The sequence below is a fragment of the Galeopterus variegatus genome, unplaced genomic scaffold, assembly GCF_000696425.1.
Source record: "Galeopterus variegatus unplaced genomic scaffold, G_variegatus-3.0.2 Scaffold311, whole genome shotgun sequence".
NCBI lineage: Eukaryota > Metazoa > Chordata > Mammalia > Dermoptera > Cynocephalidae > Galeopterus > Galeopterus variegatus.
The window spans coordinates 343,274-415,362 of NW_007726422.1; the positions used below are offsets into that span (position 1 = coordinate 343,274).

Below are 72,089 nucleotides of genomic sequence, written 5' to 3' on the forward strand. Positions count from 1 at the left end.
ATTGCAAGCGATCATTTTTGCATTATTTAACCCAGCATCTTTCCATCGTTGGTTTCTCGAATGCCAACTACTTAAAAGTTAATATTTTTTCTGCCTAGATGAGTAAAAGAATTCCCTTTTAGATTTATCTGGATGTGTGAGGAATTTTTTTCCTTATAATTATTTGTTTTAGAAGCTAAAGTAGAGCTCGAGGGCATTTAAAAAGAACACCAAAATAACTCAGAATCAAGAGTCCCTAGTCTGATATGCTAAACAGGATTGAACAGCTTTTGCAGAGTATAAATTTATGCTGTGTACTTTAATATGAAAGTCATGCATGTGGTGATATACAGATTGCTCTTTACAGAGATCTTATGAAGACATGAGAGCATTTAAAATGCAAAAAAAGTAAGGAAACAGTAAGTTTGCACCAGTGGACCAACTGCAAGAGGAAGAAAAGTAGAAGCTGAGAGGCTAATGACAGGATAATGATAAGAACAACAATTAGTAAAGATGTGACATATAGTTAAAGTAACAGTAGCCTGCCACTAAACCAAAATATAAAGTTAGTGGGGCCTGGGATTGAAGAAATATTTTTATCATCATGTCAGAACTTTTCTCAAATAAAATTACTGGACATTTTGGAAAATAATAAAGAGAACTTATTTATTGTTTACCCAATTGTGGTTGTGCGTTTCTAAACATCACTATATTTATTTCCTGAAAAAAAATCAAAGAAAATAGATTACCCATACCCCTCATATTTTAGGGAAGCATATTTTGGTATATAAATTTACTTTTTAAAGCCACTTTGTCTATCACAGAACAGCTATAGTGAATTACTTAAGAGCATGCATGCTGGAGCCAGACTGCTGGGTTTAAGTTTCTGCACTACTGCTTGCTAATGATGAGATTCTGGACAATCTTCTAAAACTCACTGCGGCTCAGTTTCCCAATTTTTAAAATAGAAATAACACTAACTATAATGTCTGTCTTTTAAAGTTGTTATAAGGACTGAATGAGATAATACATATAAAACAGAAAGAGTGTCTGGCACTGCTGTGCTCTCAGTCAAAGTCAGCTATTTACCTTGAGGAATAGTGTACATACTGTCTCAACTTGAAATAATGGACAAAGCCATTCATGTAATCATTCAACAAATGTTTGATGAGTACCAGCCTATCTCATTAATTGAGTAAACTTTAGAGTAGATCCTAATGTCTGACTCAAAAGATAAATCAGCTTCAATCACAGTCACCTTATGAAAGTAATTTGGTATTAAATTCTGACATGTATATCTCCCTTACACCAAGAAAACAGTTGTATTCTCTGGCTTCAAAATATGTGGAAATAAAAAAATACTACTATGATTCTTCTAAAATTCTTGTTTATACACTTAGGTATTTCTGGTGTGCAAAAATAAAAATCTTTGAAATTAATAGTTATTTAACTTATGCAAAAAGAAGACTAGCTGAGATGAGATGATTAAAGTCTAGCAAATGAGAAACAGGATTAAGTCAATGAATGATATACCCAAACTATGGCTCTATTTGCAAAAGTTGAGGATATATTTATTTATTTAAAAGCATTTCTTGAGCTCTTCCCATGTATGAGACACTGGGTAGATCCTAAAGACACAAACAACCAGATGCCTTGCTCAAAAGGAACTAACAGTGGAGTAAAGATGTTTTATAAGTAAATTAGTAATAACAACACAGAGTGAAAATATTAAACACAAGTAAGACCTTGGTGTTATGGGAACAAAGACCAGGAGCACAGAAAAGGAAAAGCTTCCAAGGGGGTAAAAAATATTTCCAAGAAGAGATGGGAACTGTTATTGGCCTTAAAGAATGGATGAGTTTTCCATGGCAAAGAGAGATAAAAAAGGAAAATGGTGATGTCACCCCCCCCCCAAGAGATAATACTGTTGGAGAAGGAGGAGGCAACAGTTTGACCCTTTCGGTGGATGAGTTTAGTCTTAGATTGGTGAGTTTTTGTCAATGATTATAAAAACACAACTGTGAATTTCAGGAAACAGTACGTACAATCATGAGTCATCAGAAAATATACGGCATGTAAAGCCTTGATGTCCACGTGACAGTGAGAGAGAGAAAGAAACTCAAGATAGAACCCCAAGAACAACAAGTTTTCAGGCATGGAGAAAGAAAAGACACAAAGGAATGAGAATAAGGGGTGGACACTAGGTTGAGAGAGCTGGGGAAGAACTCCCATCGAAGCTGAGTTAGGAGAGCTTCAGAGATGATGTTGAGAACAGTGGCAAACGTTGTAGATTGGCCAGACTATTCTTTCATGAAGCTTAACTCTAAAGAAAAAGATATAAATATGACAGCAAAGTAGTAGATCAACATTGAGTGGTAATAAGAGGTGCTTTGTTTGTTTTGTGGGGTTTTTTAATAGAAATATTTTGATCATATGTATTTACTGCAAACAATGAGCAAGTAGAAAAGGAGACACTTTCTATGGCTAATTCATATAAGGCTAATAACAATTTTTTTAAAAAAGAATAGATGTAAAGTTATCTTTATCCGTCCTCTTTCCCTTTAAGTAGCACTGAACATTATTGAAGCATGTATGAGACCTTGTCACAACTAAGTGACAGCCTGTTCAATTTAAAAAGCCATTTTTTATTTGTGGTCATCATATGAGATTATGACATGATGAATAGGCTATCTCTTTGTTTCTTTGAAGTCAATATTCCATTTAGATATGATCTTACAATCATAACATAAATCATAATTAAAACATTTGGGTCCCTCTCAACATTCAAACTTTTGAGCACTTTAAAAAAATAGAAAAATTGATTAGATCAAAGTTAAGGCAACAATTTTAATCAGCTTGGCAAGGTCCTTAATGAAGCAAACAAATGTTGAAATCAATTTTTTCAGCTCTGTGGGTGTAGTACAAGCTGTCCTTAGATGGTTAAGATTCATTTGTTCAATAACTGTTAATTAAATGCAAAAAGCATATAGATTTCATGAAGGGGAAAACAATAGCTAGTAATTGTACTGTTTTAAAAAAATTCTGTAAAGTCCATTATGCTCTGTGTTAAGAGTAATTTTGGCCATGTAACTTAAAAAGGTAATATATTTGATTCTCACATAAAGGGAGAATAAAGGTAGGAAATAGAAAACTGATGTGGTGACTCCACAGAGTCTCCAAGGACTCAGGCTCCTCCCAGATCATTGTTTCTCCATCCTCAGAGTGTGGTCCTTGTCCTCATGGGCAAAGCAGGCTGCTGAAGTTCCAGCTGTTACATTTACATTCCAAGCCATAGATGGTAGAAGGGGAATAAAGATTTCCCCTTTACCACCTAAGGAAAGTTCACAAAAGTTTTTCCCATTGTTTTTGCATATATTTCACTGGTCAGAAGTTAGACACATGCTCATATCTAGCTGGGCTATTACTTAGTTGAATAACTGTAATGCCTACCTAAAAATCAAGATTCTAGTTCTGTTACTAAGGGAAATATATATTAGCTATATTGGCAAGTAAGTAGCAATTTTTGCTATAAGGCTCCATTCATAATGAAGACTTAAAGCTTCCAAGGCTCCCTCCTGCCTGGTGGGGAAAACAGGTGCTAGGTGAATTTAGAATAGAGTGCGCATCTTCCTATATCAGTTGCCTGGACAGTTGTGTTAGTTCACCTTTGTGATTGTTCCTTATCTTAGCTCTGTTTACACAATTCCAATATATCCATGAAAAGAAAACAGCCTCAAATGTGGAACATGTTATCTAGATTTCCCAAGAGGTCCAGCAATTGGGGGGCTAAATTGGCAATATTTAGGAACTCTTGAATGGCTGATGTCAAAGAGAGAAAACATCTGAACATGAGTCAAATTTTCACACATGCCAGTTTTCACACTGGCACATGAGCTGGACACTCTGCAGTCAACTACCTCTTAAATTAACAACAAAATCATAGCTGTCCCTACCCTTCATTAGCAATTTCCTTCGGGAATTATCCAAGGTCAGTGCTCTTCCATTCTTACGACTTCATGACAGGAGTCAGCATTTAGCCATCCTTCCAGATGGTGATGTTCAGGACCTTGGCAAACTGCCTTTCAAAGGTTGTGAACCCTAGTTGAGAATGATTATCTGGATATTGAGCTGAATTTTTTCATTCTTTATTGTTAAAATAATTGGGAGTGATGAGGCTATGTTGGCAGAGCATTTGGCTTGCCAATTTCTCCTTTTAGATAACTACAAGCTGAAAAATGACATAAGCCCGCTCATCTGCTGGAGCGTTCAGAAGAATAGTCATCACACAGCATTAGAACCTGACTCGGGGCTCTAAGTTCAAGAAAAGGAGAGAAAAAAAGTGCAGCCCCAGAGTGAGAAGTTGGATATTTGTTAGAGGTTTGTGGATCTTGTACGAGGAAAAGTGCTGATACATTGCAGGTGGCACCGGCTGCACTGTGGTGTCAGCAATGTCACATCAGCAGGTCAGATCACACTTCCACAGTAATCGACAAGGGCTCTGATATGGCTGGCACAAAGCCAGATGAGAACCAAATCCCATCTTGTAGCTCCATAAAGCCACTTTATTTCATTACTAGCCTCACATACTGCGATGTCTCATGAAATATTTGACAAAATGATATGTTCGTTTTAGGAAGTCATCCACATTTCTGATGGTTTCCCTGGCATCTTTCTATTTCCAACAATAAAAATAGCAATAGCTAACACTTACTGAACTTTTACTGTATGCCAGGCACTGTGCTGAATTTATATTTATTTTATCTCACATAGAAATGGCTATTGGCCAAATACTATTCAGTTCTCTATTTTCCTTCTAATAGAATCTTGACTGAAAAAGTTTAGATAAAGAATATTACCTTTCATAACCTCTATCTGTTTATTCAAGAAGAACAAAAAATCAATATCATTGTAATCAACCATAGCATAGGCAAGGAGCAATTTTAGAAAGAGACATTTCTGAAATAACAGAATTTCATAATAAATTCATGTTTATTTTTGGATGAGACATTATTCAGGTTAGTAGAATTTCCAGGATTTTTCCTATGGGCTTAAGTAAATCTTCTAAATCCTTGAACTTCAGTTTAAAATACAGAAATAATTCTTAAATCTTAAAGCTCTGTTCAGCTGAGTCGTTTTTCTTGTAATAATCTTTTTTTTCAAAGGTTATTCCTGCTCAGTGAGAAAATTCACAGCCCTTCAGTATTTTTGTATCCAGGTTTCTGTTCAAGGAATATTTAAAAGCTACTGACCAGATCACTGATTTCAATGGGAAGCCATAATCATTTCACAGATAGTAGGAAAATAAACACCAACTAACAAGGGCATAATATAAGCCATGTCAAAATGTCCACATTTTGAATCTTATGTATATTGAATTTCAACAAAATTGATTTTAAAAATATTTGCTATTTGTAGTCAACAAAAACTGTGCTAAAAATCCCATTTTGCCTCTTATCACTTGGGTAACCTTAACCTTGTACAAATTTATTTAGTTATTTAAATTTCACTGTCCCTGTAAAATACCATACCAGATTGTATGAATTAGAAATATGAATTGGAAATAATGTATGTAAAGCACAGCAGGTACTTGACAAATGATAGCAACTATGATTTTTTTCTAGTTTTTAAATAACATAAATAATAAAAAGATGAAATTCTTTAAAATGAATTTACACGTGGAATAAAATTTAAACTCCATTTTAAAGAAATTTCTATTTTAATTCTATTAATATTGCCTATTAATGTTCTCTTTGGGGATAAAAAATGTGAATTATTAGATGTGAATTTACTAGAAGCAGATAGTTTTTATTTGAGCAGAAACAGTGGTAGGCTATGTCTGGGATTCTCTCTCACTATCAGGATGGGTAAAATCTAAGGAAAGGAAGCTAGGAGATCCAAGTTCTTAGCTCTGCTCCAACACTTATTGTGGAAGCCTGAGCTACACTTTTCTAAAACCTCAGTGACCTTAATGTAAAAACACGGGGTTGAATTAGATTATCTGTATGGCTTCTTCCTTTTTCTAATGCTCAGAAATTATGTGCTCACTACTACGTATAAAATCCCATCAGCAGAAATGAACTGTTTTGGTTTTAGACATTGGCAAGCAGCGTGGTAAATGGAACGAACACACAGTTTGGAGTCAGACAAAGCTGGGTTCTAATCCTGCCTCACTGTCCAGGTATATGAATTTTAGCAAGTTACTCACCTTCTCTAAAGATGTTTTCTTACTTCCAAAATGTCAACAATAATAGCCATCTGCTGTAGATGTCATGAAGATTTGAGATGGTGTAAGTATTAAATAACTGAGCTGGCATTCAATTAATCATAGTTATTATTTCCCAAAGTCCTCCAATAAAATGCAAATTCATTGAGAACAATGATTTGAGGGGACTTTTCTGGTTGCCAAGATCAGACAACCACTCAAAACTCAAGTAAATAAATGACAAATGTGAAGCAGTGGTGTTGTAAGTGGTGTGTTACATACAGTTCCATGGACCTCAAGACTGAGAGTACCTGGAACTGGGAATTGAAAAGGAATTTAGGTCTCTCTCTCTCTCTTTCCTACTGCTCATGTGATGAGTCCTCTTCTATCAGTGCATCTGCTCCTTTTCTCTCTCCCTTCTTTTCTCATTCCAGCTCTAATACACCCAGCTCCCAGAAACCCCTTTTGTCTCTTTTATCCCCACAGAGGGTCCCTAATTCACTAACTTCTGTTTCACTTCCAGGGACACTAGAACGACCAGAGGGTTGAGTCATGCAGTTCACTGTTCATTTCATAGGGTTAAGTTGCAGGAAGACCCTTTGGAATGGGTACATAGGAGGGGCTGGTACCCCAACATAAAACTAAAGACAAGGGGTCATACAAAATACTTGTTAACACCTTAATGTTAATTTTCTGATGATAAGATGCATAGAGTTGGAGTCAGCAATGGATATAGCTTTTGTGGAGCCCAAAGATAATATCATTTTAAGAACCCTTTTTTATATGAAAAAAAAAAGTTATTGTCTTAGTCCATTTTGTGCTGCTGGAAGAGAATGTCAAAGACTGGGTAATGTATAAAGAACTGAATTTTATTTCTCATAGTTCTGGAGTCTGTGAAGTCCAACTTCAAGGTGCCTGCAGGTTCTATTATCAGGTGAGGGCTGCATCCTCCAGAGAACACTGTCCTCACATGGCAGAGGCAGAAAGTAAGCCAGCCAAAGATGGCTGCGTGAAGCCTCTTTTATAAGTGCCTTAATCCCAAGCAAGAGGGAAAAAAGCACTCATGGCCTAACCACCTCTTAAAAGTACCACCTTTTAATACTATCACATTCACCATTAAGTTTCAACCTTCATTCATAACTGCTATGGTTTGCATATGACTCCTTTAAAATTCATAGAAAAATTTAGAATGAGAAAAGAAAAAATAGCAAATTATACATTTTAAGAGAGTTGAAAAGTAAAAAAAAAAAAAGTCGCAAAATCCAGAAAATAATATTTCTATGAGTTAATTAACACACTTCTATAGTATTTTTTCCTACATTTTTAGGCTGCATTCTTGGCATCTTTTCTCTGGCATGATTGATCAAAACTTATTTTTCTTTAATAGATAGTTAACATGCATAAAACAGACATTTATTGTTTGTAGTACTTCACAGGTTTGTTTTTTAAAAAGATGAGTATTCTGATCAATTCTACTTTATAATTTTGTAAAATGTGTATAATACAGTGTACCCTGCTTTTCAATTCTACCACTGAAAGGAGAGAATTTCTCTTTTGATTTGACATTAATCAGAACTGAATCTTTTGCTTACCAGTTCACACATCTGATGATTGGAAGGGTGTTCTACAGAATCATTTCTGGTTAGTCTGAGAAATCTACATACTTTCGGTGTCAGGTGACTTAGAACACATTTATATAAAGATACAGATTCTAGATCCTTTACCTTTGTGTCAGGTACATGGAGACTGGCACAGGGGTGGTAGATATATTCGTGGAAATAATTCCTACCCCAGGACAACTATAACAATAATAACTCTTCATGGTAGTGACTGTGAGTCACATAAATAAAGCCCACTAAAGTCAAGCTAACTCTATGCCCAACTTAACCCTTTAACCAGATCTGAGAATTAAGCAAATACACATATGACACCATGAGCACACTGGTAGACCCCCTCTCAAGGCCCTGAAATTTAAGCTTTGTTAATTTCTCCATAAGTCTGCCTCTGGTGGGAGTAGAGAGATTGTGATAGATCAAGCACTCAGGATGCTGCTGAAGGACAAAAAGCCAGGCTGAAGTAGAGTGACATTGCTCCTGAGAGGTCAGCTTGTGGGTTCTGGGTAAGCAAGAAATGAAGGCTATATGAGAGCTACTGATAGAGTAGACGACGGGACAGCAATGACCGATTTCACCTGTTGCAATAGTTTGCACACAGAAAATTCTACGTTTGCTAGCCTCTTCCAGATGCCTCTGCTTCAGCCAGACACTAGCTAACCTGACCTCAGAACTGGGACTCTGTCAAGCAGCATAATGTAAGAGGTTGTTTCCAGATAAAAGAGGAGACATACAAGAGACACCAATTTCACGATTGGCACAAAGGGAGAAACAAAAGTGACAGCTCAAAGAGAAGAGAGACACCTTTTTTTTTTTGATTTCATAACAGTTGTTAAAATCAATGACAAGTAAAAACAAAAAAACAAAAAATAAATAAAGAAAAGAAACACAAGAGGGAAATCCCTTCACTGGCTTTCTCTAATTGAAATGCTATTATGCTCAAAGGTAAGCATGCTACAACTATGCAGTGAAACATAACTGAGGCAAACAACTTATACATTCAGACCATGAATTACAGACCATTTCGGTAAACTCATTAGAAACTGACATATGTTTATGGCAAAGGATTATATCAAGGAGAGAGTTAACATAATGGAGTTGTATTATGTATTGATAGGTCAGCTAAATATCACTAAATGAGAAATTTTGTTGATAATGAATTTTCTAGAAAAAATATTCATACACACATTGCCTGATGCAGATAAATGGTGAGGATAAGACTAAAAATCACCGTATAGACTGACTAATAATGTTATGTCAGCTTTGCAGTAATGATAAAAGTTATTGCATATTCACTACTTACTATTCCCGAGACTGCGCTATTTTTCATATGTATCATATAATAATTAATTTTCATAGACGTCTTGTGAGAAAGGTGTTTTTATTTCTTCCTTTTCACAGCTCTTTTCTTAGTTATCTCCTAGTCTTCTTCTATATCTCAATTTAAATATTTTACCACCCAAAGTAAATTAGGTCTCAACACCCTCCCCAACTTTCTTTCTCAAAACACCCCAGTCTTTCTTCATAGCACATATTATCACACATATTATGTATTTTTTATCAGTTTAATTTCTATCTTCTCCTTTACTATGTAAGCTCCATGAGGGTAGAGACAGTCTGTTTTGTTCCTCACTGTGTACCCAGCAGGCTCAATAAATATTGATTGGTTAAATAAACATATGATGAGAAAACTGAGGTTTAGAAAAGTTAACTTAGGCCATAACTAAGTGATAAAACATGAGACAAATCAAACTCTCATTGTATTCAAAGCCCTAGGAATTAACCACTGTGTTTCCCTGTCCATACTAGGTAGGCTGCAAAATTTGCATGGTCCCCTATAAAATAAAAAAAGTGAGCGCCTCTTCAAATATCAGGAAAAAATGCCATTAAAGTTATTAAAATGTAAAGCTTTTTCCTTTCTTTCACAGTTTCTCTTGACTTGTCATATTTTTAATTTTCTAGTTAATGTGGTTCTAAATAAAACAAACTTAAAACTTTAAATTATTACCACAAATTTTACCATTCATCTTTACACCCATTTCAAATGCAAATACAAGATTTAATTTGTATGCAGAATTACCAAAATTACACAATTCTGTGTTTTGTAACTTATATGTGCATATCTATTTTGTTCTTACCAGAACAGTGCAAATGCTGCGCAGAACTAACTCAATGGTTTATATGTCACTTCTCAATTATGCACACATTATAACTAATAATCTCTACCTTCAGCTTGTTAATGACCAAGGAAGGACTGAAAGAAAAAGAGACTAAAAGTTGCCCTATCTCTGCCCTCTCCTTCTGTGTCATCATTTCAGTACAGGTGGTTGGCTAATAGAGGAAAATAACAGGACTAAGCAAGGATGCGAAAGGGGTTCTTTGGTTGTTCATGTTTCTTAGAATGGCTTCAATTCTATTTGTGTTTGATGCAAATTCTGGTTCAAGAGGAAAGCATGGCTTTTCAGGGCCATCAACACCTCCACTTCCTCAGGGTAAATGTAACGTACTTACCTTATACTTGCTTTGAGTCTTGCTGAATTCCTACAAATCATGGGTCCACCAGAATTCTGTGCTCATGGGACATTGTGAGTGCAAATGTACAGCAAGAAATGGGTGACACGCATGCTGTGTGCTGCTTCTCTGCTGGTGCTCATGCTCAAGTGTCCTACTGGATTTCACTTGAAAAACACAAGATCAAAGATGAAATTACTAAGAATGTCAAGATAGCAAGAAAAGAGCATTAAACCAAGCACAGGGCCTTTGTGAGCTTGCGGCCTGCCCTGTGCAACTGCCATGAAGCTGGCCCTGTATACTGTCCTAATCTATTGCCCATTACTGATTCGTGCCTGGTGACACCATATCCAAACTCCTGCAGTAATGAATCATATTAAACTAAGGTAAAGATACCTTATTTCAGTACACTGAGAGGACAATGAATTACGACAAAGAGTTCCCAAGTCTCTTTTTAAACTTCTATTGTAATTGGTAAAGAAGGCAGATACATATGGTTTGCACACCAGGAATAGGGAATTTTTTTTTTTTATTTGCAGACATTTATAATTGCTTTGCCATTGACTGGGCTATTAAATATTCAAATCTGAGCAGGGAGCAGGTAATTTAGTGCAGCCATATTTTGTTCCCTGCTACATTATTAAGATTGAACAAAAATTGAATTATACAATATTGCAATTGCAAATATTTTAGCCAGGAGGACATTGTATTCTTCAGCCTCATTTGAAGACAAGGACAATCATAAATAAGGTTGACTATCGTCACAGTTCTTTGTGATTTTGCATTTTTCCCCCGGTTTCTCCTGAATCCCAGTTCTGAGGCAATATGTTCTACCAGCCATACCAAAGGCAAGTTTGTCTTATTTACCACTACAACTTGGGACTGTGTTGGCCTAAAGAACCATTCCAACATTTGTACTTAAACTGTATGAAGAAAATTAAACTGAGGTTTTCAGATCTGTTTGACAGATGAAAAAACCCTGTCTCATAAAGGTTAAATAACTCACATGGCTAGTAAGTGGCAGCATTAGGATTGGCAGCCAGGGCTGGCAGAGCAAGCATTCTTACCCAACTCATTCTCAATAAGCTCACTAACACTGAAGATGCAATAATGACATCTGTAAGCTCTTACCAGTCTAGAGCTATTGTACCCTTTTTTCCTCTCTGCCTTTTTTTTTTTTAAATTTACATTTATCGGTTAACTCTCTTAAATTCTTACACACAAGGGTATGCATTTTTAGTCTATCTACACTGTTCCTATTTTCTGCTTTTCTGAAATGATTTATTTGAAGATATAAAATACACATTTGTATTTCCTAAAACTGTACTATAATTAGAATTGTATCATATAAATGATATAAAAAATATAAAATGGAGATGATATATTTTATGTATACTTATAGATGTGGTATATAAAATAAAAATGATTAAATAAAGGATGATGAAGTAGAGTTGTGAATTGTCTGAGAGATATCATATCTTCACATCAAAGGCACTGACTTCAGCATTTGATCAAAGATTCAAAGATGCAGATTTCATCATTATAGTACCTACACACACATAGACTGCTGAGTATATATTCCACATTCTATATAACATTTATAATTTATTTGATAAAACTGAAGGTCGGTATATGTAATGCAGTGAACTGAACACTGCATTTGCAATGACTTGCATTCCCTTTACAAAGATGCCTAGAACAGTTCAATATCTGAAAGCTATGAAGATGTCCCTTTCCAAACTTAATTTAAGGAATTCCAGGGGACCACATTAAAAGAAATCATGTCCCCTTGTGAAAACAAGTAGAACCACATAGGCCTTGGAGAGTGTCAAGCGAGGAAAAGGGACTCATAAGGTTCCCTATGTGAGAGGCTGACATGGAGAAATAGCCTTTTTGTCACTGGGGATTTGACATGAATCATTTACATTGTTTTAGAAATAAGTAAAAGACTAAATTGCTTTTGTACTTTATAGAACTTTTGTTCAGATTTAGCCCAGAGAATATTTTGGTTTTGTTCATTCAGTCTTTGGTTTCTGGTCAAAAGCAATTCGTAACTGATTGTAGGAGGGAGTTCATTTTTTATTTCGGTTCATTTTCATATGAGAGTTCACCAAAATCTGTATTTATAGTTAGAATCATAATCTAGTTTATTTAAATACCAGGTGATTATCAGGCAAGTAAATAAATGATCAAATCAAAACACAGCAGCTAAAGCAGAGAGCTTATTGTGTAACAAAGACTCAATTATTTTACGAAAAATGAAGATGACTGAGGGATGGTGTTCCACCAGCTGGCTGCTGTTGCAGGTCCTCGCTCCCAATTTAAAGGATTAAAAGAAGCTGATGTGTTGGGCCGGCCCGGTGGCGCACTGCTATAGTGCTCCGCTTGGGAAGCGCGATGGCGCTCCCGCTGGGGGTTCGGATCCCACATGCAGACCGGTTCCCGCTCACTGGCTGAGCGAGTCGCGGGAGCGACGCCGAGGGCTGTGATCCCGTTGCCGGTCCCGGTCCGGTGCGGGGACGACACTGAGGGTTGCGATCCGTTGCCGGACACGGAAAAAGACAAAAAAAAAAAAGAAGCTGATGTGATCAGGCTCTGCTGTCAACATGGGCCCTAAAAGGACTGAGATAAGAAAGTTATTTCTTTTTGGCATGGTAGGTCTAATTTATACTAGTATCTGAGGAGCCTATTTAATTGTTTAAAATTCTGTTTTATGGGCTTTCTTTGAATTTTGGACTTCTTAAATATGTTTTTTTGACTTAGCTTTATACTCTAAGAAGAATACAAATGATTAAAAGAATATTAGATAAAGGGGCCGGCCCGGTGGCGCACTGCTATAGTGCGCCGCTTTGGAAGCGCGGCGGCGCTCCCTCCGAGGGTTCGGATCCCACATACGGACCGGTTCCTGCTCACTGGCTGAGCGAGGCGCGGGAGCAGCACCAAGGGCTGCGATCCCGTTGCCGGTCCCGGTCCAGTACGGGGGCGACACTGAGGGTTGCGATCCGTTGCCGGACACGGAAAAAGACAAAAAAAAAATAAAAATAAAAATAAAAAGAATATTAGATAAAGAAAGGCAAAATTTATAATAAAAAGTGCAAAACATTTCCTCCTAAGAAAATAAATTTTATTTGATTTTGAAATAGAAAGAAACTAAAAGAAATAATAATCTCAAATTGGAGGTTCAAAATTCAGCTATGGGTCCCTGAACTGATGGTTTAGCCTAAATTTCCTAAACAAATTCAGAATCTATCCCAGTTAGCTTCTTGACAGACTTTTATTTCATCTGTAAGGACCAGAATGCCTCAGTTCAGATTTCAGCTCTGCCACTAATAAGCATGCACAACATCTGTATGCATAGCCTCATTTATAAATACAGTCATAAGATTACACGTGAGTCCCTTTAGGAATGTGAGGACATACTCACCTAGCCCTTCTCACCTCTCCTGTGATTATCCCTGCAAGAACTTAGCCTCTCTAAACTTTTTCCTAACCTGTAAAACAGGGGTACACATAGTAATACCTTCTTTGTTGAGGAGTTATGAACTTATTAGAAATGTGTTTTTACCTACAAGGTTCTTAGCAGAGTATCCAATAATTGTTACTTATTATTTAGCCAAGGTAGACTAAAACTCAGCTCTTTCTAAGGGACGCTCCTTAGGAGTCTATGAACCTCCATGTACCAACTTGGCCTCCAAAGAAAGAATACACCTGGATAAGACAGTTTGGAGTAATAATCTCCACCACAAACTGGGAATCAGAAAGTGAATATTCTCATAACCACCTTTTACAGATAAGGAAACAGTCTCCAAGAGGTTAAATTATTGAGTACAGTGTCATATGGCTAGTAAGAGACAGAGCTGAACTTGACCATAGATTTTCTGATTTCAGGTCTTGCCAAATAAAAATAACTCACAGTCATTTTGTTTCAAATAAAATATCATTAACAATGAAACAGTAACAAGGGGCATAATACTCTAGTGTTTGGTAATCAATAACAATAGGCTCTTTTTTTAAGCAAAATCTATGTGGGGTACAGATATGGGCAAATGTGCCATCAGAGGTGGACATGGATAGTAACAAGTGCCTCTAAATAAAACCTTCAGTCAAACGAGTCTGGTATCTCTTGCTTATCTGAAATTTAGTCATATCAAATTTTCCCTGAAACAAACTAAAGGGACAACTGGGACTTGCAGAGCTCATTGTCATTGGGAGGTTTTGCTGTAATTGTATCAGTCATACAAGTTGCACAGTTTAAAATGTGAGGGTGAGGACCTCAGAGGCTCTAGATTGTGGTGACACACTTTCTTGTTTTGGCTAGGTTTAATTTTTGTAGAATAGTAGAAGCGAATTCAGACATAGCACATATGAACGTGCTCAATAATAATACTGGCTTGCTGATAACCATTTTCCTCTGCAATAACTTACTGAGAAGAGCTAATGAGTAAAGAAAAAGTTTTACTCACAGCTGAAGGATAGTATGTCTTTTACAGGGTTCACTTCAGCACAACAATTATTATTTAATCTTCAATGATAATAGATACAGTGTAGGAAAAGCGAAGATAAATGGTCAGGGTCCCTCAGGGGGTTGGAGTCTTGCTGAGCATTTGATGTAAATATGCATGTACACCCAGGTGATCCTTGGCTATTGTCTAATGTAATTGCACACATGCACCCAGGTGTTCCTGGGTTGTCTGATTCACACCCAGATGTCCTAGGTTATCAGACTTAAGTATAAAGGATGACTGGCTCTGATCCACAGAGCCCCCCCACCCCCAGGATGCCAATGGGGAGGCCACTGCTGTTGCTGCCTGTGTGCCTCCCCACCCCCGGGATGCCCTTGGGGGGCCATGGGGAGGCTGCTACTGCTGCTGGAGACTGTTACTGCCAGTGCCCCTGGGTCCCTCTGGGAGGCCACCACAGCTGCTACTACTACTGAGGAAGCTGAGGACTGAGCTCATGTTGTCTGCCAATGGCTCCCAGGATCTTTCACAATTACCTAGCTCGTGGATCTGCGTGTGAGGGGTCTGGTGACCCAGCCAGGCACGTGAGGGGTCTGGTGACCCAGCCATGCATGTGAGGGGCCTGTGACACAGTCTGTACAATGGGTTTGAAGGGTCTGTGGGTTCTAACCCCTAACCCTAACCCGACAGTATAACTGGCTATGTCAGTAGGATTCCAACTATTGCCCTAGCCATACAACAAATAATACAAGGAAATCAAACATTTGCTATATAATTCCAAGTCCTTCAGTCCTTCAGTCTCCATAAATAAGCTCACTTATTTTCTTCCTTAAAAATGTCATTTTCTTCCTACATGCTTCCATGGAGAATGGTAATAATATGTTTAATCTTTGAGAATTTGAATTTACCAGCTAAATTCATTAGATAAACCTTCTTTTAGATGATAAGGAATTTTTTGGAAAAAAAGGAAATAAATTATTGTTGTGACCTGATTATGTAAGTAAAAACATGTGTTGGTTATAGAACACAATGCAATTAACATATAAAAGTAATCAGGCACAATTTATAGATTAGTTTATACTACAACACAAGATGAGCCAACATTGTGCTTGCAAATGTCTATCCATAGAAACAACTAATTTTTGAACTCTTGTTCCCAGCATTGTATATGTGCAATATATAGATACATTTTGTCTAGTCTTTCTGTGTCATCTATGTTTGTTCACATTTAGTATTTACAACATTTACCTTCCCCTGGGGAGAACTATGGCATAATGAAGTAGAAAATAATAGGACATAAGAATGGAAAATCTCATTACAGTAGCCATTCCTAGCCTTTGAGAATTGAGTTATCCTTCTCTTCTTGTTTTCATTTTATAACATGTACCCATTTTTAATTAGAAACAGAATGCCATGTAATATATACATGAGGAGTACTTCAAAAATCTGTGGAAAAATAAAAGATAATGCAAATGTTTCCATGAACTTTTTGAAGTCCTCTCATATGCACACACAAACACACACACACACTTTTCAAGTGAATTAAATCAAAATTAAATTATAAAAAGACTTGTTGGAAATATTAAATAACTTTTCAGATAATAAAAGACATATTGGAATATCAGAAATCAATGTTTGGGATTCAAGAAGTTACAGTCTAAATATAGTGCAGACCAAATATACCAAATATACTTCTCACTTACTTCCCTGACTTTCCTTGGCGTTTGCCTTCTGGAGCAATTGAGAGAGAGCACAGCCATTACTGATCAAAGCTAATTGGAGACTGTTGGCTGGTAGAGCAGCTGGTAGATGGATGACTCACATCTCTCTGCTTGTTCATACCAAAGATTTGGCACGGTGTTTAGAGTAAGACTGTTCCCATGATTTTGTTTTGTTTTCTTTTAGAAATGTTAAGATTCATTTTGAAAAACAAAAAAGAAAGATGATAGTTGTGCAACCAGGTAAGAAATTGCTCAGGGGTAGTCTTGTTCCTCTAAAACTACTTAATCTTTAAATATCCAATTTATGAAAGAATGGGAAATATTGCTACGCTTACTACTTTGTTTCTATTAACAACCCTTAGCTGCTGGATGCTCTTCTGTGTGAATCCATTACTCCATGACTGTAAGATGCTCCTCCTCTCACAACACATTACCATGTGAAGGGCAGATGTTCTGTATACAAGGGCATGAACATGCCTAAAACAAATCATTACACTTATTCTCAAAGTCACTTACTATGTTAGAACCCGAGACACAGTTATTGCAAGATTACTTTTGTTTTTGAGTAGGAAAGTTGAGAGGAAATAAAAACAGCACATCACACATACCATGAGAAAGCTCTTAGAGCTTAGAATTAACACATACCACCACCGTGTTACATCTTCATTCATTAATGGCACCATTTTTAGCAGGTATAGAGTATAGAGTGACCACACTTCATAGGAGCCCGAATGTTTTCTGAATTGATATTAAAGCCAACATGTAACTTCCCATGTGAGTTCTCTACTCTCTTTCCCGAAAGCCACTTGTGCGTTGTTTGACTTGCGTCATTATTTACAAATGAGGGAGTTAAACTTGTATTCATCCCTGATCAACTGAGTTAAGAAAACAATCACTTCATTTTTTTTAATGTGAAATTTCTTAGGGCTCACTCAAATAATTATCTGACTAAGAGAACGTTCTTATTTTTCCACTTACTTAGTTAGCCTAAGCAAAATTCCACTCAAGATTATTATATTTCTAGGCTAGCAAGAGCTGATAGTTACCTAGCTTCACTCTTATTTCAAATCTTCCGTAATCTTTTGGGATGTTTCAATAAGAAACCCTCACTAAAGCGCAGAAACACTTTTTTTTGTATTTTATTCCTTCTAAAATATAAAATAACACCATACTATGTATAAGCAGTGAATCGAAAAACATAAAGTTGGGAAGTTATGTAAAATATTGCTTTTTCTGTTTTCATTTTATAGTTTAATTAAGGGGAAAAAATTGGCCACTTTTCTTTTTGCCTTACATTAATTTGTTTACTGAGTTCATGCTCTCCTCTCCACACAGAGGGAGGTTTCATAAATGCATATTGACATGCTCACTGTAGTGTTATACGGAAGGGAGAATTAATCCTCCGTTGTGTAGCAGTCAAATCCTATTTAGTAGTTTCTCTGCTAACATCAATACAGGGTCTCTAAGGCATAATGGCTGGCTCCCTTCACTCTTGCTAGACAAACAAATACCCTTTTAAAAGTCAGTTCACGAAAGAAAAAGAAAAAAAAAACCTTGTTCTAGGCACAGCCAGCTGTGGGTGGTTAAAACTTTTAAACAGCCCAAGTTTGGATTTCAGAGCCCCAGCTTTCATTTCTGGGCCCTTTGTATGTGACTTCTTTCCAACCCTTCATCATAAAACCCTCCTCAAGAAACAATGTGATATACAAAGTCAATCCCAAAGAGATGCATATATGAATTCAAAGGCTTAATGTGCTATCACTCTTAGGAATAAAAGAATTTTAGCAAGGACAAGATTTCTTAGGCAGAACTCCCATGTTTATTGCAGCTCTATTTATAGTTGCTAAGAATTGGAACCAACCTAAATGTCCATCAACAGATGACTGGATAAGGAAAATGTGGTATATTTACTCAATGGATTCTACTCTGCCATAAAAAAAGAATGAAATTCTGCCATTTGCAGCAACATGGATGAACTTAGAGAAAATCATGTTAAGTGAAATAAGCCATGCACAGAAAGAGAAATACCACATGTCCTCACTCATAAGTGAGGACAGAAACAAAGAAATAAAAAAGAAAGAAAGAAAGAAATTACAATAATACATTGAACTTTCAAAAAAAAAAGAGAACAGAACTGTGGTTATTAAAAGTGGGAAAGGGGGAGTGGGAGGGGAGTTAGCAAGAAATTAGTTAAGGGTCACAAGGATCAATTATGTTTTTTAAACATGAGTATACTAATTATCCTGATCTGATTTTCATATTTTTGTATACATGTATTGATATTCAAATCTGTACCCAACAAATATATATTATCGATTATGTTTCAATTAAAAGAAAAAAGAATTCTTAGGCAGACTAAGTTTCTAATTGTGAAATTTAAGTAATACGAGGAGGCATTTAAGACATGGAATTAACAGGAAGCCATCTCAGTATTATCTCAGACAACAATTTACTCTACCTACTCATAAGATCATCCTGCTGCTGGAAATTGCCTAGAAGCCTCTTAACAACCCTTCTAATTGTTGCTTGGCTAACTCCTCTTTATTCTTCTACATTCAATTCAAATAGGCACTACATGGAAGTATTTCCCAAGTACACTTACCTCCCAAGGAGTGCCACAGTCATTTCCACTATAGCATTATTACACTTAATTGTTGTATACGACATTTCCTCTCTCCCTACTAGAGGTCACCAAGAGCAAAAACTGCTGCTGTTAATCTCTGCCCTCCCACACTTAGCACAGTATTTGGAACTTAATACCTCTGCCCTCCTCCCCGTGCACCGGTATTACATAAGAATTAGACAGCAACTGAGGCAATCAGCTCACTCTCCCTTTCAGCTACTATACACCGTTGACAGAAGGCATCCAGTAAGGCAGAGAGGACAATAATGGTAAAGAAGTGGAGAGCTAGGATATAGAGGTTCCTCTTTTCTCTTTCCTAGAAGGTGCATTTTCTAAAGTCAAGAAGCATGAAATGTTTGAAGAAATATGTTGAACAATATTGAAGTAAGTTTTTGTTGAATAGTTTTCAACTCTTCTAGAAGAAACAGCGCTGAACCTTTCCAGAGTTGATTACACAAAGAATGGTCCCTTTGAGCAAGCATTTGTCAAACTACTGCTGCCCATCTCCTGTGTTTGCACTGATTGCAAGCTTAGAAGAGTTTACATGTTTAAGTGGTTAGAAAAAAGTGAAAAGAAAATAATATTTCCAGACATATAAAATTAATATAAAATTCAAATTTCAGTGTCCACACATAAAATTTTATTGGATTACAACACCTCCTTTCATATATGGATTATCTATGGTTGTTTTTGTACTCCAACAAAGTTGAGTAGTTGTGACAGGAGCTGTATGTCCTGCAAAGCCTAAAATATTTACCATCTTGCCCTTTACAAAATGAGTGCTCTTAAATGAGTATATTAAGGAGAACATAGGCAACCTAATAAATTATTTACATCTCGTTTAAAAAATATTTCAGAAACAACTGAGAACAAGAAAAAGAAATTCACTTAGGCTTGAAGAGTGTGAGCCATGGGGGCAATCCTCTTTTGGGTGAATAGTAGAGGTGGAAATGAAATAATTAACAACTGTTTCCAGCAGACATTAGATAAGCTAGAGCAGGCAATGCAAACAATAACCCTAGGTATCTTGCAGGTAGAAGAAAAAAATATATATGTATATATATATTTAGAAATCTAAGATAATGATGGTTCAATTCTCTGTTTATTGCTCTAACTTCTTTTTTTAACTGAGAGATCTTTTGGGGGTGGGAGGGTGGGGAGAAGAACCAAGTGTTCAGTTTATTATCATCACTAAAATATCCTACTTATATAGAAACTGCATAAATTTTTGAAGATGGTAGGAAGGGACAAGAGAAGGAAAATAACATATTTAAGAGGAGATTTTGCTTTTAGCTTTTATCATTTGCTTTGACTTATTTTTCTTTTTTATATGTAGAAGTTCACTAATTTAAGTGCTTTTATCCAAGAAATTTTATTTCTATTTATAAAACCACTAGCAATATTTCATGGAATGCAGTTCTGCTGTTTCAAGTTTTAGTCTCGTTTTCTGTAATGAAAATCAACCACCAGTGATCCCGTAGTGACTTCTTACAGAGGTTAGTGAAGTAGCAAAAATCCCAACAGGCTTTACCCTACAACTGTAAATAAACCATTATCATAACCCCTCATTAGTGGTTGAAACATAAAGTTGTCAAATTTTAAAAGAGGATTCTAGCCATTCATGTTAATGACACCTATAATGGAATCACTATGTTCTTTCTTATTTTTAATTTAAAGCACACATCGTATATTTCCATTTTATTGCCAAAACTCTCATTCTCAATCTTATATTCTCCTTTAAACATAAGATTTTTTTAATTTAAATTTATAACTAGCAGCCAGACTCTGACATATTTAGCGATAGACTTTCATTACTATAATAAAAAACAACAACAAAAATACCAAGAACCGAAACAAAAACTCCTACAACAGAAAGACTCATGAGCAGCTAAACTAATTGTGGAACTGTATTCATTTTTAAAGGCAACTTGGTTTTACATATATTCACCTGCCATTAAAATATGGCTTTAATTTATTACTGATGGCATTCTCAATGATCTGTTGAAGGATTCAACTCTGAAATGATTTATTCTGATTAAAAGCTTCTTGCCAACAGTTAGTCACCATGAGGCTTGGAAGCCCCAGGGACCAGCTTTCATTACACATTGTGCCCATTTTATACAAGTAGAACATTTTACGATCATCAGATCTAATTTATATCTTTATAATGTTGTTTCGTGTTGAGTATTTTTTCCCCTCACTCTGTCAGATATTTCGGTTCTTTAGCTTGTTCTCAACTTACAATGAACTGAAATGCACATGTTTGGCAGAAACTGAAAGGCCTGAAGCCTGACCTAGAAGAAGGTCCGATTTAACCTTAGTTCTTAAGGTAGAAAGGCTGATTCGCTTGTGATTGTTCAAAAAACACAGTGACATGACACACGGCACTGCTACCTAGAGAGGTCCTATCAGTCTCACTACTGGGATTGTAATTCTAGTAACGTAATTTTTCTGCTTTTAGGGGGAGGGCTGAGGACAACAAAATAACAGCTCTGCATCTGGGTCATAACATCTTGGAAGCAGAATGGACCTTAGCAGTGAGCTGTGGTGCGCTGGGCAGAGCACAGCTTTAGGGGATAAAGCCCTGGGTCCCGGTTTGGTTTTGCCTCTTGTCAGCTATCCAAATGCCGCAGGATGCATTTCCCAAGCTGGCTTTTCATCTGGTTTTCTGCCAGTTCTGCCCATGGAAAGAAAGCTTTGCCAGGAGATTGGACGGGGGCTGCAGGAGGAGCCTTGCGTATTGCTCCTCTTCCTTTGTATTTTCTAACCATTTGTAGTGGCTCTGGTTCCTTCCTTAGGAAAGGCCTGGTAAGGATCCAGCTTCCACAGAGACTCCGCCCTTGAGCTCAGAAGCTTGCTCCCCCTCCTCCCTGTGCTCTCCAGCCTCTTGCTGGTGGCAGCTTCCTGCTGTTGCTGACTCCTCTCCTCGGTTATCTCCAGGCTTCTCAGCACCTCCATCACCTTCATGATGAGAATTCCCTCCATTAAGCCCATTCTGTTGTAAATACTTGAAGCGGCTTCTGTTTTTCTACTTAGACCTTGAATGCAAACAATACTATTTTAAAAGTATAAGGTATTATGCTTATAATCTGACCTCATTTCCAGAAAATTAAGTATAGAAAAGAACATTCAAAGAGATGTAAGAAATTTTGCACTTAATGTGCTTGGAATGTTGGAAATGATCTGGAATTTTTTAAATTTTAATTTCTAGTTTCAACGTATTTTCACGTGGTTTCTTCTTTCTCTTTAAAATGAAACCTGAGGAAAATAAATTTTTTTAGAGAAGGTTGGTTTATAGTTAAGAAGTGTACTTTTTTAGTTGGCTTATGTTTAAGGAGGTCTACTTTTTTTATATTAATATGTTTTAGTTTTGTATTTTTTTTTAAACTAGATATACTCAGAATGCAACCACAGGAGTATTTTCACACAGAATTCTGACCAAGTAGAACTATAGCGATAGAGACATGAATTTATTTAAGATCCTCTTTATGCATATTTTTTCTGGGTATGCGCTAATTTACATAGTTAATAAGAAGAATGACCATTCAATCAGTGCTTTAATCTCTGAAGAGGAGAAAAATATGCATATAGTATATTCATTTAACTTCAGGACATAACTTTGACTCACACTGATCAGAATAGACCTGTTCTCATAAAATACATCTAATGTAAACATAGGCCCTTGGATTCTTATCAAAAACCATTTGTTTAAGGGTATAGAAACTTTTAAGGTTAAATTGAAGAGTAGAATTTTAGTGGAAATGCTGGGCTGTCTTTGGGAGGTTAAATCCACAGTTTCTCTGATATTCCTTCCTTTTGTATTTAAATAGCTGTGACTGTTCACATGAAGCATTTTCATATTAAATTATTTATGCTTAAAGAACATTGGAATTTTTAGTAGGGAAAAAGTCCCTGGTCAATGACTAGGCAGAGTGATGCACAGACCAGGAAAGACTGGGGCAGGCCTGTGACCTGGCTGTAGGACTTGTGAGAAAGTGCTCTGTGGTGGTGGCCTCCAAACTGGACTCATGCCTCCACTGCAGGATGGCAGCAGCCCTATCCAGGTGGTCAGCTGAGTGAGGGATGCCAGGTATTTCATGGGACTGCGATCACATTATGTCAGGTATTTGGGAGCTGGAATAACGTGGGCATGGCCAGATCTGCCAGGAGGGACACAATATGTGTTTATAGCACTAACATCTCAGTCAGACACTGTCGCTGCCAAAGTAGAGCCTAATTTTCTGCCCCAGTAGAGAGCCAAGTCTTATCTCCCAGGCAGTTAGAGTGTTATGCATTCTGTTCTGTAATACTTAAGAAGTAGACAATAGGTGGCAACATTATCAGGCCTTCCTGGGCAGAATTAGAAATAAGAGATGTGTTAGGTCATTACTGCATAATCCATAAGTAATTTTAAAAGTACAGTCAAAAATAAAATAGGCAAATACTTACACACAACTTAGAGGTGTCATGAGGCCTATAATAGCTAATAGGTTTTAGACTGTGTAAACTCAGGTGAGAAAAAATGCAAACATTAACAATAAACAGCTTCCCTTCTTGCTTTCAAGCTGCCTAAGTGCACTCTCCCCTAAGGCTGAGGCTGCAGACATAAACCTTGGGACCAGCTCCTCCTTCTCCCCGTAGCAAAGGCACTTAGGAGTCTTTGAATGGGTTGTAAGCAGTGAACAGTTTCGGTGGCGTCAGCAGGTGAGAAAGGCTGCTGGTTATAAGGAAATAGATTTATGAGCAGCACTGTCATGATGGAATAGGGATACGTCTTCTTGGGTGACAGCCCGCAGGGCAGCAGCAGTGGCTGGAACTATGTACAGTGGGGACTTTCATCCAATGGAGTTACCTTTCAAAGGCCAGGAAGAGACTGGAGCAACAACAGGAAATAACTGAAGAAAGTCCCCAGTGTGAAAGCAGCCTGGACAGTGCTGAAGATGAAACCCCATGGGATGCAAAACCGAAACATGCATCCTATGGAAGCTGGTGCCATCAGCCCAAAGCCAAAACGACCAGGCATTCTCTGGGACCCTGATTTGCTGGATGGATTAATTTTCTCCTGATGAAAGACAAGAATACCTCCTCCAATGTACTCCAAGGGTTTAAACAGAGAGGGATTTGTTGAGAAAAATGAATACTGCACAATGCAATTTTCCATGAATCGCTAGTGCTCACTACCAAAGGTTAGTAGCATCTGTGAGAAGAAAAGAGAGGTGTGGAAAATCTCAGCCATTTCCCAGGATGATATGAGAGATTCAGAGAACAAGGAGGCAGCATTTATTCAAACTGTTGGGCATTTCATATTGCAAAATATGCCAAGTTTAGAGTGATTTGTGCTTCAAAATTTTGGCCAGATTCATATTTGTTAAGCATATGACAATGGAAAATAGGTACAAACTGGAAAAGTGTCAGGTCTCTCTACTGTTTTTGTTTAAAATCTAGGTTAAAAATTTTTTCTGTGAGTATAAAAAGTAAGATTCATTAACAGTACAGAAACAGGTGATGCTGGCATTTCATGTAAGTACCTGGAGAGGAATTTAGAAAACTTAAAGTGATGAGATGGTGGTGGGCGTGGGGAAAAAATAAGAAATCTGGTTGAGAGAAAAAGAGCAGCAGACCTGTATCACCCCCACTCCCTCCCATATTTATTGTTTACCATCAGACCTTTGCCTGGAGGATTTATTTAAGCAATAAACATTTATCGAGTTCCAACTATTTGCTCAGCACTGGACAGGTTCTGTGCTAGGTTTATACTGATGACATGATCCTTGACCTTACGGGCCTCATGACTTAGTGAGAGAAGATAGACCTATAAAAAACTAATTGTACTCTACTAGTTGCAAGCAGCTTTGGAGGCATAGATATGGGACAATGGATACTCTTATTGGATAGAGATAAAATAGTCAAGTTTTTTAAATAAGAACTGATGTCTGAGCTTTATTAATGTAATTTGTAGTCTCCCCAAAAGGTCTATGTAGTGGGAATGCAAAGAGGAATATTCTAGAAAGTACAGTATTACAAAGGCATAGAAGAATGGAAGGACCTGATACATTCCAGTGATAGAAAGTTATCTGTTTCAATTAGGATATAGGATATGTGTGGGTGAGCAGAGAAGTGGAGGTGGCCGAGCCATGAAGAGCTGTGTCTATCCTGCTAAGGAACTTGAGCTTTTTCTTGCAAGTAATGGAGGCCCAATGAAGTCTTTTATGCAGGAGAATGACGCAATCAAAGACATGAGGGTGGAAAGATAGCTCCAGGCAACATAGACTAGGAACCCAAAGGAGAGAAAAAGATTTCCAGTGGCCCTGCAGCTGGGAAAGTCACTCCCTAATGTTTCTGTTTGTTTGTTTGTTTGTTTTTAATGTGTGCCTCACAATAATCAATTGCACATATATTTCCATAACTTTTCAAAAAATGAAGATTGAAGTGTTAAAAAATATGGACTCTGAAAAGCATACTTTGAAAATAAGAAAACATTCTTTAAAGGAGGCTATAAAGTCATTTACTGATGGCATTCATTTAGGTAAAAAACATTTCATTAGGATGTTAGGTCTTAATCATATGTTCCATTTATATCCTTTAAAGCTTTCACTTAATCATAGAATAGGCTAAAAGCAAGAGAAAAAAAAATAGGAGACAGGAAAGAAATGTCTTTTAAAAAGGCACAAGCTAAATGAACACAGTCAGTAAGCACTACTGAAATCTAATGTTGAGGGCTTAGTGTATAATCGTGGATTAGACGTGCTAAAAGCATCTTAGTACTTTGCTTGATTTTCCCCCTTTCTGTATACAAACCTAATCCTTTAATTTCCCCTAATTTTCACACTAAGGGTCCTGCTTTAGGGCTTCTTGTTTAAAATTATGCTTTAGTGATATCTCACATTACAGAAAATTATTCTCCTAAAAGAAACACAAAATGCTGTCAGAATTGTTTTGCATCTTTTTGGAAACACTTTGAAAATAGATAATCTATGAAACTGGTGGGATTTTCTCCCGTTCAACTATTTCCAGAGGAATAAGATGCCCAAAATATATCCTAAATATTGAATGTGTGTAGGCAAAGATAAGGCATCAGTACAGGCAATTTACTGGAAATACTTCTCTCGTTCTCAGCTTATGAAAATCAGAAAAGACCTGGTTTGTTTCCAAACTTTCGTTTAGGTTTTTATGCCCCCTAGTGGGCATTTCGTGTTTCTGCAGTTGTAAAATAATGCTGATCTTTTTACTGCATTTCCTTGGTGCAGTGTGAGTTCAGACTCTTCACATGGACAATATATGGCATTGATAATCCCCTAAGTATTAAAATCAGAAGTTTTAAACATTATTTGGGTCATAACACTTTTAAGAATTTAATAAAAACTGTGAGAACTCTTTTCAGGAAAATGCATATGCAAACACACGGCATGATGGAGTTTCCTGACCCACTTGAATTTTATCCAGACATTCCTTGAGAGTCTATGGAATCCCAGCTAAAAATCTCTAATTAGGGTGAGGAATCCTCTGGCTTCTCCTTTAATTTCTAGATCTTAAGTAAGATTATTAATGTTGCAAACAGTGTGAAAAGGGTTTTTTTTGTTTGTTTGTTTTGGGGTTTTGTTTTTATTTTTGTTTTTGTTTTTAAATATACTATTAAAAGAATGGTAGCTCCTTATGTGGCTGATGCAGGAGATAATACAGAATATTTTAGGTAAGTATATATGTGAAGTAATCCAAAAAACATTCTCATGCTTTTCAACGGAGCAAAGATAGTATAGTGATTGATCCTGCAGACAACAGAGGCAGAAACAAAATCAAGGCAGCTTTTTAGGCAAACGCTTATTTTAAAATGTCACAGAGAAATCTGTCTATTGTCGAAGTAATATCAGGGCCCCTCTGGCAAACAAGTTCTGTACCACACAAGCAGGTGTTAGCAACACTAAAAAAGAGAGAGAGAGAGAAGTAGTTTGCTATTTGCAAACATTGCAACTACTATAAAAATTATCCATCAAACTGTGATCCTTCTAAAATACCAAGCTGATGGCAGAAAATCCATGAATAACATAGCTGCTGAGACCCTAAGGGGTAGCATTATTGGTTAAGAAGTGATCCAGCTTCCAGGTAAAAAGAAATTGTTTCTTAGACCTCTCAGGCTAGTCAGGTCAAGGAGAAAAATTCAAACACAAAATCAATAATTAAAGTACATACACACACATAAGTAGCTAATGGCTTTCACCAGGGTATTATGCAAATCACTTACTTTCATCTAACTTTTTAAAGGATATCTATCTTTCAAATACTTACACTCTCAAATACTGATTCACGTCCATATGAAGTTGTTCTTATTTTAATTGTTGTAGTTGAAATACAGTATTTGTTGAACCAGCACCTGCCCTCTACAAAAGACAGGATGCTCCCGGACTTCTGTGCACCTGCACAGTATCCCTCATTCTATTCCTCATCCCTAGCAATTTACAACTTTTCATTGTAAAAAAGAAGAAACGAGCATGAGAGACTGAGTTGCAGTATGCATTGAGGTTTATTTTAAAATCAGCATTTTCTTACTATTATATGAGGATCTTTTCTATTTTATGATTGTTTATAAATTACATGATTTTTGTTTTCTCTCTTAATATCCATGGGGAATAGTTTCACAGATGGAAAGTCATGCATTAGCTGGGGAGATGTGCCTTATATGACAGTTCTCCTTTATCAAGTGAACCGACATTTATACTCTTAAAATAAAAAGAGAAGAAAAAATAGAAACTATATGAATAGGACCAGGAAGCTAACACTATTGTATCCAATGACTGAGTAAGAAAATTCAAGGGAATATTTCTCCATTTGAAACCTCTAGACAGCCATTCTCTAGCCATATGATTTATAAAGAAAAGATTAAGTAGATATTAGTAAAATTTAGTCAATGATGTATTATGTTTAAAATTATGCACACTTTCCAACCTATTTCAATATTACTATATAAATTGGGAAGATGGATGGATGGATGAAGAGATAGATAAACAGATAGAGATAGATTCATTCAAGTTATTTGCTTGAACTAACTAGATTTAACCACTTCTTGGCATTCGGTTCGTAGAGTTCATGAAAGAATTCAAGAACTTTGCATGAAAGTTTTGGCTAACATTTGAGATTAAAATTTTCAATAAACAAAACTTAAATCTCTTCTGAGGAATTGGTCTTCCACCCAATATGATCTTTAACATATGGCAAAAGATGTAATTTCAGCTAAGTATTTTAGGGCAGTATTTGCAAATTTAAAATTAACATTTTTATGCAGAAGACATCTCAATATTGTATCTTTATAACTGATGTCAGGAGGAAAGTTCTGGAAGATAGATGCCCAGGGTAAAAAAGGAGGAGAAGGAAACAGATGGTTCTGCTAACAGGGTGGATGTAGGAGGAAGAGGGAGAGCTTAAAAGGAGAATGTGGAAAGTAGAAGGAGTACGGGGAAAAGCTTCCTTTCAATTAACAAAGTTCAAGTCACTGCATTAGGTAAAACAAAAAAAAAAGAAAAATTGTACTTATGCTTTCATATTACGGCATCTTCTCCCCTGTTTTCTTTGATTTTTTTTTTTTTTTTTTTAGAATTCAATAGTTATGTTATTTTACCTTAGAGGCTTCTTGTAGTCTTTTAATCAATTTTATTAAATAGAGGGAAAAAAGGTGTGTAAGAAAACGAACACCAGATCTATGCAATGTTTTAGCATAATTCCTTTTGGGGAATGGATTTTTGAATATTGGAGACATAATATAAAATTCTGAAGAAAAACAGAAAGAATAGAATATATAATACTATTGGACTCAGCATAAATTTAAGAAGTCAGGAAAAAATGAGATGTGTTTTTATATTGAATATGAAGAATAAAGTACCAAAAGGTAACCAAATTGCCTAGGATAGAAATAATCATTAAAAGATGGCAGTATTTTAGGAGCCTTTAAATTTTAAATGATCATCCAGCCACAATAAGTGTCACATCTCATTAAAAAGCTTTCAATTCTAAGCCTTTCCTCCACTGAGTTTCAGAAAGATATAATTCCTGAGGTGCACAATGCTATTTTGCTTCTTGCTATGAGTTTGAATACTAGTTAAAAGATCTTTTGTTAAACAAAGGAAAGCAGCTGGTTTCCTCAGAAAGAGATTTCCTATCCCCAGTAGGTCCTATGTCCAATTACAAGTTTGCAGACAAAAATTATCCATTTCCATTTTTCCAGGTCATTCTTAAATGAGAAGAGAAACAAAATGGATAAATATAAGAACAGACATAAATCGTACTATTTATGTATTTTTTTAGTATTCTCCAACATATTCAAACTACTGACATATGCTCAAAATATAGTAAATATCAACAGCAGTCTAACCGTAAACAGTCGGGAGAGCAGGGAGAGGAACAGAAAGGGTAACCTATAGAATACCAAGGCGTGTGCGGAAGGAGGCAGCTGGAGCTCCTTGGGAATCAGCCATGGGCTTGGGCTGCCCTCCCAGGAATAATCACAGACAACCTGTGCTATCGCAGCACCCCTGCCTGTTCTGCTTCTTTCACCACCTCCCTCTGCCCTACCGCACAACAGCAGAGCCCTGGGGACCACCCTAGTTGGCCATAACATGGGAAAGCTCTGTCTCTCTACCTGAAGGTAAAAACGTGAGAGAAGATGCACCCACCAATGGACACTTCATTCCTCCCTGCTCTTCCCACCACGATCTCTGCAGTCCTGCCCAGTCATCGCAAATGCTCACCTACGCTTTCTAATTGTGAAGGGATTTTGGATTACAAAACAAATATAGTGGAGGTAAATAATAAATATTACCTTTTATTTGATGCAGATTAGCATAGCTTTATGACATTAAACCGTCAGATCTGCCATCTCTTTTCCCTTATGGATTCTTCTAGACTGTGAATTTGCTGCCTGGTCCATCTCTTTACTTTTCTGCGATTTATCAAATAATGACAAGTATGCTGGGCTTGCCTATGACATAGTGAGCCTAGAATATAAAACGTAGTTAATAAGTACTAATTTTTAAAAATCTCTCAGAGAGAGGCAGGAGAAACTATGTGATGGATTCGTTTAGTTCTTTTATTTCATATATTTATATTTTTAATTATGTGGAGTCAATGCTTGCCTTTTCTGGCCATAACAAATAATTGAGTTTTATTTACTTTCTCTTCTGAGAAATATTTTCTAGACCATAATCAGTAGGCTTTAAAATCAAATCCCATTTTTCAAAGCTGTGTGCATGTGTGTGTACATGTGCGTGTTTTAGCTTTCCATGGTGCCTACAGCATGATCATTGCAAAGGGAAAAAAGATGTTTATAAAATATGGCCAGGCACTCAACGTGAACTGTAGCAGATACAGAAATTGGCTCGTGTGCACAGCATTATATAAAAAGGAGTTGACCTTCCAGTCCCACTGATATATCTCTGTAGTAAGAATGTCCTCGAGCCTTTTTTGCTCATCTTCTAAGTTCCTTTAACTTTGACTGTTTCTTCACTAACATAATCATTAGATTATGATTTAGCTTCCCAGATGGACTACAGAAAGATATCCCATTTCATATGGACACAGCATCCAGTTCTTGGGTTATTACTATTTTTTTTTTTTTACTATAAATGAATACTGTCATTCTGATGCCACAATCTTGTGGGAAGTTTAGTTACAGTGAATTAGCTAACTGTTGATCACCCACAAGTACCAAGAAGAATGAGTAATGGGGCCTTCCAAGCAGAGGACCAGAGCCCCAAATGGGGTCACCAAATGTGGTGCTAGTCAGTATCGCCTTTGCACTTGCACCAGCCTTCCCTCCACCAATTCCTCTCCAGCTTTCATATGTGCAGTGACGCACAAATGTTCTCCCACAAGAACAAAGTTAATCAGAGTGATAATTTCCTAGTCCACCCCTCAAGATATAGTGTATCTCCCAGTTCTCTTAAACCCCTTGAGTGTGGACTCAATACCTGAGTTTCTCTGAGCCCTGTTTCTAAGGACCACACCAGAGGCCTGAAGTGAGCAGGGAGTAGTTGGAGCTCTACAGACACAGTCAGGTAACTTCTTTCTATGATCGAAAGACCCCTTCCCCAGGAATGAACCCTTAGACAAACTCTGTATCAGTAAAGAAGAGAAAATGTATTCATTCAACTAATATGTAATAAGAGCCTGCTTTATGCCACTGAGACGCAAAGTAGAACAGCTCCTGCCTTATCAAGTGTATATTCTAATGTCAGAAGGATGGATGAAGAGTCAAAAATAAATTAATAAATAAATCTTTCATGTTCATAAGTACTCTGAAGGTAATCAAATGGAAAAATGTTACAGAGAATGATTAAGGGAGAGAATAAGACTCCTGTGGATACAATGGCTAAAAAATAGCTTCTAGGATGAAGAAGTTTAAGTGGCAACCTGAGTAATGGTGATCTGGATACTGCACATGCAACAGAAAGCCAGATGGCCAACGTGACCGGAGAACGGTGAACTTGGGGGAATGTGGTGTGAAATATAGGCAGGAACTAATTGATGTCGGTCCTTGGAGACAACAGTAAGGAGTTCAGATTTATTTTAGCTTCAAGTCTATTAAAGGGTTTCAGCAAAGTAGCAATGGTCTAATAACCATTTTTAAAACCACAACTCTGGCTGCTACGTTGGCACAAATGGTAGAGTGGTAGATGGAAAAGAGAGTTTGGGTAAGAAGCTACATCCATGGCTCTGGCAAGAAATGATAGTGGCTTGGTTTATTGTGGTAAGATGGAAGTTGAATAAAGAGACCCAAGTGGGAAATAATTTGCCTTGCTCAGAGACAACAAGACTAGCTGAAAGATGGTATGTGGATATTGGGGCTTGGGGACTTGCTCTTTCAGTTTTGGTATGAGCAACAGGGTGGTTTGTGATTGCATTTAATTATAGATGGCACGCTGTGGGAGGAACAGATTTAGGGGGATCGAGGAAGCTAGGAAACTAAGTGCTCCATTTTGGCTAATTTAAGTTTTAATTGGCTCTTAGGCATCCAGGGGTAGAAATAATCAGACTAAACCACTGAAGATATGAGTCTTACTTTCAGGAGAGACATCAGGGCTCTCACTGTACGTTAGGTATTGGCTGCATATAGATAGTTTTAAGCTATGGGACTGGTTGAAATCACATTGGAAGAGGGATTATGTAGAGAAGACAAGAGGACTCAAGACTGAGCTGTGAATTTGAAATCGGAGCAGGGGAAAGGAGCCAGAAAAGATGAAGGAGATCAGCAACCAATGAGGTAGAAGGACGACTAAGGGAAATTTCTAATACTAAAGCCAAGAACAAAAAGTGTTTCAAGGAGAGAACAGTCAACTAATCAGATATAAATGGGAGACTGAGTCAGATTATCATGGAGAAATGACCATTGGATTTCACAAGCGAAGGTTAATGGGGACCTTGAAACATTTTTTAGGTGACTATACTGATGAAAGGAATATGATGTACTGCTTTTTCTACTTAAATTTCATAACCAATCCAATGTTGAAAAAAATTAAGTGGAAAAGTGTGTTATCTAGACTATAAATTTCAGTATAGAAATATTGACTGTTAAATAAATGTAAAGAACTGTGCACTATTACATAAAGGACAAATTGAAGAGCTATCATTACATCATCTGGCTTAAAATATTTTCCAAAGTTATTTCTAAATGTTAGAATCATGTTTCACAAGGTCGAAAGATAACTTTTATATTTAGGTGCTCCTTTTATGTTCAGATGTTTCTGGCTTACAAAAGTCTGAAACCATGTATATTGTAGTCATGAAGCAGAAATAGATATATCCGTAGATTTATTTAACTTCAAGCAAAAAAAAAAATACTTGCAACAGGTAGAAAAGTCTCTCTGTAACTTACAACAATGTATTTTTTTCTCTAACCCAGGTATGGTGACATGGTACCCAAAACCATAGCAGGAAAGATTTTTGGGTCCATCTGTTCGCTGAGTGGGGTCTTGGTCATTGCTCTACCTGTTCCAGTGATTGTATCCAACTTCAGTCGAATCTACCACCAAAACCAACGAGCAGACAAACGAAGGGCACAAAAGGTATGTATTCAGCTTTGTGCAACCATGATTTAGTGCCCCCAACTTTTAATAGTGAGCTTTAAAATCCCTTACTGGCTATTCAGTGTTCTGGATTTGTTCAGTAGTCGCATTAGTCAAGACCAGATAGATTATTCTACACTATAAAGGAACTCAACCTGTCAGTGGCTTGAAACAACAAGGAATATTTTTCAATCATGCCACAGGTCCATTACTGATCCAGATATGGAAGCTTCATCTTGACAATGTACTTGTGCAATTATTTAAGCAGGGGTAAAGGACATGAAGCATCACACGCTGCTTCCTGGAAGTGGCCTGAGTCATTTCCATCTCTATTGCATTAGCAAAGAAAGTCATATAGCCATATCTAACTTCAAAATGGGCAGGGGAATGCAATCCTACTACAAGCCAGAGACAGAAAGTAAGAAATATTTGATGAACGGCACTAAGGACAGCAATAAAATGAAAAGACAAATTCTTGGCAAATTTTATTAAAATCATATTTCTAAATCTGATTCATTTAGTTTCTGTTCTTCAGTAGTCAAGCTGATTCCAGTAGATGAAAATTATTAAAGGACAACAAAATGTGTCTCAGATATTTTAAATAGTTGACACAGGAATTAGGAGAAATGTAATCATTCCTAGCTAAGTTTTATTGCTGGCCCAGCAGTTTGCTGTTTCTCTGAACTTCACACCAGTTAATTAATTATTCTAAGAATAAACATAGGGCATATTCATATGTAAAATGGTGGAAACAGTAAGATGAAGATTATATGCAAATGCATATATATCTATATAAACACATCACAATATAAACACAATTTAATGTTTACTGATGGTTTACTATATGCCAAGCATTGGTCTAATGTTTTTCAAAAAATAACTCATATAATCTTCACAACAACTCTGCAAGTTAGTTACCATTATTATCCCCATTTTATAGATGGGAATCCTAAAGTACCCAGAAATAGAGCAATTCTAAGGTCACATACTTAATAAGTTGGAGAGCCACCATTCAATGCGAGTCAGTCTGGCTCCCAGGTTCAAACACTAAACACTATGATACTGTATCTCCAAAAAACTCAAAAAAACTGATTGTTAGCACACTTCTCTTCCCCATTCTTTGTCAAAGTCACCTTGAAAGACAGGGCCCTTGCTGCTTAGAAATAATCTTGGACTTCTCGTTTGTAGTTTCCTCAGGGCTTACGATGCTGTGTTTCCAGTATTCTTCATGATCATTATGTCTGCCCTTTAAGGATAAATTTATTATTTTTTTAAATATCCAAAATCGATTTATAACCATGACTAAAGTGGATGCACAATCTGGGTAATGTGGTATAACTATAAAGTCTCATGACAGATTTTGGTGCAGTTTGTTACTGGCTTTGTAGGTAATGCCAGAACAGGAGTTTAAATATGCTTTTGAACAATGTCAACCTCTTTCGTGAAGTATAAAGTCACATAAAGTATCTCCTTAGAGAGTTAAGTTAATCTGTACGGTCACACAGTATATTGTCCTAAGAACTTGTTCATATCCACTGTTGGAGATCCTCTTCCTTTAGCAAAGAAACATTCTTTTATCTTCCTAGTTGCTTGCTTTATGAAAGCCCCTATTTTTGGACAAATACCTACCCTTTAACTAATTATTACAGAGAAGAGTAATAGATCATGCATTAACACGAATATAGAGAACAGATAATCCAGTGAATAGGGGGGATTAGGAAAAGGCACCCTTGGGCCGCCCTAGTCTCATGCAAGGCACACCTTTGGCAAACAGAGATGGAGAGATTTCAGCCACAACTGGCCCCTCCACCAGGGACCTTCAAGCACCACACCGTGGCTCTGCCCACACACTACGATCCCTCTACTGGGCATACCTGCACATTGTCTAAAATAACAGAAATCCTACAAAAACTTAACTCCTTACCACCCATCCATCTCCATTCTGGAAATCCCTTCTTTAATATAAGAGCTACTTACATGAAAACTGCAGAAAGCACAAATTTAATTTTTCAAAAAAACCAATCTCCAAAATATCTATATGTTTTCAAAGTTTATCACCTGCACTAAGCAACTCAATAAAGAAAATCTTAAAGTATTTTAGAAGCTGTGTTAGTCTGTTTTCTGTTTTCATTAAACCATTAACCATTAATCCACTCATGAGACCATGGTTCTCACAATTCAATCACGTCTTAAAGGACCCACCTTTCATGTACCACACTGGAAAGTAAGTTCCAACATGAGCTTGGGGGAATATTCAGACCACAGCAGAAGTGTTTTGGCCTAGATAAATTTAGAAAGCAAAAATAAATAAATGTGATGTTATAAAAGTATACTAATTGAAAAGTATGTTTTACGAATGTTTTTGATATCTTCAAAATATCTGCAATATTCTAAGTTCTGCCATAACAAAATGAATTATGCATATTACTAAAAGAATTGACTGAATAAAGCCCAATAAAATAAAATAATATAATATGTCCAGTAAAATATTCTGTGACCAGTAAACTGAACATAAGCATCTAAGAAAGAACAGTAGATATGGAACTAAGTAATTTACCAAGAAATATTTTCTACTTTTATTCCCAGGAGATTTTTTTTTAAAGCAGAACATATACCCATTAAGCTAAGATAGTTTAGATTTTCAGAGACTGCATGATTTGCCAAATGTTGAAGTTATGCAAAAATAACCAGCTAATTCATTCAAGTAAGCAGTCCATTCAGTAAAAACATCAGTCAAGCTGACTGATAAAAGTAATATTACAAAATGGTTTTTTAGACCAGACTTTTTTGGTGTTTAGTCCAATTCTCAACTCCAAGCTCAAGCAAAAGCATGTAACATCCATACATGAGATACATTGGAGGAAATTCCCAACATCATTGTCAGGGATGGGTTCCTTCTTCTAGGCTCTCCCCGCAGCAGGTACTTTTTCTGCTTTTGCTATCCACACCTGCTCTTTAAAGGAAATATATCCTTTACCTCACTTCTATCAATCCTTGGTGAAGTCTTAACTAAACACTCACATGAGGGTGAATATAAGCCTAAACTGTGACACCTCTCCCCCATTCTCACCACTGTGGTTGTATTTTAATAGATTTATTTATTCATTTGTTTGTTTGTTTGTTTATTGGTATCTGGCCAGTATGAGGATCGAACCTTGCACCGTAGTGTCATCAGCACCACGCTCTAACCAACTGAGCTAACCAGCCATCCCCTTAATAGATTTATTTATTCTCTCAGTTATTCAATAAATATTTATTGAGTAGAACGTAGTTGCCAAAATAAACCTAAATTGATGCAATGACAGGTGGCAAGGTTGATATTTTGAAGCAGGAGCCAACTCTGTTTTAAAATGTGAATCTCACCACCTAATCATCTGCACACTCACAAGGCTAACCTGTGAGTAATTATCATATAATACTAGTAATTATAGTTATAATTTAATAATACTAATAGCAACAACAACAATCCTCTCCAGAGTTTCTAGAATGTCTCAGGTGCTTTGTATCTGTTATTTATAACATTCACAATCAACTTGCAAGGAGGTGTATTATTTCCATAATATAGATGACCTGCACATGCTCACACAGCTATTGATTAAAGCTCAAGAGGAGAAAGTTCTGGCATTATTTGAACTATGAATCTTTTAGGATTTTCCTGTAGGTAATTCTAAACACAGTGAGAAGTTTAGAATTAATAAACCAATGTACAGTGTAAGCAATTTTTTTTACTTTTCACATGAAGATTTTGATATTGACACAGAAAGATGTTACCAATATTCAGTCTATGGTTTATCACACCGTCCTAGGGTGGTTCTCAAACTTTAGATTTGTTAGAATCATCTGGAAAGCTTGTTTAAAAAAATAGCTTGTTGAGCCCCACCTCCAAAGCATCTGATTCTGTGGTTTGGGTTAAAGCCTGAAAATTTGCGTCTCTAACAAGTTCCCAGGTGATGCTGATAATGCTGGTCCGGGGACATTTTGAGAACCACTGCATAATACATTCAGCAATGTCCAAATCAAAGGAATGTTTACAGCATCTTAGAATAATGCAAAGCCAAGAAGTAACTTCTTGCTAGCACCTGAGAATGATCTCTTAGATTATCCACTAATAAGAACAAAATTACCCAGTTTCCAAGTCCTCCCAAGCATGATTTTGTCTGATTCCCGCCTACATCCTCTTTCAGTTCTCACTTCTTCCCTCTTAGAGTCCTCTTATTGTCTTCCTATTGCTCAGCCCCTTCCACTGACCCAAATCCCAGCACTGTTTCTGCCCAACCCTGCCTTCTCCAAGAATAACCAAGCTCTAGGGCTGGAAATATTCCACTCTCTGCCACCAACTTCCTTCCCCCCTCTCTCTCTATTATTGTTTGACATTAACTTGTCTTATTTTTAGGGCATCTATTTTCTTTAGCAAATGGAAAAATTCCAAATAACTTCAGAAAATTTTAAAGTTGATAGAGCTTAATATGCCATCTCCACCTGAGGCATTTTATTAAGCCTTACTTGTAAGAAATAACTGTAAGTAGAATTTTCAGAATACATGGTACAGGGAGTATGTGGGCCTGTATTTGAGGAATAAGGAATTGCCTCAGATTACCAAGGAGAGAAATCTTCTCTACCTCACTTTTAAGGCTTCCTAGGATACCTTTATTTTTCAAAACTATTGAAAACATTTTGTAATTTGGCAACAAGATGGTTCCATAACTTTCCTCGATCTACCTCATCCCTCATTTAGAAGATGGCTGGCCACTTAAGAAAAATCACTTTCTCACTGATGTTTGGCTTATAGATCTTTCTCTGACTGGCTCCCAAACTCAGTTCCAGAAAATACGTTGTTAAGTTTACTTAATATCATTTTCTATAATTAAAAAACAGTCTACTTGCTAAAAACCATTGTGTTCCGCGGCACACTAGCTTCTGAGTGCTCCACAATAAAAGAGTTCCATATCAAATTCGTTTAAGGAAAATTGCACACTATGTCCCCCTGTTGTCCTCACCATGAGCATCCACAATATGATGTGTTGTGAGGAACCCAACAGCAAAAAATCCTGTTCAACATCTCAGCATTGCCCAATCTTTTTTTGACCACAGAACCTGTTGTTGGCTTCTCTGCTTGGTTTGGATTTTACCTAGTACACTTATGAATGCCTTGGAACCCACTTTGGGATTTGGCAAAAACTGAAGTTATGAGAATTTGGATGCATAGGAAAAATTTGCTTATGAGAAATTTTTTCTCAAGCATCATCAGTATTTAAGGCAGATAAATAATTTGAAAATGGCTGCAAAGCTTTATGTATACTGACAATATAAATCTTCTTTTTCATTAAAATTTTGGAAGCCTCCTACTTTCCACATAGGCAAAGGTATTTACTGAAACCTTACTCTAATTTCCATAGTATTCGCTCATACTTCCCCATGCCAAGAAGTCCCTGCAGAGGTGCGGGTGGGCACTGGAAGGGATACATTCTCTCTTACCAGCGGATGGTTTTCTTTTGACCTCCCAATTGCACAGCCAAAGTTGCCAAGATTGTCATACTGAGCAGGTCAGAAGTAAAGTGATTTTCTAACATATCTTTGTAATATAATTTCCCTCAATTACCTGCTGGAACCAGAAATGTAATCACAGGTCATAAAGGCTAGCATTCAGCAGACATTTGGTGTGGTGTTCCACAAGACCAATTAAACCAATTAACTCATATAGTATTGTAGTAAAGTGAAAGAAAAGTCATGATTGAAATTGAGATGGGAGGATCTTTTCCTAACACAGTACATGACTTAGCAAAAATAGCTGTTCTGTCTCTAAAACAACTGCTTTTTCTGAAGCTAAGAAGTAGTTCCACAGTAGTGATTGCCACTGTATGTAGGTTTTCTACTATGAGAAATAGGTTTCATTTGCCTTTGCTGGACAGTATTTTTTGTTCATGTTTATGTCTCATTAATGAAAAAAGTAGTATTTCTCAATGCTGCTGCTAAATACTTGGAGAATAACATAGATGAGACTAGTAAATATGACATAGGCAATATTAATGCATATAGTAGTTGCAAAAGAAAGAAAGAAGAACAAAGAAAGCAAAAAGAAAGGGAGAAAGCAAAAAGAAAGGGAGAAAGGAAAAAAGCGAGAGAGAAATGAGGTGGGGGAGGGAGGAGGAGGTAGAAAGAGTAGATGAGAACCAAAAAAAAAAAAAACAATTAATGTTCTAGGAGACCAAAGAGACTTTAGGACTGAAATTTCAACAATAAGCCCTTTTTAGAAACCAATGTAAGGTTTATTTCTGAATTATTAGGTCAATTCTAAGTCATTTCCAAATGTGCTTATCACTTGCCATGGTTTTATTGAGTCTAGCCTGAAATTCTAGCTCTGCCACACAGCTTCTGAAGTAAAAAGTTCTCTACCTTCAACTTCATTCTCTAACATTGTCTCAGTACTTTAAGTGATCTAAATATTATATTACCAACAAAAGATGAAATTTATCTATTTATCCCACCTATATTAATCCGTTTTTGTATTGCTATAACGGAATTCCTCAGATTGGGTAATTTATAAAGAACAGAAGTTTATTTGCTTACGATTCTGGGACAGCTGCATCTGGTACAGGCCTCAGGCTGCTTCTACTCAAGAAGGAAAGTGGCAGGCAGCCGGCGGATACAAGCAGATCACATGGTGAGAAGAAGCAAGAGAAAGAGAGGCAGGTGGGGAGGTTCCAGGATCTTTTTAACAACCAGCTCTTGTGGGAACTATTAGAGAGAGAACTCACTAGCTACCCCCCAACCCAGGGAGAGCATTAATCCATTCATGAGGGATCTGCCCCTGTGACTCAAACAGCTCCCAACACTGCCACATTGGGGATCAGATTTCGGCATGAGTTTTGGAGGGGACAAAACAGCCAATCTCTATCACCATCACTTATAAATATGATCTTTATACAAGGTATTTTAACCTAGAATCAGCATACAGTAAGAAAAAATTTAGGGAAAAAGAGAGAAGGGGTGGAAAAGCCAGATGATGTCTTAATGCTCTTTTGAGTTTCAAATATCTCAAATGGTGCTGGTGAAAGGGCATCTTGGTACAACTTTGGAGGGAAACTTGAAAAAAAGCATCAAACAAAACACATGTGTGTGCACACACACACACATACCCTTTGATCCAGGAATAATTCTGCTTCCAGAAATTTGTCTTGCAGATGAGCTCAACAGGATGTTCAAGGCAGGCAGAATTGCTTGGTAGTAGCAAAAGATGCTGAAAAAATTAGTTGGTAGTTGTCCTGCTAAATCGTAAATGATGCTTCATTCATACAGTGGAATATTATACATGCATAAAAATGAGGCAAATCTATCCATGTATATATGGAAGGAGTTTCAAGATGTAGTTAATGAAGACAACTAAGTGCAGGAGAGTAAAAATATTCTGAGTAAAAATATATGTGTATATACGTATGAATAGATATGCTTGCTTTTTTATACTTAGGAAATTTTGGATAGGATTCCCTAGAAATAATACCACTGGTTGAATCTGAAGTATAGGAGGGGGACGGCTCCAGGGTCAGAGAGTCTTACTTGCTTGCATGCACTTTTAAAGTATTATAATTTTTGTTTCTTATATATATATATATATATATATACACATTTTCAATTTTAAAAAATCAAGATAATTTTAAAATTTGTATTAAAAGGAACACTCCATGGCTTGAGACTAAAGACAGTATCTATCTGGGTTGTTTAGAAAGGGAAAAGAAGTCTTTGTAAGGTAAGTTTACAAGAAACTTATCTGAGCCATCCCAGTGGGTTTTTTTTTTTTTTACTTATACTTGCCAGATACACACAATTCAAATAGAATGGTCACCAAAATAGTGCTCTTTGGGATGTGAATACCAGACTCATTCCAGAACAGTCTAAAGACAGATATACAATGGCAATTATAAACTAGAATGGAATTCCAGAAATCCGACTAAACAGCCAGTTTGCTCAGTGACAATTCCACTTTGATGATCTCATTGTAACTGCACATTAAGTGACCACCCTAAACCCTCTAAATTGAAGGACATTCTCCATATGAAAAACTGCTTTAAAAATTATAAATATTATAAATCTCTCTTGATAGGCTGACGATGTTCTTCATTTCAACAAATTCAAGAGAGAAATAGACATCTGATGAGCTTACAGTTGTGTGAACCTATGCCAGCAGACAAAGAAAATATATTCAGGGATTTTTTTTTTTTTTTTTTGGAAGTCGTGTTGTTTAGTAGTATGGGGTCTACACTGGTTAATTTAACAGGATAAATGGCAAAAATAAAATTTTATGTTGGAGGATGCAGACACAGCTGAATAGTGGTTCTTTAAAGAAAGAAAGGCAATTGATTCCTGAAACTTAGTTAACTAAATTTTAAAAGAACATTAGTTTAAATGAAAAGGAGTTGGCAGCTGGTTTGCTGGGCTAGTGGTCTTCCTTTCATTGTTTCTCAGTTTTGGGATAAGTGAAAATGTAAGTAAAGTAATACTGATATTTTTCTGTTGACACAGTTGAGAGAAACAATAGTGAAATAACTTGATCTTACTGTAAAGACTTAGTTACAATTCTTAAATGCATCACCCATTCCAGTGTAGTTAGTTGATGTCATTGATAAATGTTAACTAAAATAAAGAACTCAAAAAGGGATGAGGGTAATTTTCAATAGTCACATGTGAAAAACCAGCTTACTTTTAAAAATATGTATGCTGACATTAGTATTATACAGGAGTTCATTCACTGTGTCAAGAAAACAATTCATAAGTATTAATGGGACATTCATTTTTCTCCTGTAGAAAGCTAGACTGGCCAGGATCCGGGCAGCCAAAAGTGGAAGTGCAAACGCTTACATGCAAAGCAAACGGAATGGTTTACTCAGTAATCAACTGCAGGTATGTAAAGCTAGGTGACCAAGCCAGTTGTGGGGCTCTTTTTTCCAGCTGGTAATCCTGCCCCAACTGGCCCGATTGTCGAGCTAGGGCTGGGTCTGGAGCCCTCAGACCCCTCAAGCCTGTTCACAAACCCTTCACACTCCAGGCTGGGTCACCAGACCCCTTACACAGCAGTCTATGAGCTAGGTAACCAGCAAACAGGTCCTTGGAAGCCCTAGGTTGGAAAGCAGGCCACAGTGTGGTGGCCTCCGGGGCAGTAAAACTCCCGCCAAATCACGGCGCCGCGCAGGCGCACTAACTCCACCCACATGCAACCTGTTCACAGCAAATGCTCGGCAAGATCCTGAACATCTGAGGGGCCCTCACCATTTTCCTCTTTTTTCCCAACAAGGTACAATCAAGCTCTTCACTTTTTTAATGTTCAATTTTTTTGGTGGAATATTGATTCAGGTCTACTTACCCATATAATTTTATTGTGGGTAATTATGAAAATGGCTATCAAAACAACAAAAGTGTCATTTTTTTATGATGTCCTATTTAGTTCGGTTGGCAGTAGCAGGTTAGAAACTGCTAAGAAATACTGCCAGTGAATTATGATTCCAATTCATGATCAGGCAATATTTCTGCACTGTCTCATATTAACATAGGAGAGGTAAAAAATGCTCAATAATTCAAGTGCCTAATTCTTTTTTTTTTTTCTTCAAAATTATTTATGTTCCTTAAAGTTCATTTGGGTGGCAGGCTGGGATTGGGAGTGACATAATGTCTTGTTTTAGTTCTTAATGAAGAGGGGACACCATGCAATGTTATGAAGTTCACAGGATATGAAATACAATTTGTGCAACTTTTCTTCTTCCTCAAAGCTTTCCTTTAATATTTAAGATTTCAATCATCTTTACTTACAAAATAGCTTTTAGATAGGTGAGCATGATAAAGGTTTGAGGATTTTCTAAGTACTAAGTTAAATTTTATCATCCAAAGATAATGGCTCCCAGGCTTACAAAGGTAATTAGGAGTTGAATAAATAAAAGAGATTTAAATCTTCAATTCAGAGAGGACTGTCTAAAAGACCAGACCGCTGGTTTGATGAAAATGTAAGTACTGATCATCCAACTTAAAAGCAACTGCACCTTTGTCCCTTTTTGGTTAAAAAAAAAAAAAAGTCTGCCATTTAATCTCAGAAAATAGGCCAGATCTCTCTGTGAAAATGTGTAGCCGAGATTCTTGTTGTTTGCAAATAAAATAGAAAGCTCTTCTGTTTTCTCTTTGTTAACAGTCCTCAGAGGATGAGCAGGCCTTTGTTAGCAAATCCGGCTCCAGCTTTGAAACCCAGCACCACCACCTGCTTCACTGCCTGGAAAAAACCACGGTAAGGAGACAGCGTGACCGCCTTCCTTTACACTCCGACAAGAATTTCATTTGCTTTTGTGCATATTTAATGCTTCCTAGCGGGATTTCATTGACTGCTTTACTGGAAAACATGCTAAAAGAACACACAAACAAAACCCCACAATATTTGAAATTACTTTGAAAGACTAGAGTGACATTTCTACTTGGAAAGTATTTTAGAGACTTATTTAGGATGTTTTGTCCTTAGTGGTTACCTTAACTCTAGTCTAAGGTATCAGTTAAATGCAAATGAAAGTTGTCTTCCAATAGCAAGCCCTATAAAAAATATCATTTTCCCCTGATTCTTAAAATGCTGATTAAACAGAAAAAAATAACAGATGTGTTCCTGACATCTGTCTGGATAAAGAGAATATCAATATCAATAACAAAAAAGTAGATAATAACAGAATATAAGCATTTTTTTTCATTCACAGGTATAATGAATAGAAATAGGTGATTAAAAAGTACCTGTTCTCATAAGAAAAATGACACATTTAGTCACTGGTCTGCCCCTGGGGGCTCCGGAGTGAAACTGTTCAGCTCCATTTCCAAGCTGTCCATCGGATCTCCTTGATAGCAAAGGCACCCATGTGTTCCTTAACTAGCTAGACAGTAGAGATCACAGTCTGTGACCGCAGAGCAGAACAAAACTTTCAGTATATTTGAATCGGGTCAGCTCACTCACTCACTCACCAGAAACACATTATTTATATTTTCAGTTCCAACATATCACCCATCCATTTATTTATTTACCTAGATTGTCATTCAGCAAATACTCATTTCTTGCCTACTATGTGCTTCAGGATACACCATGAAATCAGGTGTGCCTCTGCCACCATTGAGCCTCCATTTATGAAACAAAACACAAAACATGGATGTTACTGGAGAAGGGTAGTGAGCAGAGGAAGAAACAGTGGGCCACCATGGAGGAGGAGGAGAGGGCAGCACCACGAGGGGACAGGCTCAGGCATGGCTTCCTGGGGAGTTTGAGTTAAATCCTACAGGATGCCTAGGTGTTAGGCAAAGAAAGGAAGGGGCTAACGAGCAATGTAAGAACCTCAAGAAGGTGAGAGCATGGCCTAAGAGCAAGTGAATGACCTTGAGGGTGGCCAGAAGGAGAGTCGCATGGCACAAGAAGAGGCAGACAGACAGGCAGTGGCCAGATAATGTTAGGCTTTGGAGGCATGTGAACAATTTTGATCTTTAGCTCGTGATGAATGAAAAAACATTTAAGGTTTTAAACAGGAAAGCCAGAGTAGTCACATGATTATATCTGCATTTTTAAACAAAAATATGGACAGGTCTATAGCCTATTAAGATATAATTCTTTGGAAGTTAAATAATGCATTAAGATAGAAGGTATTTATCCCTCTTTTCCTTTTCTTTTATTTTCCTTTTTTATTCTTATTTTGCCATTTAGTGTTTTTTATTGAATAAAAAATGACAACACTAGCTAATATAATTTAAATTGAGCTACTACCAATTTAAATTGGTTATATGGTAACCAATAACAGAATGACTTTACTTCCAATTACTGATGTGATAAATTAGAATCTCATGTGTTATAATTTGCATTAGGTGTGTGAAATATGCATTGTGGGAGAAGAAAGCTGTAGGGACCCCATGGGCGCCTGAACAGGGACACACCCTGGCAATATGGCGACCTTCCTGGTTCTTCTCCGCAGTAAACAAGCCCGCTGGCGCCAACACCCAAGCCCACCCGCGCCAAACCTCAGCCAGTCACAGGTCAAGGCTCACCTCCTGCCCAGCCCCGTCCAATCAGTTACTGCCCCGTCCACTCTCTCTCCCGCCCCGGAGCACAGCACCCTATAAATGTATGCGCAGTCCTTGAATAAAGCGGAACTTCTCTGGCGAACTGTTAGCCCGGGTCTCGCGTGATTCCTTCGTCCGTGTGTCCCTTCAAAAGCATTGTGAATATTTAATATTAACATGAAATTTTGTCTTATCTGATCATATTACTCTCTGGACTTTAAACAGTAAAATGTTGAATTCATTTATTTCAAAATGCTTGTCTCAGCAAAGAAATGACAAAATGAGTAACTAAAACAATATATTTCTTATTAGCCAGTGAGTTGCTTCAATAGTTAGACTAATATTTTAGGATGAGAGATGGTTAAGTGGAACTTGGTACATGCAAAAATAAAAAATGAAATCAACATGAATTTACTAATTCCTGTGTGTATTACCTATATGCATTTTTGAAGGATTTTTTTTCTTCAACTTATAACTTCCAGTTTTTTATGTTTAAGATAATAAATAATATTTCAGGATAAAGTTAGTCTATAAATAGACACTAAATCACTTCATAAGTCAATCTCTAGGTCTCACTGAAGATTATTTCCACATAAATGCAAAAAAACAAGTGGGTTTGACAGTCTAATCTTTATGAAAATGGTGTTAACTACCCATTGGATCCAGTCTGACTGTAACTGTGTATATTTGAATTTTAAAAATAAAGCTGTGTATTTCCTTGATAAAAACATTTTTTTTCAAATGTGTTTCTCTGCTTTCTTTACATTTTCTTACAAATTTGGAACAGAATCACGAGTTTGTGGATGAACAAGTCTTTGAAGAAAGCTGCATGGAAGTTGCAACCGTTAATCGTCCTTCAAGTCACAGTCCCTCTCTCTCTTCACAACAAGGAGTCACCAGCACTTGCTGTTCACGACGACACAAAAAAACTTTCCGCATCCCAAATACCAACGTATCAGGAAGCCATCGAGGCAGTGTGCAAGAACTCAGTACGATTCAGATCAGATGTGTGGAAAGATCACCGCTATCTAACAGGTACTTGAGATTAGTCTGTGTTGTGTGCACACATCTGTGCTGGTTCACAGGGCATATCTCCTGCAGTCATGCTGCTACCTCTTGGCATCTAAATCCCAGCTCCTACAGTTTAAAAACAAAATGATGTTGTAACTAGTAGGAAAATGGACCTACTGGTATATCCATTGAAGGTCAAAAGTAGCAGTTGTATCAGTATTCAAGAGTAGAAAGAAGAAAAGGTAGTCAGGCACACACAAATGTGTTTTTATGTGTTTCAACAACACAACATTTCCTTATTTGATCAAGGACCTCTATACTCAGGAGCCCATAATATAAATTCAAATAGCCTAAAATGATGGTCACTACTAACAGACAAATGAAATTGACATCAATGTGACTGAGAATTATTCAACAGCACCTAAAAATATATCAATATATTCAATGTAATAGTAAAAATTAAAGCTGTGGGGCCGGCCCGGTGGCGCACTGGAGAGTGCGCCGCTTGGGAGGGCGGCGGCGCTCCTGCCGAGGGTTCGGATCCCATGTGGAGACTGGTTCCTGCTCACTGGCTGAGCACGGTGCGGGCGCAACACCGAGGGTTGTGATCCCATTGCCGGTCAGTAAAAAAGACAAAAAGGAAAAAAAAAAATTAAAGCTGTGCTTACACAGGTCTCTTTTATCACTGCAAAATTTTGACCATAAAGACATTTTGGCCACATCAAACACAAAAATCAACCTGATACAAAAAAAGATGAGTGAAGTATTAACATTGTTTACCTCTGGTTAGTTTATGGACAATTTAAATGAAACCTTTATAGTGATATTTTCCCTTTGCTTTTCATTATTTACTATTTATTTTTACCACAAGCATATGTGTAATAAAAAGTAGTACATTTAAACTATATAAGTCATTTATGGGCCGGCCTGTGACTCACTCGGGAGAGTGCAGCGCTGGTAGCGCCGAGGCTGCGGATTTGGATCCTATATAGGGATGGCCGGTGCACTCACTGGCTGAGCGTGGTGCAGATCACACCATGCTGAGGGTTGTGATCCTCTTACTGGTCAAAAAAAAAAAAAAAAACTGTATAAGTTATTTAAAAAACCACTTTTTGCCAAAATAATTTTACTTTGCTTTTCAAATTGTAAAGCATACTTTTTAGAGTGACAGTCTTTAAATTCAGTCCTACTTCTTTGTTGGCATTCAGCGATCTCTGTTGAAAACCTAGATGAGATTCTGGATTCAGGCTATGTTGATTTACATAAATCAGATGTCTCCAGGACCAAAATATTAAAGTTTGGAAAGATGAAATATTTCTGTCTTTGAGATATTTTTACCTCTGCATTGTTTTACACTCATCATAAAATGAAGTAGAAAATGGAGAAGCGTTTAGAAAGAAAATCTCAGTACATAAACATTTTGTTTTCTATGAAAATAAAATATTTAGTTTAAAGCTCCTGTTTATATTCTTCTGGCTGCTTTCCCCCTTTTCCCTTCCCCACACAGAGTATAAAATTTGTGCAAGAATACCACTTGGGAGAACCTTGAAGTATTAGGTAGTAATAGCTAACTTTTTGGGGTTCTTAACATATGGCTGTCACTAAGTTGAGAGCTTTAAAGGCATTATGTTACCCAAAGAGACATGATTAAAAAAAGACTGTGGTCAAAGGAATAGAGAAATACACATGGCATGACCCTTTCATAATGGTTTCTCAAATCTCTCAGAAGTCCTGTCTTAAAGAAAACTATTTTATTTTGCTCATCTTAGGCTGTCCAAATCTTTACTTGATCTTCTTTCTCTTTTGCATTTTTGTGGAATACACTTTGTTTGAGAACACTTTATTGAACCAAATTGAGCTGACTTTTAGAAATTTCTTTAATGGTAATGTGCAAACCTTAGCATGTGCTAAGGTTTGGTCTTTCATTTTTAAATTATGGTGATTTTTCTTAGAAATTTTAAATGTTATTTACAAACATTAAAACATGCATTCCTCAGTTGTATGAAAAAAAAAATTTTAAATAACCTACTTTCTTAAATCTATTTTTTTCTCATCAGCCGATCCAGTTTAAATGCCAAAATGGAAGAGTGTGTTAAACTAAACTGTGAACAACCTTATGTGACTACAGCAATAATAAGCATCCCAACACCTCCAGTAACCACACCGGAAGGAGATGACAGGCCAGAATCTCCTGAGTACTCAGGAGGAAATATTGTCAGAGTGTCTGCTTTGTAAGACAATTGAAATGCGATCTAAGAGAATTTGAGCCCTGGCTGTGAGAAGAATCTCAATGTAGAAGAAAGAAGAAATAATAAACCTTTTGCAGATTAAGACAGCAAAGCAAGAAAGTTGTAGTGAAACAAAAACAAAGCTTCCAAACTTGAGGATGTGAATAAAACCACCAATTGGCATTTCTAGACAGAGTTTGACCTGTTATACAGAGGAATTATCTGTGGCCCTTGACTTTGTGAATGAGCACAATGAAATGCCACCTATTGATGCTTCTTATGCTCAGAACTCTTTTTTAATAAAATAAATAAATCTTTGAACATAATGTTCCAGTTGAATGCAAAACAAAAAAAATATGGAAAACATTTTGATAAAATTTTTCCTGTTAAAACCATGAACATTGGCTATGATGAAGATTATTACATATAAAAAAAAACCCTCACACAATACATTTGTATTGACTGAAGGAAACCATCATAATGCATGCTAGAATTCTTTGGAGCAGTGATCTCAGTTTCCTTATGTTGTCTTCAGAATAGGCATGATAAACTATAATTGTAGAAAGGGGGAATTTCTGTGCACTTACAACAAGCTGATTGTTCATGTTCCATGGTGGGCTGTGCAAATAAACTCCTTTTAGAATTGCAGTATTTCTCATGGGGATGCTCATTAGTAAATCAAACGTGTTCAGATAGTTCAGCATTAATTATCATTTTACCTTGCACCTAGATACTGTTACAACTGCAATAATTCATTGTACAACTGTTGTATCAGGAATCAGGATTTTTTGTTGTACTTTCCAGATCTTTATAGATACAGTAAGAGCCACATTCATAGAAAAACTTCTGGTGTGGCCAGATTTTAGGTAACTTTTTAATCCAAAACTATTGTGCCATAAATGTTTTTCAGTAATATTCTTCCATTCACTGTATTTCTGTGACACAGTACATTATCTGTTCCTGTATTTCTATAGCACCTTTCTATTCGGTTTATCGTTGTCAACTGGACTAAAGTTTACTGTAATTCAAATGACTTTCCTGCTTTTGTATTCCCCAACAAATTATCTTGTAAGCAGATTATCATCAATCCCCTTGTCAAAAACTAGAAAAAAGGGAGTTGACATCTACTAATTATCTCTAACGTCTTTGCTGTTTATGGAAAAGCCCAGATACTGGATATATCTCTATGTGTTTTATGAAAAGAGTTGACTGGGACTAATATCACGGGATCAATGATCTGAAAATCTTACTTGATGTATTATTTACTTTGCTTTAGATCTTGAATACATTTTGAGAATAACTAATGCGAATTGAAATGCAGAGATAAACTGGAGTGTTTTATGTAGCAATATTCTGTGAAAACGCTTTCTATGCCATTCAGGAAGGCAGCACAAATTTATCTCAAAAAGGTTTCTGTATATTGCAAGGTGCAATTTTCTCCACTACATCAAGAGGATAGGAGTTTGATGATGCAAAGTTGATCTCTATGTATATTTAAGTGGAAAGTATTTATACCTTCTCACCCTTAAAATATATCAGCAGACAGTGTAAAAAAGTTTTATGTCAATGAGAAGTTTCTGTTCATTCCAAGCCACCACTGTAAGGAATAAAGCTTAGCTTCTGTACATGGAAAGAGTTAATAATTATCCCTCTACTATAGAGATTTTAAAATGCATATCACAATTTATCATAAAAAAGAATTAATACAACCATTTTCAAGTAAAGCCAGAAATTCTTGCTTCCCATTTCTAGAATAGCTTCTAGAACAGTGCTGTGTACACAGTAGATCTTTATAAACATTTGCTGAGTGAAAGTAAGATTAACTCAACTATTTCTTGGGAAGAACTGGCTTTATTCCTAGTACGTCTTTTAAAAAGTTACTAATCTTCCAGCAGTGTGAATATTAACAATTATATTAACACCTGCCTCATGTCACTTTATGCTTCTAGAGCAAATACATAGTGAAACTTCTTTGATGGCATTTACTGAAAAAAAATTTTTTAAGTAGACTAAGGAAACCACAATCAGGAATATTTACGTCTTATGATTCCCAATGAGAAGTTCTATTTTCATGTTCCTAATATTGCATAAAAGAAAATGCAGTTAGATTATTTTGGTTAACAATTCTGCCTCCTCTTTTGATTTATCATTTATCCAAAGCTATTAATTTCTTTAGACGTTTGGAAAAGAAAAAAAAACTTTTTGATGTTTTAGGTGATTTAAAAATATACTGTGTTGGTGGTGAATGACTTTTGATGACTGTGTTAAGTGCATCTGTACTGTAAGTGAAATGTAATTATTTCTGTGTACCATATGGAGTAACTAAGGTCATTGTTTTTGACAATTTTGTTTGAAATTCATGTATCTTATTTCAAAGGATAGCATAATATCTGCATTATGCTGGAAAAAATAGACCTTTGGAGAATACTTAAATAAAACATGTGCATGCTTGAACAGGACAAAATACTTGACTGTTGTCCTTTTTTCTTAGATTTCATTTCTTTCCAACATCTAGGATGTGCTATACTCTTAATATATATGTGGGAGAACAAAGTAACACACACAGACAAAAAAAACAATAATTGGAAGTAACACAAGTCTAGTCTAAACTGGAAAAGACAGCAGCTTTCTGCCAACAATGGGAATTTTGTCATACTTTAACAGAAAAATTAATATTATTTAAATAAGGCCAGTCCCAGGACCTTATGTACTTCTTAATCATCACTGTTTGCATTAAGCAAAGAGAAGCTCTGTGTAACAGCTTTGGTCAGGACAGAGTTCATTAAATTCTTAATCAAAGTCTTTTTTCTATCTAAGAAAACAGGGTGATTTATTTGTCTAGCCATATATGAGCATATATGTGTGTGTGTAAATATTCATACACATATCCATAGGTTTTCATTCATTTTTTAAAAAAATATACACATACCATGATTTCTCTTCAATATCTTAGAGGGGACAAAAAGCAAGGAACTGTTAGGAGATTATTATTAGAAGAAAAAGGACAAAGTAAATCATTTAGTACAGAGATTGATTTCAACTAGTGATATACTCATACATGAATCTCTTGGTGGATAGTCTTTATATTTTCTTGTTTAATTCTTTTACTTTCCAGCCCTTGGCTTATTGAGCTGTCAATCCTGCATTAAAAAGGTTCAACATACTTTCCTATTCCTTCAACTTAGTCATAACGTTGGCTTGAAAATAGCCACTGGGGAATTATATTAATGTCTGCCAGCAGCATTGCTCAAAAGAATAAAAAAGGGTTCGTGATATCAAATAGATGACTCCTCAGAGTTTCATAAGAATGACATCTCCTCTTCCCTAGAGTGTTATTAAGGTGTTTATTTTATTAACTCACAGGTACAAGAATGGTTATTGCTTTGCACTGTGTAAACTTCATCAGAATTTTCACACAATTTATAGGCACACTGTGTGTGTATGTGTGTGTGTGTGTATGTATAATTTTTTTTTTTTTTTTGGCTTTTTTGTGACCAGTAAGGGGAACGCAACCCTTGGCTTGGTGTCGCGCGTACCGCGCTCAGCCAGTGAGCGCACTGGCCATCCCTATATAGGATCCGAACCCGTGGCAGGAGCGCTGCTGCGCTCCCAAGCGCCGCACTCTCCTGAGTGCGCCACGGGGCCGGCCCTATAATATTTTTAATGAGGATTTAAATTGTATCTACCTCAGCTGGTTGTGTTTAGGATAGTAAAACATTCTTCAAAGAGTGTGATTTTTTTTTTTTTACCTCTAAGGAATTATTATTTTTGAACAGAAAGTTTACTTAAAATAATTATAAAATTTATTTATTGTAAAAGGTTTTTAGTTGAAAATAATATTAGAGCCATAATTTACCTTCTGTCATTTGCTCTTTACTGCCTGCCTTGCCTTTTTCCTCCTTTCTCTTCAATCACTCATTATTCCTTTAGCAGAGTATTCTCCCCCTTTCCTTAATCATATTTTCTCTGGTTTTTCTATGGAAATCCATTAGGTGACTACTGTTTATTCTACATATAACTCAATTTATTGAGTGCATATGATAGGTGCTGAAGAAATAGAGATTAAGGATCCAGAACCAGTCCTCCCCAAGCAATTATATAGTGGAAAATATCTCAAAGTACTCTTTCCTTCACACTGCTATTCATAATCTTACATTGCAAGTCTTTTCCTTTCTACCATATTGAAAGTCACTTTTCTACTTCAATCTCCTGAAGACGTCTCTTCAACAGAGGTTACATAAAAACACTGTTCTTCAAAGTACTTTCTGAAATCTTTCCATCACATCACTAAAGTCCTCTTTCTGTAGGCAATGGTTCTCTTTTTCGGGGTTGGGGGTGGGGGTGGAGCAATGCACATGAATCCCTACCTGCTTGGAGAAAGAATATAACACAAGGCAATATAAAACAAAACCAGAAAGGAGGCAGAGCTTCGCATCTATGATTCGATCATGGTTAGGAAACTAACTTCTCCCCAAGTATCCACTCTGCCTTTCCTACCATTGTTTCAGAGAATGTGAAAAAAGCTATTACATAGTTTTTCAGGAGGAGTAAAACAAGATATTGCTGTGAATCCTAACGCCACAGGTCCAGTTAGTTCATCTGATTCATGCAACTAAAATATCAGAGAAAAAACAAGAGAGCAGAATATCTTTTAAAAAGGTAATTTTCTAATCAAGTGCACTTACCAAAATGGTCAGCCTAGCTTGTCCATGTCAATTCCAAAGCACGGGGATGGCAGAATTAGGGTTTGAATGGGAAGGTACCAGAGATCTGGAGAAAGATTTAGAGGAATCGTGGAAGACAAGTGTAGGGGGGGGTAGCAAGAGCTACAAAGTGAGAGAGAGGCGTCTTCATTCTTTGATTCTAATTAACAATCCAGCATATTTGAGTTTCGTTTAGATCTATTTAATTCCTTTGTTAGAGCTATGAACTGCAACACCAAAAGGTATTTATCTCAAACTATTATCAATTTTTAATAGTCATGCACAAACCGATTGCTCAGAATCTCCCAGACTCCTGTGCAACAGGGAACAGAACCCTAAAAGAGCGGAATAAGGAACTGGAACTGAGAAATACGAAAGGGAATTGAAAGATCCAAGGTTGAATGGATCTTAAATTGGTAGATAAATCTGTTAAATTTCCCAGTCAAAGACACCATCCTGGAGAGGCAGAAGATTTCATATTACAGGGTATAAAACTTTCAAAAGTAAAAATGTCATGTACATTGCAATTTTATGTAGGACTCAATTTGGACTTGTATTATTTTTATTCCCAGCCAACCTGGTAAGAAACCAATGAACAAACCACAAAAGTAAAATCCTAATGCACCCTTTCAAAGTAGTTTCTTTCTTCAATAGATTCACAGTGAACAGAAGATAAATGATGATTATAGCAAACATGAAAAGATAAAAACAATAATAATGACTACTACATTTATTGGGACTTAAATATATGCCAGGCACTGTGCTACTCACTTTACATATACCAATCCATTAAGTAATTGCACTAGCCACATTTTCTGTTGAGAAAACCTTAGCACTGAAAAATTATGAGAATGGATTTTCCTAATTTAGATAATATAAATCTTAAAATTAAATCATGCATCTCTGTGATAGAGTCTTATTGTGTAGAAATATTGTTGCTATGTCTTCTTTTAGGGTAAAACAAATTAAAGGCAATGGGGTTGGTGATGCAGAGAGAAGCCTTGGTTATATCCATGCTTTAGTGGTTGCAGTGTCATTATTAAAGACAGTTTTCCTTCCTATTTTCTTTGGTGCCAATTTTTTTTTAATCATGAAAAGTATGTTGCTAATAACTACTCCCTAATTGACTATTGGTAAATTAAAATAAAATGGAAACTACCTAGGATATATATTGCTGTTCTAATCGACAAAGATTTTTCCAACACAATTAGTTGATTTTCCAATAACAGAGAGAACTATGTGTTAGAGCAACCATCATCTCTCACTTGCTCCCCATTTTGAACAAGGCCTGCCAAAATTTTCAAGCTTGTCGATCGGAGCAGTAGTTACAGCCTGCAGCATCTAATTGGCCCCCAGTCCAAGTCCTGGAGGCTGACGAAAATGAAACTGAAATATTTTGGGATTACTGTCAATGGCCGTAATTCCCACCCTTCGTTATCTTTTGTATCTCCCAAAATTCTTGCAGGCAAAAATTTCAGAGGATGACAGTGAAGTGCCTGTTGGCATTTAATAGTACATGCAAAATAAGATGCAGAGAGATTCAGATAGACAAAATAACTGCATGATTCAGTATCCCAAATTACTATGATATGATTAAAAATATTCTCTGATTTTTTCCATACTCACAAAGAATTCCAAAATTTTTCTTTTAGGTCATTGATATTTTTTATTTGTTCCTAATACAATAGAAAGCTTCAATAAAGGTGTAAACACAGACATTTGATTTATACAGAACTGTAGAAAATTTAATGTACCTTTTAAAATGGTACTTGGGATATAACTACTTGCCATAAAACTTCTTTGGGTTTCATCGTTTGCTTGTTTTATGTTCCAAAATAACAGTGGCCTATCAATAATATCTCTTTATCTTCCACTTCAATCTTTCCCTTCCTACTTCTCAAATGGGAAATGCATTATCCATTATAAGTATTAATGGTGTGACCAAAACCTCTTTTACATGAAAAATTAAGGTGCAGTTATTATTCAAAAGACAAGTATCAAAAACTTATTATGTATAGCTTGTCATGATCAAATCCTGACGATAAAGTATAAAAATTTGATATGACAAACTTGATAAGATAAATTATATTTCAACAAAATTGTAAAAATTTTATTATAAAAATAATAAAACTTCTCCAAATTGTTATACAGAAGGATAAAAAAATCTCATTTCTCTTTTTTTCCAAACTAGGAATACACAGCAGTTAAACTGTAATATTAAATCACACTGCACTATGAAAAGGAGGCATATACATAGAACACCCGGCAACACCACTAATGTGTAAAATAAAATGCAATTATTCATACAAATGTGCAAGAGCCCACTAATGAAAGACTAATGAGAGAAATGGTGCATGACCGACTGAAAGAACATGAAACCATATATCATTTGGGAGAAACAGAGTTTAAAAGATCAGAAGAATAGAATATCTTCTTAGTGTCTTCAGCTATCTTATCTAGAATTCAGTTCATTGGGAAAGATTTTGAGAATTTAGTTAGATTTTGCTGTAATTATTTACTATTAGATATAGACAGAAATTTTACAGGATTGTCTGAAATTAATTCAGGACATTTCCCCTATCACCTGTATCCTCAAATTATAGTAAGTATCTCAACCCAAATTTAGACTGAATGCTAAAATTTTTATAATAAACTCAATTTAGGAGACTAAGATTGAGGCCATCGGTTAAAAAATGAGTACCTCAGTTTCTGAGTAACTCTGATTCTTATTAAATGTTTCTGTAGTTTTTCCTGACTGTAATCAAAATTTAAATACAAATGAACTTTGGAATAACTATCGTCTATTTCTGATTAGTTTCACTTCTCTTCTATCTCTTCTCATAACTGAGAGAAAAATATATTTAATGCCAAAAATGTATCAGAAAAGCCCAGCTTCCACAAATGGTTTTCAAAATCAAAGATATAAGCTAACTTAAGCATGGTGCATTCCTCATAATAGAAACATGTAAAGTAATATAATAAAAGTATAAGTTCCTAAAATTTTTCTTGTATATACATTTCTATTTCTAATCATAGATTAGCATATAATTTATGTTTATCTCTTTTATGTCTCAGATAAAACTCAGGGGAAGAAACATTGGGGAAAAGGGTGAACATGTGTGTGCGCACACATACACACACACATGCACACGCAGGTGCACACCCCACACACAAAACAAAACAGGCAGAATAAGGAATTCCATTTATTTTGCCACCTGATAAAAATAGAATTATAATAAAATCTGAAAGGAAACTTTTTTCTTTCCAGTAATCATTGTACTTTCTGGGTTGTTTTTTTTTTTTCTTTGTCAATTGTAGAATATTATAATGTAGAAATGTCTAGGCTTTTAAATGAATCCGCCTAAAAGGAACTATCAAAAGTAGCATTCTTAGGATTATCAAATTGCATTATCTTTTTTCTAAAGCTTAAATGCTTTAGTTGCCTGAAACTGCATTAGCTAGTACAAGAAATAGAATAGCAGTGATTTTAAGTGCACACATAAAAAAGAAATGTATTATTTATTAACTTGCAAATTTACTGAGAATCTGTGCTTTTTTAGGTTGCTTGTTAAGTAAAACAACAGATATGTTTTCTTAAAATGTAATTGGTTTCTTAGGTGAATTTCTTTTAAACTTTAAAGTAAACATATCTGACACCAAGGTTGTAAAAATAAATCTTCCTATTATATCATCATAAAATTAAACTGGACACCAAGAATCAAATTCTTGTTTATGAAATGTACCTATGAGCTTCTACCCTATTCTCCTCTCTACTTTTCATATGGCAAAGCCACTTTCTTTGGGCTTTGTAATCTATAAGGATCACAAATATATACATGTGCCCACATCCTCCGGTTTCTGTTAACCATCATATATGACACTACATAGCAAACTGGGAACACACCAAGAGGAAAAAGACAAAATCCCCTCACACAATGGGAATGTATCCTGCATATCAAATGGTGTGAGGTGAAACTCAAGAAAGTTGTTATAAGTTCCCTTAATGCCCACAGCCTAAAAGTACATAAATTTCAAGAGATTTTCTGAAATTTGAAGAGATTTCATAAACTCAAAGAGATTTTTTAAAGAATGACTCTTGCATTATACTTCAGCTACGGCTACAACAGTACGCCAAAAGGTGCATCATGAAACCCAGGCTGTATAGGTGGTCATTCCATTCATTCATTTTCTTTGTGAGCACATCGTACATTCCAGGCACTGTCTAGGTGCTGGGGGTGGGTCATAACAAGGTCCTGTCCTCAGGGGTATTTGTAGTCTACTTGCTGACTTGGACCCCGAACAGGTAGAAGTATAATTAAACAATCTAAGTTCACAGAGGTGCATTTTAGGAAAATAATATATAGCGTACTTAGATCAGCAATAAAATGGTGACGGGAGGATGCTTACTGCAGTGTTGAAGAAAAGGCCTCTTTAGCAAAAAACATATGAAAATTGTAAAAGGAAGAACCATACAAGCAAAGAGCATTCCAGATATGGAAAGCACATGTATATCTGCCCAAGGAACGGAAAGAACCAATCTGTTTGATTTTGGTACAATTCATGGATTTTCATTGTTTTCCCTTCTATTACCTGTTATTTCAGGCTTTTATATGATTTTGAAGCCAAAAACATGTTTTTGGGTGTACTAAGTAAATTAGCAGTTTATCATTCGTGACTTCTATTTCTTTCCTTTTAATTCTTTCCTTTACTTTGGTAGTGCCAAAGTAAAGATCTTTCAGTGAAAATGGCAGCTAACATTTATTCATTAAGCAACCAGTGTGAGTCATTCATTTCATGTTAATTCTCTGCAACAACCGTGCAAGCTGATGTTAGAATAACCATTTTCCAAGCAACCCAGGGACATCACGCAACGTGCCCAAGGCCACACCAGTGGTAAACGATTAGGATGGGACTCAAACCCAGCTCTGACTGCAAAGTCCATGCATTTCTGCCTCTAACATAGTCTTTCATTTTGTTAACAATGCAAGTAAAAGTATTAAAGCTGTTCTGGATTTCCCCACTTAAAGGCAAAAAATGTAGGAACATCTTGTGATTTACTTATATCTGAATTACCAGACGAATTACTTTTCCATCACTGAAATGTCTAGTATTTATATCGGCCACAGTTCATTCATTCACTTTATTAATTCAACAAATGTTGATTAAGTACCTTATATGTGCCAGATGCTCTGCTAGACACTTGAGATAAAGCAATTAACAAGATAGATATGAACCTTGTCATTACAGTGTTTGCATCTAGTTAGGAAGACTATCATTAAGCAAATAAATACACAGATAATTTATAGTTGTCAGTTATGATAAGTGCCATAATGGAAAATAATAGGGTACTATAAAAGGGATAACAGAGGAGTCAAGGTTCAGAAAAAATCATCTTTGAGTAGAAACATTTATTGGGACCCAGAGGAGAAGTGGGAATTATCCAAAAGGGGGAAAAACATTCCAGAGGCAAAATTGTAATCCGCAAGATAGAAAAGCTCTTGTAACATTTGAAAGCCTGTTAGAAGACCTGTGAGGTTGAGCCACAGCAAATGAGTGGAAAAGTGACCACAGATTGGAAGGTAGACAAGGGAAAGGACACATATGAATTTATAGACCCTTCTATTTGAGGATATTAGACTTTGTCCTTCGTCCAACAGGAAACCATGAAGAAGTTTGAGCAGACTGACATGATCCAATTTATGCTTTTAAAATATCACTCTAGTTGCCATGCGCTGAAGAATGAGTTGAGAAAAAAAAGGCACAAGAGAAAGCAGGAGACCAATTTAGAAGCCATTGCAGCAATTCAAGTGAGAGTTGAGGGATGGTTGATTTAGGGTGAAACCTGCTAGAACTGAACGATTTAAGGGATGTTTTGAAGTTAAAGTCAAGGAGATTTGGTGATTGGTATATATATTAGTCTGTCTCCATTGCTTATTGCAAAATACCTGGAGCTGGGTGATTTATAAAAAAAAATGAAATTTATTGCTTACAGTGTCTGAGGCTGGGAAGTCCAAAGTCCATCTGGTGGTGGCGACAGTGACCCAGGGGTCTGAACTAAGGAGAGAACTAAAAGGTCATTTAGGAAGTTTCATAGCAAAAAGCAACCCCTATCAGTCCCCTTCCAAACTAGATAAAATTTACAGAAAATGCTCAGGTAAAGAGATTGTCAGTTAAGCACTTCTAGTTTGAGTAAGGTCACTTGATTTGTATTAAATAATTAAGGTCTTATAATTCTAGTCTCTGTTTTTAGAATTTTACAATAGTAATTTTACAATCTGCATTCTTCTTGAAGATTCTATTTTTATACCAAAGACCTTTTTTAAAAAAATTGTAATACAGCAAACAAATTAAATATATAACTCACTGCAACTTATTATCAACTATACCTTGACTTATCCACAATGATTAAAGAAAAATTTAATCTATTATGAAGATTGTATCAGTCCATTTTTGTTGCTTATAACAAAGTACATGGAACTAGGTGATTTATAAAGAAAAAAAAATTATTGCTTATAATTTCTGAGGCTGGGAAGTCCAAAGTCCATCTGGTGGTGGCGACAGTGACCCAGGGGTCTCACATTGCAAGATGGTGGAAGCAGAGAGAGAGAAAGAGAGAAAGACAAACTCTCCTCTTCTTTTAAAGCCCTCAGAACCATGCCTCGACCACCATTTTTAATCTATTCATTACTGCAGGGTCCTACAATCTGATCACCTCTTCAAGGCTCCACCTTTCAATTGCCATCATAATATTTCCCACCCTCTTAAGAGTCACAGCGGTAGTGAAGTTTCTAATACATAAAACTTGGGAGACAATACAAGCCTCAGGGAGTTTTGGGGGGACATAATTCAATCCACTACAGTATCAGTGTGAGAGATATCTCAGGAAGCTGTGAATTTCTGATTTAAGTAGCCGAGAGGAGGAAAGCATCATTTGCTGAGAAGATCTGGAGTTCTGCTTTGAATATGTCAATGATCATCCAAGAGGAAGAGGCAAATAGTAGCAATAAGAATTAGTAAATACTTATTAAATGCTTACTATATGCCAGACATGGTTTTTAAGGGCTTTAAATGTAGTAATTCATTTATTACCAGAAAATCCCTGTAAAATATATACTGGTTTAGAGATAAAGAAGCAGAGGCACAGAAATGTCACGTAAGTTACATAGGTCACACAGCAAATAAACTGCAAGACTGGGATTGAAGCCAGGTTTCTGACCTTGACTCCAAAGCCTGAAAGCATAACCACTCCAGGGATTTCTCTATTTGACTTTAAATAAATAGTTAGATATAGGAGTACACAGCACAGCAGAGGATTTGAGAGTTATTCATTTGGGAATCAACAACCTAGAGGAGGTGTTTCAATCCAAGGGAACAGAATAAAATCTAGAATAAGAGAAGGATCCCTGGAATGATCAGGAGGAGGCACAAAGAAGTCGGAGAAAGAGCAGCCAGAGAAGCTGGGAGAAGCCAGGAGAGTGCTGAGTGAGGGATTTCAAGAAGGGAAAGATGGACTCATCGAATGCTGCTGAAACATCTAGCGAGGCATGAACTGAAAGTATTTGAGGATTTGGTACCAGAGAGGTCTTTGTCCAACTGAGCAAAAGCATGTGAAGTGAAGTGATGTGTGTGGTGGGCACAAACGCAGACTGGATCATAGACACTGGGTGTTGAAAACATTCATCAGCTGCTTGGCCCTGAAGTGCAGCTCAGAGATGAGATTTTTAAAGGGCCATCTGGAGTCAGAGGAGGTGCATTTCTTACTTCCTCAATTTAATGGAACACAAGATGGCATGTTCAAATCTTGGTGAGAAAGATCTAGCAGCTGAGAAAGGGAAGGGTGAAATTGCAGGAAAGAGGGGAGGGATAGAAAGAGTGAAGTGTGAGAGAGGGAGGGTACACAGTTAGAGGGCAGGACAAGGCTGAGGCCCTGATGGCAGGAGGCCACTCTCTCTGAGGCAAGGCAGGCACTTCTCTCAAGGGTGACAGAGCATGAAATGGTCACTGGATGTACTCCCTTGATGTCTGCTGCTTGTGCTCACCCAGGGGTGGCTGCGTCCACTGGGAGCAAGTTTGCCCTTCCACTGTTCTGAATAAAAGGAGGAATGACCCCAAATCTAGAGAGCACCAGGAATCCTCTGAAACACAAAACTGTACCAGGCATGTAGAGCACTCAGCAGCATTGGGGAATGACTGACTTTCATTCCCCAGTGTTGCCCAGTCCTGTGGATGAGGGAGAACCTCTGTGATCCAGGGAGATAATCCAGAAGTCATCTCAGCCAGCAAGCCGCCCCCCAACAAGCCAAGTATCCCCAAGTTTCCTTTTCTGAAATGCTTCCGCTCATTCTTATCTGGTTGTTGTCAACAAGTGCAAAGAGGAACACAATTTAATTATAATAACTCACACAGAGAAACAGATAACGATGCAACTGCCAAGATATTCGCAATTGACAAGTAACCATTTAAACTTAATGACCCTCTAGAGACATATAAATACTGAGAAAGAAGATGTGTGGTCCCTGAGTATTCTCAAGACAGCTGTCTATGCTGCCTCTTCACTCTAATCTGTCTATCAGTCAGGATGGTCCTGCATACACAGGAACACACTAGACACACACCCAAGCACACACACACGCACATGCACACATACGCAACACACAGTCAGACACATTCCCAGACACACACTCACACATGAACCTATAGAGCTTGCACATAAACACACATATACACACAAACACACCCAAGCACAGATATGTACACGCAGTTTGTGCTAACATACCTAAGCACTATGTGTGGCTAAGACCAGTGCAGCTGGCTGGTGGACAGGAGCAAAAATATGTAAAAGACTTTAAGAACGAGCAAAGAGTTTGGATTTATTATTTTAAGTGAAATAAAAAACCACAAGGACTTTTAAGTGGAGTGACATTAACTGATTTCATTTTCAAAATACTGTCACTATAATGGAGAAAACTTAACAGAGACCAGAGAATAAGTAGGAAGCCAGTTAGGAGGTTATTACAGGTGAAAAATAGAGATGGGCTGGACTGGAGTGGCAGCAGTAGAGATGGAGAAAATTTGGTAGATTCAGGTAAGGTATGGAAAGAAATGCTGAGAAGACTTGCCCCGGGGATTATATATGAGATAAAGAAGAATTTAAACAAGTGGGTAGGTTTACCGAGAAAAAGAAGGCTGAGAGAGAAGCAGAGGGAATCAAGAGTTCTATTTTATCCATAGTACATTTTAAATTGATGTGATCTCTGTGGACATGTCACGAAGCAGCTGGATATCTAAAACTGGAATTATAAGGAGGGGTCAGGGCTGAAAATAGAAATACAAGCATTATGAGACTAGAAATAGTACACAAAGCATGGTATTAGATGAATTTGTAAGATAAGAGTGTATGTAAAGAAGAAGCCCTGAGCGGCTGGGAGCCTCCAGCACTCTAAGGCACACAGAGGAGGAGGGACAGCAAAGAAAATAGAAGGAACTAGCAGTGAAGGGTGAGAAACAGCAAGAGAGCTTTTATCAGTTTTTATCAGTTTTGCTAGTGTGTGAGCCAGCTAAAAATAATAATAAATCTTACAAATGCTGAGAATTTGGGCAAGGCAACATTTTAAGAATACATCCACAAATTCTTTGATACTCTTCCCTCCAAGAAATGGAGCTTAATTTCCCTTCCCTTGAGTGTGGGTCCATTTAATGGCTCACTTCTAATTAATTGAATTTGGCAGCAGTGATGGAATATACTTCAAGATTAAATGACGAAAAGACTGCATCTCCCATCTTGGATACTGCTTTTCTCTCTCTCTCTGGGATCACTTGCTTTGAGGCATGCTAACTGCTGTGGAGTGAGGTGGCCCATGTGGAGAAGAACGGAGAGCCCTGACCAACAGCCAGAATCAAGTCGTCCACCGTGCAAGTGAACCAACCTGGAAGTGGTCTTCCAGCCCCTGTTGGACCTCCAGATGACATCCTCATCAGACATCTTTCTTGCACCTTCAATAGAGACCCTGACATAGAGCCACCCAGCCAAGTTGCTTTTGGAAACTTGGAGATAATGAATGTTTGTTGTTGAAAGCCACCAAGTTTGGGGGTAATATGTTAGTAAGCAAGAGATCAAATAACAAATTCATAGCATAATAGAGACAGAAAATTCTATGTAATTGTGTATAATAAGCTTTTGCCCCCAGTGTTGTTATTGTTTTACTTCTAAAAAAAAAAAAAAAAAAAAACCCAATTTTGTAAGTGTGCTTGGACAGACTGGTACTGACATCATCTTTTCTCAACACAGATATGAGATTTTGTGGTGTGGACCATGTGTGCTTAACACCTTCCGCTTTTCAGCTATATTGGTCAAAGCACTGCCACCTTGAATAATATTTACAATAATGAAACATGACCTCTAGAGGTCAGTTCCAATTCATTACGGGCTTGACCTTGGAAATTCATCCAGTGGCTGGCCAGTGGGGTCTGAACCCTTGACTTTGGTGTTGTCGGCACGCTGCTCTTCCAACTGAGCTAACTGGTCAGCCCTTATCCAGCCTTTTGAGTCTCAGTGTCTGCATCTCTTCAGTGAAGGTCTTCCCACCTCACAGACGGATGGAAGGGTTAAAGAAAATAAAGCATGTGAAAAGCCCTTTTCAATTACAAGGTTTTACAATGATCACACAAGTCATCTCTATCTATTTACTCCACTATTGGTGTGTTGATGGGATGCTTCAGTTTGAGGCTAGAATGCACTTGCTCAGGTGGCCCTGTATGTTCCTCCTTCAAATTGCTCACATGTTGTATGAGCTCAGCACATCTTACTCCAAACCACACATTTCTACTGATGTGTCTCCATATAGCCCCATATACCTGATTCAGCTATTCTTGTATTTTACTTTTCTAAGTATTATGGAGAGCTTGTTCTTTCTCCTCTCTGATAATTCTTGGCGTGAGTTCTTTTATCTGAATTAAAGACACAGAAAATCTCAGGGAATGTCTGTAAAATATGAGTCAAGATAGCAGCACTTTCAGCATCAGTTTCTTATTTCTTCCTATCAAAATCATTGGGAAAAAAAACAATACTAATCTGTCTTAGCCCATTTGTGCTGCTAGAGCAAAATACCTGAAACTGGGTAACTTATAAACAGAAATTTATTGCTCACAGTTCTGGAGGCTGGAAAGTCCAAAATCAAGGTGCCAGCAAGTTCAATGTCTGCTGAGAGCTGTTCTCTGCTTCCAAGATGCCTCCTCACAGGACAGAAGGTATAAGAACAAAAGAGACAATTGCTAGTTACTTCCAGACCTTTAATAAGGTTTCTAAGCCCATTCATGAGGGCTCCACCCTCATTACTCAATCACCTTCTGAAGGCCCAGTCTCTTAATACTATCACATTGGTTGTTAAATTTCAACTCACAAGTTTTGGAGGACATTCGGATCATAGCATAATCATAGCAGCCAACTGCAAGCAGATGACAAATTAAAGGTGACCTTCTCACTTAAACCCACACTCTGAGAAATCCCTTACAAATGAAAAGCATACCGATAGTCATGTGTCCCTTAATGACAGAGATACATTCTGAGAAATGTGTCATCTGTCAATTTTGTCATTGTGCAAACATCATAGAGTACACTTCCACACACCTGGTATCGTCTACTACACACCCAGGCTGTGTGGTACAGCCTATGGCTCCTAGGCCACAACCTGCACAGCATGTTACTGTACTGAATGCCCTAGGCAATTGTAACACAATGGTATTTATGTATCTAAACATACCTAAACACAGAAAAGGTACAGTAAAAATATAGAATAAAAGATTTTTAAAAAATGATACTCCTCTATATGACACTTATCATAAATGGAGCTTGCAGGACTGGAAGTTACTCTGGGTGAGTCAGTGAGTGAGTGTGAAGATCTAGGACATTACTGTACACTAGAGTAGACTTTATAAACACTGTACACCTAAGCTACACTAAATTTATATAAAACATTTTTCTTCAGTAATAAATTCATCTTAGCTTACTGTAACTTTTTTACTTTACAAACTTCAATTTTTTAGCTTTTTGATTCTTTTGTAATAACACTTCAATTAAAACAAGCACATTGTACAACTGTACAAAAATATTTTCTTTCATGTCCTTATTCTATAATCTTTTTTCTGTCTTTAATGCTTATTTTATTTTTTTAATTTTTAAACTTTTTTGTTAAAAACTCAGACACAGACACACACACTAGCTTAGGCCTATGCAGGGTCAGGTTCATCAGTGTCACTGCCTTCCACCTCCTGGTCTCGTCCCACTAGAAGGTCTTCAAGAGCAATAACATGCATGGAGCTGTCTGTCCTCTCCGATGATAACAACGTCTTCTTGGATACCTCCTGAAGGACCTACCTGAGAGCCACCTGAGGTTCTTCTTGAGGAGGTGCCCTCTTTTCAGAAATATGTCCATGGTGGTTTGCTTGGTTTGTTTCTTTCCTTCTTCACAGATTTGCTTGTAAGCAGATAATACACCATGAACATCCTCCCTATTAAAGAAAACCTTCTGGTCTTGGGGTCCATGTTTTCAAATTTTTAAGGAGCTTGTTGAGGTCTGAAAAAGCTTCTGCTAACCCTTACCTGTGAATTTTCTTGCGAGTTCTTTTTATTTTTTTTTCTCCTGAAGTTTTCTTTCTCTTGCTTCTTCCTCAGCTATGTGTTTCTGCTCTAGTTCCAACTCCTCATTAGTGAATTCCTCAGGAGCCACCTCTAGAAGCTCCTCAGTGCCATCCTCAACCAAATCCTGGTTAAAGATTTTTGTCATCTCCATCACAGCCTTGTTGATTTTTGCAGTCTCCTCATTCTTGGCAAATTCTTTGAAGTCATGAACAAACCTGCTGAGTGTCTTCTTTCAGAGGCCATTTATACACTCTTTGGTGACATCACCCCACGTCCAAACAAGGTACTTTGTGCAGACATAGATGTTGTAATCTTTCCAGAATTGCATCAGTGTCTTCTCAGTGTCTTCCTCAGTTGTGGCAATAGCCTGTGCAAAGGGCCTCCACAAGTAGTAGGCCTTAAAAGCTGCAATAACTCTATGATACATTGGCTGGATCAAAGAGGTGATGTTTGGAGGGAGAAACACCACTTTGATATTGGGCTGAAGATCAGCAATAAAAGGAGGGTGTATGGGAGTATTATCAACAATAAGCAAAATCTTGAAAGGTATGTTATTTTCCAAACAGTATTTCTCCATTTCACTGAATTGCATAGCAATTCAGGAGGGCATCTTGGAAGAGTTGGGTCCTCCATAACTTCTTAGTGCTCCTATGGAATACTGTCAGTGTGAGCTTACTGATATGCCTGAAGGCCCGGTGCCAGATGACAAGGGGTTTCAATTTGTAGCCTGCCACATTTCCCCAAGCAAGACCATTATCCTGTCCTTAAAAGCCTTGAAACCTGACATTGACTTGGCCTGCTTATGGATGAAAGTTCTTTCAAACATCTGTTTCCAGAATAGGGAGGTTTTGTCCATATTGATGATTTGCAAGTAATTTTCCTCCACAATGAGTTTATCTAGAGTTTCCAAAATTCTTCAGCTGCCTTCACATCAGCGCTCAGACTCACCACTCACTTTCATATTATGTAATGAATAACAATTCTTGAATCATTTTAACCACTTAGAACTAGCATTAAATTCAACACTGTAGTCGGGGCCAGCCTTTTCTTTCAACATCGCAAGCAGACCTTTTGTTTTGGCTATGATCATGGTGCTGAGAGGGGTACGCTTCTGTGCCTGGTCTTCATTCCAGATCATTAGAAGTTTCTCCATATCTGATATAGGCTCTTCTCAAATTTTGGTTAGTCTTATTGCCTTCAGTGAAGCAGATCTTTTAATAGCTTTAGTCACTTTGCACTTTTCTTCAAGATCGTAACTGCGGTGGAATGGGATATGCCTGACTGATAATTATGCCAGCAATAATTATCACTGATTTTCCACCCTCTTAGTCCTTAATTACCTTTACTTTTGTTTCCAGGTCAATCACTTGACATGGCCTCTTACAGCAACATTAGCAGTGGATTTTGTATGTTTAAGCGCTGTGATGAACAAAACAACAGGAGATTAAGTCAAACACGAGAAAAAATGATACATTCAACAGGAGCAGTAAACGAGATGTATGATGGTGCTGACAGTGTAACACTGCATACAGTTTTACACTAAACTATTTTTTATAAGTATAAGGAGTAAAATAACACTCTAAAATAACAATCAAAAGTATAGTATAGTAATTATCTAAACCAGCAACATAGTTGTCTATTATCATGATCAAGTATGCTGTGCATAATCGTATGTGATATACTTTTATTCAACTGACAGCATAGTAGTTTGTTTATACCAGCATCACCGCAAACACGTGAGTAATGCATTGTCCTACATGTTAAAGCAGCTACAGTGTCACTAGGTGATAGGAATTTTTCAGCTCCATTATAGTCTTACGGGACCACTGTCATATATGCGGTCTGTCATTGACCAAAACATCGTTATGCAGCGCATGACTGCATATGTGTTCATTGTTAGTTATTGAGATAACTGGCATCAAACTTAAGTTTTTCTTGCCTTTTGCTTCATCCTCTCCTAACTTTTAATATAAAGGAGGAGAAAGGCATCCCTAGAGGAAAGGAAACTGCCAGTCTCCAGGAAGTTATGAATAAAAGAATAAAACTATCATAATGGTAGAACTGATCCGCTTAACTAGACATAGACACATGAACAGTTAGCATATCTTCATTAAAAAAAACAAAAAACACTAGAAAGGAATTTCATTTATCCATCCCCTTTTTCTTTGCCTTCTTACAAGTCACTTTTTCATAACTGATTTTTTTTAAAGGCCTTTATTTTAAAATCACTTTTTTGAACTTTAGCAAATTGTTTGCAATGTGATCTGTGCTACAAACATTTAGTTATAACTGTTAGCTTCATTTTTATTAAGATTTAAAATATTTCAGTATGAAATATTTTGAGACTACCAAAAAATAGAAAGAATAAACAACCATTTGTATTCATACCACTAAGATCCAACACATATTAATATTTTGCCTTGTTTCAGGTATTTCTATTATTTTTAAGAAATGATGGATTACAATCACAAGTGAAGCTTCCCTGATTCTAGTTCCCTTCTTCCCTTCCACACAAAAACATTATCCTGAAATTTGTATTTTATACTGTCCATTTATTTGTTTTAATACTTGTTCTGTATATGTTTGCATGTGAATTAGATAAAGTTACACCCTTCCCCCTTACCTTGCCTTATTCATCTTCCATCTGGCTGTTTATCTTCGGTATATTGCAGATGAAGGTATTCAAAGGCTTAGAGAAATGGGAATTGGAAGTAAATTTATCATGGGTTTCGAGTGAATTTATCATGTGGACTGAAGTGTTTTTTCTACTCTCACACACAACAGAATAGTTCACCTCTTGTCACCAAATTTTGTGGGGATTTCGCCCCACACACCACCAAGCAGCTCTCCAGTGGATACTAATTGACTGTCCTACAATTTAACTCAATTCTGATACCATCTACTGGAGTTAGCATCAGATCCCACAGGTAAAGGGCTTAGTATCACAAGACTGTCCCCATTTCAGATGCAATTTGCAAGCCCCAGGTTGTGACCAGTGGATAAAGTGGTTCTGTGAACCCACTCATGTCTAACCAGGCAGGTTCTGAATGTGAACTGTTAATTCAACAACAGAAAGTACACCCACTTTAGCTCTGCGGTCTATGGTGTAAAGGCAATAAGTAGGACAAATCAGACAATCTTGTCACTGGCACTGTATTCTCCTGAGTCTTTGATTTTTAAATCAGGGAGTCCAACTTTATTTCTTTTTCAAAATCTGTGAGTCTCATTGTTCCCTACTTTCCTAGTTTGTTTCTTCCTTCTCAACCATGCTGCAATTATAATACTTCAAGTTATTACCCAATTCCTATATTTCTATATTCAGATCTCCCTGCCTTCAGAATATATTTCTTTTTGTCTATCCTGTGTGCTATGTAAGTGTAGTTTCAAAAATATGTCACTGCTGATAAAAACCCATGAGGGCTTCTCTATGTCCTCAAAATAAGGTTGAAAATTCTCATGAGGCCCTCTGTCATCTACCCCAACCTACTGATGGGTTTTTATCTGCTTTATCTTCTCCAGTCAGAATGGGATCCTCCCTGTAGTGAACACGCTATGCTGATGCCCATCTCTTTGATGTATTTATAATTACCCTAACCTGGAATAGCCTTCTCATTTTTTCAGATTTCATTGAAATCTGCCCCATCTCAAGTCCAATCTTTCCATGATCTGCCAAAACTTCAGCCCACTTTGATATCTTGCTTTCCCTGAAATCCTGTTATCTGTACCATGTGTTTTTGCACTTAACCTTATACTATTTTTCAGGGTCATCTAATTCAATTCACACATTATTGAGTTATCTTCATCGTGCCAGAAACTGCACTGGGCACTACTTAACTACTTTATGTCCATTTCCATATTCTCCAATTAAACGGTGAGTTTCTTGAGGCAAGGATTATACTTTACATTTTTCTTGTGATCTTGACAGTGTCCAGCCCAATTTATTCCACACAGCAGATGCTCAATACCTATTACTACATTGAACTGAATTGGTCTTACACTTGGCAAATGAAAAATAAGAAGGTGAATTCCAAGGAAAAGTAGGAAAGAGTAGAAAGAATTAGGAATCATCATTAGACATCTGATTATTGGACTGATTCATATTGAACCTCAAGCAAAATAATAGCACAGCCCTCACCACAGCAATTTTCTTCTTCGAATTTTGCAAGAGAATAGCTTTCCAGAGGGAAATAGATTTTTAAGCTATGCATGTGTGGAGAACTTAACAACACAAGGGCAGTTAAATTCCCACACATGTTGTCCATAATACATAAAATGTAATAGTCCAAGGCTTAATTTTGAATTCTGGAAAATGTACCTATTTTTTTCCTTTTAACTGTTCCACCTACAGGACCTTGCCCTTTGATAAGCTTGTTTGTGGTGCTTTGTATGAATGTATGGATGTGTGGTTTTTTTTTTTTTTCACATGTGAATTTCTAATTGTTCGAATAGTGGTATTTGCTGAAAAAGTTATGCTTTCATCACTAAAATGTCTTTGCATCTTGTCACAATCAGTTGTCCATACATGTAAGAGCTTATTTCTGGACTCTCTGTTCTGTTTCATTGATCATTTTGTCTCTCCTGACACCAATACCACACAGTCTTGATCACATAATAATAAGTCTTGAGTTAGGGTAATATTATCCCTCCGTCTTTGCTCTTATTTTTCAACTTATTTATTTATTTTACTATTTTGAGTGATTGGCATGGTAATGTGGATTTTAGAATTAGCTTGTCAACTTCGACAAACATGCATACTGGGATTTTTGAGCACTTATCTATTGGGAAGTGCTCTCAAGGCAAGAACTTGGGAAAACCAGGGTACACCTCATTTGTTACCAGTTTCCTAAAGATCACTGTCCTTTAATGCCTGATGTCCAGTGTGTTAAAATCATTGTTTCAAATATTTTGGTGTCTGTTTATTTGTTTATTTCAGGCAGGAGAGTAAATCTGGTCTCTCCCGAGTGCGCCACGGGCTCGGCCCAAATCTGGTCTCTATTAGTCCATCTTGGCTGGAAGTGGAAGTCCTGTTTTGCCATTCTTAACGGTGATAGAGATAGATCCAAGAATTTTTTTATCTTACAGAATTAAAGATTAAATGTATACATCCAAATTCTTAGAATAAAATAAAATTAAAAATAAATACCTTTACAGGACTATAGCTTGTCCTTGATACAATATCTAATGTGTTCACACACGTACAAAACAAATGAATATAACTTCTGAATATACACACAAAATTCCTAAATAAATACTAGTTAGCAAAATGCAGCAATATACAAAAATAACACTTTGCCATGACCACAAAATTAAGAATAATTTTGAAAATCCATTAATATAGTAGACATCTTATAAGGTAGTTAAGAGCATGGACTTTGAATTTAGGTAAACCCGATTAAAATCCCAGCAATATCATTTACATGCTGTGTAATGTGGGGTATGTTGCTTAACATCTCTGTCCACAGGCACTTTTTGTAATAAAGTTTTGTAATAACTGACCTCACAGGCATTATGAAAAGAGTAAATGAAGCACTGTTTGACGCACTTGCACAGAAGTTTGGGATGCCACATTTTTAAAAAAAAATAATTACCTTCTAGAATCACATAGAAATCGCAAATTTAGTGGTGATCTCCAATCTCCCACTCTCAAGGGACTTCTTCAGAGATATGCACTTAGCATTTACTCTGTACACTATCAGTTAAGCAAATGTATACTTAGAAGTTAAAGGATTTGGGGTTAGGCACAGAAGCATTTTATAAATTGAAGACACTATTATATTATTAGACCACAAGTACAGTTTGATAGTTCACTCAGACATTTATAAGATTTGACTGAGCTCTAAATGCATTCTGCAGATCCAATCTACATCCATTTATAGCTAAGTGAGTACTTAGCTCACAATAACCCAGTATCTTCTGTCCCAGTCAAGAACAGATGGCCTCCTTTACAGCAGTTTCTCCTTGTTAGAATCATTTTGGACAATAGCTTTTGATTAATTTAACTGACTCATAATTCATGCATATATTAGTTTATACATGCAGTGAATAGATGTGCAATTGATACATAGGAGATATTGCCTAGGCCAATGCAAAAATGCTGAGTGGAAAAAAATAGCATAATATTTGTTCTCAAAAGAGACCAGACATAGAAGCAAAGAAAAAAATAAAAACAATATAAACAAAAAGTAATATTATAAAATAGAAAATACAAGGAAGGACCAAACTAGACATCATGGTAACAAATAAATGCCGAGCTTAGAGGAGGAATTGACATGAGCTGGAGTAATCAGGGGAGGCTT

General features: G+C 36.7%; 1 protein-coding gene across 1 annotated transcript; it reads left to right on the forward strand.

Annotated features, from left to right (window-relative positions):
* Positions 1 to 26,550: 26,550 nt before the first annotated feature.
* On the forward strand, positions 26,551 to 50,917 carry LOC103586164 (potassium voltage-gated channel subfamily D member 2-like). Its single transcript, XM_008567338.1, has 6 exons — positions 26,551 to 26,600; positions 32,995 to 33,157; positions 41,957 to 42,052; positions 43,329 to 43,421; positions 46,002 to 46,249; positions 48,283 to 50,917. Exons 2-6 carry the CDS (start codon positions 33,005 to 33,007, stop codon positions 48,458 to 48,460), a joined length of 768 nt encoding a protein of 255 aa, XP_008565560.1. The 5' UTR covers positions 26,551 to 26,600; positions 32,995 to 33,004; the 3' UTR covers positions 48,461 to 50,917.
* The last annotated feature ends 21,172 nt before the right edge of the window (positions 50,918 to 72,089 follow it).

Excerpts from the sequence above, each read along its gene's own strand:
- LOC103586164 (XM_008567338.1), top strand. The coding sequence starts at position 33,005 with ATGGTACCCAAAACCATAGCAGGAAAGATTTTTGGGTCCATCTGTTCG. Across the intron at positions 42,053-43,328 it reads TACTCAGTAATCAACTGCAG|TCCTCAGAGGATGAGCAGGC; the intron begins GTATGTAAAGCT and ends CTTTGTTAACAG. Across the intron at positions 43,422-46,001 it reads ACTGCCTGGAAAAAACCACG|AATCACGAGTTTGTGGATGA; the intron begins GTAAGGAGACAG and ends AATTTGGAACAG.